General features: G+C 38.2%; 1 protein-coding gene across 1 annotated transcript; it reads right to left on the reverse strand.

The window, feature by feature from the left end:
* Window positions 1-4506: 4506 nt before the first annotated feature.
* On the reverse strand, window positions 4507-55477 carry LOC306875826 (zinc finger protein 804A-like; the record flags this gene model as incomplete). The annotated part of the gene is made up of 4 exons (XM_079426572.1): window positions 55364-55477; window positions 12710-12853; window positions 8484-8614; window positions 4507-7513 (listed from the first exon to the last, which is right to left on the reverse strand). Exons 1-4 carry the CDS (start codon window positions 55472-55474, stop codon window positions 4507-4509), a joined length of 3393 nt encoding a protein of 1130 aa, XP_079282698.1. The 5' UTR covers window positions 55475-55477.
* Between the last annotated feature and the right edge of the window lie 16612 nt (window positions 55478-72089).

Below are 72089 nucleotides of genomic sequence, written 5' to 3' on the forward strand. Positions count from 1 at the left end.
AGCACAGACCCTACCAAAGCGAATATTTACATATCCTACTTTACATTTAATCTACAATCCTTTCCCGTGTGTATGGCTGTATATTACTGCTTTAAGTTGCTGGGCAATTGGAAACCACCTACTGTTACTATAATCAGTTACATGGTGGAAAAACTGTTTATTCCAGTAATTACTAATCATAAATGTAACTCGTGTCACTTGAGTCAGTGCATTACAGTGATTTAACATCGACAAAGGACTTTTATGCACTCTAGTTCATGTGCTGTCTAAGAACACGTCTCCTGTTGTAAAACGAATGGCCTATCTATTGCAACACTGATTCTTGAACGTGTTTAGATGTTTATAGTATCTGAAATTTCTTTATATGCTATTAATATTTCATGCAGAGACTTCAGGCAATGAAAAATGTAAGCTTGCTACAGTAAGATCCGCTCTTATTGAGGTTACCAATAACTTTCTTGACAATTTCTTTGACTTGCTGCGAGATTCTCTGTAACAGGAGCCAGGCAGTGCCTATGAAGAAAAGGTACAAAGTTGAGGTAAAATTTTAATACACACCACAAACGGTATGTAATAAAAACCGAAGCCAGATTTAATCGTTTACAGTCCCTAATTCAGATGCTTCTCTTGCCATTTGAAGCCACACAGATTTTCCTTTCGTTCTATAATAATGAGGGTGAAATTATCCAGGAGCTCATCTTCGTTTAGTAATAAAAAAGCCCACTCTAAGAGAATGGAAGCGTTAATTAAACTTTATTTAACAGCTTGACAGTCCTGCGCGTGTCTGTGTGTTTTGCAGTTTCCTGCATCACTCTCCTGTGTATTTCCCTGACCTTGTGAGGAAAATAAAAAGAAAGGCAACAAACAAAAAGGATAACGAGACGGCACAAATGAGATGCCTGGATTGTTAATTGCATCCCCAATATAGAATCCATCCTCGGAACGTGAGACTGTGATCAACAAACAAACAAGATGACTAAAATAATGCTCCGATGCTGATGAATATGAAACCCTGATTAGGCCGGTACAATGCTCAGATTGCAGAGAATGCTTTTGTCTGAGGGTAGCCAGGCATTTGTTTATCCCTGCATTATTCTGGCTGTGCGAGGCAGTGCTGTACGTGGGTGTTTGTAAAGAAATGGTCCATAAGTCTGCAGGCAAGATATACGCTCGGAGGAAACACTGCATTCTAACTCGCAAAATGTTGCAATTTGGTGCCTTTATATAACAAAGGCTTTATGCAAATGCTGCATGTCAATGTATGTGCAAGGAAATAAGTATGGACTTTAGTTGTTTGGCTCATTTCTCACAAGGACACGAGCCCAGTAGTCATCATCCGGGTTGTCCAGGTTCAGGGAGAGGTGATTAAACACGGCGCCCAGCAGTAGTGAGGACAGCAGGAAGACCATGTTTTAGCTCTGTGGGATAGAGGTAGCGGGTGCAGAAATCATACGCATCCGTTCCAGGGAAACAAAATGGCACAAGGGAGTGCTGTGACTGGGCCTATGAGTCATAAAGTATGAGGAAATCTACAGAGTGCCGTTCTGTATAAAAAAGGTTGGCGCACAAAACGGCTCCGAGAGCCTGCGATTGTAGTGGAGCAGAAAGAAGGCAATGCCGTCTAACAACAGAGGAGCCTCAGAGAGATGTGACTCAAGAACTGGAGGGGAAATAACAGCGGAACATCTGAGCTAATCAGTCTCATACAGGATGGCAGAATAATTCTGCATAATGATGTTACTCTCACAGAGAGGTGAGGGCATTAGCGCTGCTGCAGGAAGCTGACGGATTTTAAGCCACGCGTAGTAGAAGCTCAAGCTTCTGATGGTCTGGCGATCACTGCCTCAAAGTTGCTAGAAAATGACCGCGGCTGTCTCGCTCAATAACCTCTGCAACGCTTGTTCGAGACCTTAAGATGAAATATTCAACAGTTCTTTCCTACCTGTGACAAAAACCCTGGATTTTCCCATGGCTTCAAAAAGCATTTATTTCTAGTGTGTTATACTGTGGACTTGGAGTGTGTGGTGAACCCAAAAGCTGTATCTAAAGCACACACATGAAAGCACGCACTCGTTTCTTTGTTTTATTACATAGTACTTCGGCATCATTCAGTTGGCAAAGTGGCGTAAAAAACATAGTTGTTTTATCTTATCTAAATAATTCATACATACAGAGTACCTGGCACAATAAAAACATAAAACATATGTACATGTACATTACATATTACATGATTTATAAATAGTACTGATTTACAGCATATACAATTTTCCAAAGCATGTTTTTTTCGACTGCAGGGAAAAACGGTAACATTTTCTGTGTTTAAGAATTGACATGAATTAAGAAGGGGCAATCTGGTGGTATTCAGGGCTTTGTTAAACAGATTTGACAAAAACACCAGTCTCTCTCTTTCTCTACACCACTCTTGAATGTCTCTGCATCACGTTTTGTCTTTTATTTTCATATAACACCTCATTTTAAAGCAAATGCATTTGTAATGAAATTACATGCTTTTGGGATATTCAGAAAAAAAAAAAAAACTAAATGGCGCTTGAATGTAGTTCTGCTGAAATTCTTCAACTGTGACATTTGTAATCGAATCTATCTACTTCACATTAATATATATATTTTTTTTCTTTCAGACTGGACCTGGTACTCATCAAGAATTATAATTGTGCAAAATAATTGTGGAGCTGTACAGCTTTGTATTTAATATTTTTTCTGTTTTAAAAGACACAAAAAGAAAACATATGGTAGCATAATTAACAAGAATTAAGTACAGGCTACCTTCCACATGGCTATTTGTAAAATCAATAAAGCTAAGTCATTAATTCCAGTTCAACACATTTCCTTTGAAAATGAAAGGATTGTGAAAATTCAAAAGACACAGAATTACTTATGCTCTTCTCTAACTAGCTAAAATTGCTTTTGGATTGAAGTATCTTAGTAGTTAGTTTTTTAAATAAGTAAATGAATCCTTCTCTTGAGTTTAGCCTCTTTCATCTGATGCAAGCAGAAGAAATTGAATCCTTTGCTAACAAAACCGAACTTCTGTTTTGGAGTTACCCCAAAGCAGGATTTCAATAAATTCCAGCTAATATTTGTTAGAATTAATCATTTTACCAGCATTTCATTATCAAGGCTTGTAATGTATTTTCCATGTGTAATATGTAAATCAAACCAATAATATTAATGAATTTATTAGGAGAATTGCCTTAGTTGTAAGTACTTACTTTGGAACACTGTCAGTGTTAGATTTTACTTCACAAGACAAGCCACTGGATCATTTTAGGTTATTTAAACCATTTAGATTTACAAACAGGGTAAAAAATAACTAAGTGTTACAGGGCAGGGTACTTCATGTCCTACAGATGTTTTCAGATAGATCTAGCCTATGTTCTCCTAATCCAAACAGGTTAAAATATGAGGGATACAGGAAACATCCACGTATGGATTTGCACTTGGTAATTTTTGTGCTTCTTTTCATACATTTTAGGCAACAGCATGTAAGATCTACAATTTGAAGTACATATTAAGTCACACGACACATTCTGTAGTCTGAACTTAATTCATTCTGTTCGTTTATTTGCTGCATGAAGGTTAACACTGCTCATAATTAGCAAAATAAGAAATATAATTTGCCCATATCAGTTCAGCTTTCACAGTCACATTCAGTTTCCCCATTACATGCTATGGGCTTTTTGATTTGCATAAAAACTACTCATATAAATGAGCACTATGGATGTGTTCAACACAGTGCTGTCGTAGCACATGGTGCATAGCGCTATTTTGCTGCATTCCGCTAGCCTTCAACAGGCACAGCAACATTATATTTAAAGTAATTACTATCGTACAGTAGTGCCAGTGTGATTAATTTTAAATGCTGTCACACATGATGAATGCCTGTTACATAAATTCTCTGCAGGTTTAGTTTGACACTTTAGGGTTTCCTATCACTACAGATTGCAAATAGCAACCATCATATAGTCTATTGTTATTTTGTCTGTCTCTGTGTGTGTGTGTATGTGTATATATATATATATATATATATATATATATAATTTCCTTCTGTTTTATAATTTATATATATATATATATATATATATATATATATATATATATATATATATATATATATATATTTCCTGACCATGACCATGCTGCCCTTGATCAGATAAAACTATTGTCTTTGAGGTGATTAAAATCTGTTAAAATCTTCCCAACAACAAATCCTAATGAAACATATAAGAATTAATCAGGTAGGCGAGTTATATATTTCCTAATAAAAGTGTTGTGCAATTCTTTTCTGCAAGAATCTCTACTGACAACATGGGACAGAAACAGTATCCTTTCCAAGCGGCAAAAACAACTCTTTTGTATGTTACCTAAGGACTACTTCCTATCTCTCTATCCTAAAATTCTAACTAAGGGAGTTTTTGATGTTTTTGATGTTTCTCTTGCTACTGCAGTATAAAACACATTGTGTTACATACAGAAATACCTGTAGACCTAGAAGAGAGGCTGCAAGGGAATGACAGCAGAATGAGGGGGCAACATGTGCGGAAACACTGCAGGGCGTGGCAGGGCATGAAACGTCACAGTCATCGGGTGAATGCTAGAGGGCGCCACCACCTGTACCTGCGGAGGGGTCACAAATGGAGGTCCCGCGGGCGGACAGATCTCCGGCCCCAGTGAGAGTCGAGAAACAGGCACTACCTGGGGGTAGATAGGGGGTTGTGGGGGTAGGAAAGCGGCGTGGTGCTGTAGTATGGTGTGACGTATTGTGATGGAGCCAGAAGGCACGGAGGATGGCAGGTGAACTGGATGGAGGACAGCAGATGACATGGGCAGATGTGGCCTGGGCAGGACAGATTTGAGCTTGGTGGGGAACACCTGCTGGTGTAGCACCTGTCCGTGGCTCTGGATCTGCAAGAGGCAGCATCTCTCCATGCTGTCTGAGGGGGCCTGGAAAGATGGAGAGGGTTGGAACAGGCTGCTGGTGGTGTGGAAGCACTCTCTGCTTAACTTCTCCTCAGCCTGAATGCCTAGGTGAAATCTCTGCGGTGGGGTCTGAAGGCTGTGCTGACATGATTTGTCGTGAGTGGCTTTTTCAGTCCTCTGCAGGGCTAAATCTCTTACATCGAGCAGGCAGGCCTGAGCAGCCACTGAATACTTGTTACAGTTCTTTAAGGGGGGTTGTGCTGCTTTAGACTCGCTTCTGTGGATGTTACTATTCTCCTTTGTTGGCTCCTTCGAGAGCTTTGAATCTGTCTCCGGTAGAGTTAGACTGCCCTTGGTGCATGAAGCATTGATCTGAGAGGAGGAGCTCCGCTGCAAGTCACTGCTCTCCTCCACAGTATGACCCAGGGCACTGCTAATGGAAGTTAATGTCTGAGAATCAACTGCACCACTCTCTCCTTCTTCAATACTGCATGAGATTTGGTCTGACCCGTTAGAGCTGTCACACGCGCCTTTTAAAACAAGGCATTTCATGCTCGACTCCTCTGTGGCCTTGTCCTGTTCTTCCAGAACACTGTTCCTAACAATGGGGCATTCATTTGCAAGACATGTGGTTTGATCTGGGACATGTGACCGCCTCTGTCTTTTCCTTCTAGTCCCGTGTTCACAACAGGTAAGTTCTGTGCACCCATCAGAAATCTCTGCCGGCGATTGACAGGGGTCGTAAGACTCATCTCCATTGCTTAGAGAATCTGTATGCCTTCTTTTCGAAGTTTGTCCTTCACATGGTCCAGTCTCTGGTAACGGAGGTGTCTCTTCTTCGGCTGCACTGGATCTCTGAGAGTGAGACGCATCCTGGCTGTGGGAACACTGTCCTGTGGTCGTTAGCTCCCCTGCAGCTGGATTGTCAGGCTTTTTCCTGCTGTTCCCAAGCACCTTTCCACTATCGGCACAGAACTCATCAGAGAGAATGATGCAGCCCGCTGAGCCGTTTACATCGGCTGCTGCCTCCTGCCTCCTGCCTCCCACCCCTTCCTCCACTACGGGAGCTGCGCTGCTGTCCTCAGCCTGATTTTGAGCTGATTGCTTTGACTTCTCTAATGGATGCACTTGCTGTGAAGTGGTGCCTCTAAATTGGCTATCAAGTCCTTCCACACACTCAGGTCGTCTGTGGAATTTCTTAGATTTCACCATACTGCTCTCTGTCTCCCGATGTCTGTCTCTCCTCCTCTTCCGCCTCCTCCGCTTCCATTTGCAGTGGCTCCTGTAATGACGTCGGTACCTGGCCCGCAATTTCTCTTCTGCCCTCTTACTTGCGTGGATCCAATCTTTGGAATGTCTACACCTGTCATGTGTTTTCAGCCTGACACAACTCTCTGTGTCACTTGAATACTGATAACACTTTCTGACCTTGCCTTCAGGTCCTTGGCTGGGACTGTTTTTGGGGCTGGCTGTGGATTCCTCAATGTGCTTGTCAGAGTGGCAGGATTTGAAAGCTGAGCAGACAGATAATTCCTCATCAGTTTTGGGCTCAGCCATCTCCTGAGTGTCAGCAGACCTTCTAATCCGTGACCCCTTGAAGTCAAAATGGAGGGGGTTGCAACTGAAAGACAGGGACGGCTCTGTCCTTGTGAAGGTCACCATTTCTGAGGGCCACTGGAAGATGGTGTTACCGTCCCTGCTTAGGACAGAAATAAAAGGCTGGCTGGGCTTTGTGAACGGGTGAGGTGTCTTTGAAGTTGCATTCTCCACTTGCTCTTGTTGTTGAGGGCAATCGTTCTTAGGTGGCACATCTGAGAAAGTCTTTTCTGGAGGCTCACTGATGGTCGAGTGCCCCTCCTCTGTAATGCCGCTCTCCTCTACCGTCACATCCTCAGAGATCTCAGGTTTACTTTCAGCAATGCTGCTTTTCAGACTCTCAACAGAGTCCTCAGAGTCAAGAACGATATCAGCCCTGTTTAAATGAAAAGGGGAAGTGTTTAAGAGGGAGACGGCCGGACTGGGCACATCCTCTGAGTAAACGAGCAAAGCACACAAATCTGAGGCCGTTGATGAGGGGCTCTCCCTCGCCACAGGTTTATCTGATGACCCCTGACTTCCAGCGCTGTCACTTTTTTGGAAGTGCTTGCCCTGCTGTGTGCCAGTGCTGTAAATTGCCTCTTCACAATTTAGTACTTTTCCCTCTGTGGGGGAGCCGGGGAGGTCAAGCTCGACAGGGGGTGCTCTGAGTCTTTGTCTGCGGCTACGCTCCATCGATCCCTCTTCCATGCTCTCACAGAAAACCGCCGCTGATGACTCAAGCTTAACAGATGCTTTCTTTGGAAAGGAAAAAGAGAATGCAATTTTGCGTCTGAAAGTTTGCTTTTTGGCCCTCCCATTGTAAGGCCACTGTGACTGCTTACAAGCTAAGCCACAACCGCTGGAATGGATCTGACCCCCCGGATCTTGAGCTGCACAGCTTTGGTTCTCTTCTTGGGCATCATCACAGCATGACTCCCTGAAAGAACCTTCCACTGCCACCGTGGTAGACTTGAACATAGGACCACTTCCTGGGGCACTGTACCAGAAAAGAGAGGAGAGGAAGGTGTTCTTATTACAGTTAAATTATAAGTTATAAGCACTTTTAAGTACCGAGTAACATTAATTAACTACATGTATTTACTATATGGTTAGGGTTAGGATTACAGTTTGGCTTAATGTTACTTGCATGTAATTATGTATAATTTATTGTTATTATAATAGTAAATACATGTAACAATGTGTTACCAAGATATTAGGTATCTTTAAATACTATTTACTTAATAATAAAATAATGAATTGATAGGTAAAGTGTATCTATTGTGTTTATGTTGAATTGCTAAACACTTTTGCTGGTATTGAGCTGGGAAACGTGAGATTACAGGCAGGTGGTATGGTTATGTTTAAGGGGTAGAAGTAGGGCCTTCAGTGTAATTATAGCTGTAACTATTACAGATGTAATTACAGGACAGTATTTTCAAATATAAGTACAATGTAAAAACATGTACGGAAAAAATAAGTGCATTATATCAAATAATTAATTTAATTTAAGTACATAGTAGTTAAGGACACTTAATATAATATGGGTCTGAACAATAAAGTTAAATGCATGTGCCAGGTTCATTTACACTTTTAACTAATAAGAAAAGGGCTGACAATGAGGATTATACTTCACAGGGGAAACCTGATGATTGCACCATGATATCCAAGAAGATTTGAGAATAAAATTACATCTTGCATTCTTAGATGGAAGCAAGAACATCTGATGTTTTGTAGAAAGGAGTGAACATGATCGATGTGACAAGATTTGATTAGTGACTTTAAAATAGTGCAGAAACTTGATTTAACATATATATATATAGTATTCTCTTTATTTCCTTGCTTCAAATAAAATGCTATATTTTATGACTTTTAGACCCCATTATATTTATGCATACACTATTATTTCATGTTGTTTATATACAATGTGCCAGTGTATGGAAATAACAATTTAACAAAACGTCCCCCACCATTGCACCTCTCTGCGTTGTTCAGCGAGCTCGTGTAGGCGTCTGAGAGCTCTCTCCTGTTTCCTCTCGTCCTTCCTGGATTTGGAGGCCACGTTGCGGGCAAACTCTCTCTGCTTCAGTTCCTTCAGCCTCTGAGGGGGGATAAAATATATCTGATTCATTCACCTATCTCAGTATGTCAACTACGCCACAGCAACAAAAGTTATTTGAATAATAATTCTCTTTGAGACCATGAATCTTTTTTTCATGCTTTAACAACCTTTCATTATGAAGACTGGGTATCACTGTGTATCACACATTGAGGGATACACAGCAAAAAAGATTAAAAATCTCTTCAAGAGAGAAGCAAGGTAATTAAGGTGTTTGCATACAAATGTTATGTTTCATCAAATCCATTTTCTGTGCAAATGAAAAGAAGCTGAGGATGAGGTTGCTAAACTCCATGAAATTGTCCTATTTATTTAAGATAAAACTCAAATATAAAAAAAGTGATGCCAATTTGCATTTGTTTCCTGGTCTGAAAGGCTTTGTGCTTTGAATGCAAGATTGATGGAAGCTGCCCTGACAGGGCCATAAATGCATCTCAGGTAGTGAGCTGTATCGATTTGGATTACGTCAGAACATACAGTGTCCACTTACATTAAGTCAGTTAGATAATCTAAATTAACTTCCATTCATTATTCACGAAGATATTATATTTATGGGTGTTTAAAGACCACACTCCTTTTGAAAGCACCAGACGTCTCCAAGCAACAACCAGCTCTAGAACAGTTATCACATCCAATTAATCCTGAAAGCTTTCATTCAATTATCCATTAATACTTGATGCTTAGCTTTAAGACAGATGACGAGCTCTTCTGAAAAGCATATTTAAAGCACAATGAACTACATCTTGTACTTTGGCCAGGCAGATTTCGTGTTTGCGATGGCATCTCCAGGCAGCCAAGAGGAGTCATCTGGCCCAACATTACGCATTCTGCTCAGGTTGCACAGTTATACACAGTTCAGTGACGCCGTAACCTCTCCCATTTGAGAAGGCTTCAGTGATTGCATTTACCGTGGCTGGGGCTCATAGTCAGGGGAATGCGAGGCGGTCACATCAGATATAATTTTGTCATGTTAAAGGGCCGCTCAGTGTGGAGCGGCCACATCAGGGTAACTAGTTTGATCCCATCAGGATAGGGTCTCTTTGTGCACTTGCCCTCTATCCTTCAGTGCCTATCTTGTCCCTCTCTGCTGGTACTGTATGGGCAAACTCAGGCCTGATGCACTGCGCTGGTTCGCTGTCAGCCAGCCTTGCAGAAAATAGCAAATAGGTTGGCGTGGGCTATATTTATTTGACTCTCAGGTGCATTTCTTGGAGCTGTTCTTCATTGATTGTTAATGTATTTGGTGAGAGAAGCACTGGAATGAGCCGTTAATGCATGTAGCCTGTATTTCACATGACTGGATATGGTTACATCATTTATAGTAGGATGCAGACCTGATGCGAGAGAGCACATGCCCAGTGAAATCCTTTCATGTACAGTGAGTGGGGGCAGACATGACTGACAGGCCACTTGAAAACGAATGAAAATTTTAACACAGTAATTTTTTGACCGGACATGTATTCTTAATTAAAAGCAACACTGAGACCAGTCAGAGGCAGACAGTGAAGGCTTGGCAGTGATGATTCACACACTGACAGGAACACCAGGCTTTTCTGTAGCTCTGGACTTCCTGTGAGGCCACGAGTCTCCCGTACTCCATTATATTCTCAGCAGACATGCTTTGCCAGCTCTTGAGGGTTGCTGGGAAATTGTGCTATTCATCCATCAACCCCATTCGTGGAGAAGCTGAATGGTAGCGTGCGCCCATGCTGTAGAATACTTTGAACCGTGCCGATAGGAGGCCATGTGATAAACACATCTAAGGGTAGCACCCATATCAGAGAGCGAGGGGGAGTGGCTTTTTCCTTCATAATCCGTTCATTTCGCTCTTTTTGCTGTGTTCAATAGCAAGGTCATGGGTGGAGGGTTTGTAGATGGTGTTCAGTCAATAGTTCAGTGAGCCTTGTTATTGACAGCGCAGCAGGCCCCAGAGACTCCGTGCATTTAGTTTCTGAGTGAGTCAGGGCCGATATCAAACAGCAGGACAAGTGGTGGAATTAAAGCTTTAACAGGCTATTAAAGGTTACACTGCTATTTTTGGATGCTGGGTGCTCTTAAATCAACATATACTGAGTGTGAAACTACACTGAAGTTATGATACATTTTGTTTGCTGCAGAATTTCTCAGAACTGAAGCGATTTTAACAAATAGGCAATGGGAAGTGGGGTGTTCTTCCACCCTGCTCTTTCAATCCATCCATTCATCCCTACAAAAAAAAAAGGTTGGTTCCAATGAGGAGTTTTTGCAGTGATGCCACAGGAGAACCATTTTGGTTCCCCAAAGTGAACAATTTTAAAATAAACCATGTTTTTCCTAGTCTAAAGAACATTTGAATAATCTAAAGAACTTTTTTACATTATAAAGAACCTTTAGTGCAATGGAAAGTTTCTATGGATGTTGAAGATTCTTCATGGAACCATAGATCTGAATTGAAATGATCATTTGTTGGTTTGGTATAATAAAGGTTATTATACCGCGGCAGTCGTCGTGTGAAGCCCTCTTAGTGTGAAGACCAAAGAGTGTAAAGACCATCGACTCTACCGTGCGACTCCACCGGGCAGGGACACCGGCAAGGGATAGTAGTAGCTTTTTATTTAATTTTTTCATTGATATGTTTATTATTGAAATGTTGTTGGTATATGCATGTGTTAATTTTATTTAATTTCTTTATTTTCTTAAATATGTGGGTAGATAGTATTTATAGAGTTGTAACTTTTTAGTTTTAGTTACTTTTTCTTATTTGTAAGTCGCTTTGGACAAAAGCGTCTGCTAAATGACAAAAGTAAAGTAAAGTAAAGTAGATCTACATTTTTATTTTGACCTGTTAACTTTTGAATGATGCTCTCAGCCATGTGTTTGCTATCTGTCACTTTCGTTCACCTACAATACTCAATTATGTATAATATTCCTATGCCATGTTACTCCTTTTCCACCAAGGCAGTTCCAGTTCTGGTTCGGAGCCCGAGCCTAGTTTCAAAGCGGTTCTTTGTTTTTCGACACCCAAAGCACCAGCTCCGAACCAGGAAAAGCAGTTCGTAAGTAGCACCAAAATATTGCTGGGCTAGAAGGAAGAACCGCTTGCGTCGGGGGCTGGGGGCGGGGTTACTGTGACCAACAAGACGAACAGAAACTTTGGACCGCCATATTTGAAATAGCAGCTAAACGCTAACACGTTTGATTCGCCGTGTTTGGTTGCCGATGTAAGTTTGCAAAGCCATGAACATCAATAGCATCACAACGTCCGCCATTGTTGATAGTTTGTTTAGGCTTGTTCGGGATGGAGCGGCGCTGCACGGACCGTTCGGTGCGAGGCATTGGGGTGCTGCGGGAGTGACTGGAAAGCAGACTGCTCTTTATGTTTTTGGATCACTCTCACGGTGCTTTAGTGTGTTGTGTGCCGATCGATCGATCGTTCTGCGTGGCGCTGATGCACCTCGAACAAGCCTGTTGTGCCGCGCTAGTGAACCAAAACATGAAACATATTGTGACATAAGACCTGGCTCTGTATTGGCTCTCTAGCCTGTGGAAAAGCAACCAGTTCTTAAAGGGTTCGCCAGTGGAACCAACTAAGAACCGGCTATAGCACTGGCTCTGAACTAGCACCTGGTTCCAGCTGGTGGAAAGGGGGTATAGTGGACCTGGTTACGGAACGAGACCAAATGCATTCCAATTGAGCTATTCTCGGCAAAAGTGCATGGATGTTGGCTTTATGGCTTAATGAATTTGCTGAGCTTAAGAACAGGTCAACAAAACTAGCACTCTAACTTGTTTATGCAGCATGCTGCTGGAGAAATAGATTTAACGCTGTCCTGAGAAAAGGGGATAAACAGCAGGAACAAACAACAACAAAGCACTAGGACTTCCAATTGTCCTGCCTGCTTTTGATATATGGCCTTCTAAATTAAAACTCCATAAGACCACCACCACTCCACTGACTCTGTGTCGAAGGGGAAGCCATTTGTCTTGTGCTGTACATGTGTGCTACAAAATCCATTTGCTGTCATCTTCTAAAACACTCTATTATTGCTATGCATTGCATCAGTGGAAGTCTCAAGGGGCAGACAACAGGCCCATTACCTGCTTGTGAGCGTGGTCATAGGAGTTGATGTGGTTGTCAAACTCTTGATGCTTGTAATACTGTTTGTCACACAGCTGACAGTAGAAGTTGGCCTTGAGGTCCTCCAGGGTTTTGGCCAAGGTTTTCTCCTTCTCAGCATAATCCTGAAGTAAAAGGAAACAGCATAATGCATCAGGATAATAGCTTCTAACTTGTTTAAAAATGCTTTACCAAATCACATACAGTAATTTAGAGTGACACTCTGTCATGTAATGTCCTTCGTTAGGTCCTTGACTTGAGACATAGTAGATGTTTTTAGAGTTTTTTTCGCCTTTCTTATGACCGAGAAGAAAGGATGTAATGAGAAAAACCATTATACAAAACACAAAACGTTGAATTGTTTTTCTATTGTACATGTTTAGCTATTAGTGAGAATAGTCTTATTTTTCTTACATAGAAAGACTATAGCCCTTAAAGAAACCCTTTATTTATTAGATTTGGTCAAATAAACTCACAAATATAAACACAAATATTGGTAGACAAATTTATGTATATAGCATGTTGCTGTCATATTGATATATATTCATAATTTGTGAGGGTGAATATTTGTGTTGCTCTTCTTTGAAAATGATGCTCATATATCCAAACTCAGTTCCCATGTTGCCATCCTCATTTTCTCTCTTTTCTTTAATACCCTTTATTAAATATTGATTTACAAACAAATCTTAGATGGGAATACTTTCACCAGGGGCAGATTGTATTTCAAATCTAATTTCTTTAAAGCTCTGGATATATGGAAACGTTCAGATTAAAAAACAAGACGCAAAAAAAAAAAAAAAAAACTCTTCTCCCAAAAGGTCTCCAATCCAAATGACCGCAGGGAAGAGGAAAAGCACTTGCATTTTAATTGGAATCAGTTTACCATAAAACCCAATTGCAGAGTCAAACGTGAGCCTGTCATTTCTGTGAAGAACAGCACACGGAGGAGGACTAGTAAATCAGCCAAGGATGATTAAGTCAACTATCAGACTTGTCAACCAGAATGAGATGGCCAATAAATGATATACGATTGTCATCAGTCAAAGCCGGCAAACATATGCCTGGTGTTATTACTGACATGATCGTGAGCTTTTCACAACTGCATCCAACCCATTAGACTGAGAGACAGGGAAGCCCGGCCTATTCAGATGATTTGATGTCTTGTGAAAATAGTCTGTCTCTCACTCATCTTAGGTGAGAATACGCTGCTGCTAAACACTCGTCTGTGATATGCAAAAATAATAACATCCCTCTCATTCACTCCCACTGCGAGACAGCATGAAACAATTGGCGTGTAATTGTATTTAATAAGTGGCTAGCTTACAGGTAATGAAAACTGAATCGCTTGATTAGCTGGATGTGCTAGGAAAAGTGACCCTTATTTTCTTCAACTCAATAGCACTGAAAGCTTAGACCAAAATCACTCACTCTATATCAGGAAATGGTTACGCCTTTTGGGAAAATCCTTCCTTGAGCATCTGTGCTGGTGCGAAGCAAGTTCATGTTTTAACAGACTTATTAGCAACCCGCTGCAAAACAGCTCAGTCAAGGGAGTTTTCACCCAAATAAAAAAAAATTATAAATTAATAAAAAAAAAAGTTGGCTTTAGTAACTTTTCTACTTGAAAGTGTTAGGGAGCAAAATTAGTGAGAGAAAAAAAAGAAAGAAAAGAAAAGCGAATGATGTGGTGTGAAGCTGTGAACTCATTTACACAGCAGATAGATCTAATCACTGCATGGGGGAAAGCAGCCACTTAACAACAACTTTGTGTCAAGCTGAGAAATCCCCCATACCTCCCTGTTCCTTTCAATATTTCAATAGAATGAGGTTGTTCTCAAGGGCATGTGACCATAGGCAAAATCTGAGGGTAATAAAAAAAAAAAAAAAAAATCATAATAAAAACAAATAAAATACGTGATTTTTAGTGGCACTTCCTAAGGCAAACATCACTATAACTGTTTCACACTTAGAACAATAAAGTATTAAATTACCGCACATAATGCATCTCCCACTGTTTATACAAACATAACAGATACCTGAAATCATGCAGAGAGTTGATAAGAGGTGTGCTATTAGTTTTTTAAGTTATCTAACTTGCAATTTTTTGCATGGCAGACAATAAAACAGGTGAAAAATCTCATAAATTTGCATTGGAGGCAGGGTCAGAGCCATATTTAGTCACCAGGGTATCATAGAAATTTGGGGGTGGGCTCAAAGCCCACCTAGCACCAGCCTAGTGACCACCCAGGGGTCAGGCGCATGAACACATTTTAAGACTGTTTCTTAAGAACTTATTTGACAAACTAAACGTTAACCAAGGGGTAGTCAGTATTTTTTTTTTTTTTATCAGATTCAAATTGGACCAATCTACCTTTTATGTAACTGACTTAAAAAATTATGATCAGAAAAAAATTAGATAATTAAGTTGTAAGACTTTTCCAAGCTTTTTATGCAACCCGCCACAGAACACACTACTGCATGGCAACACCTTGTGACTGATTGAATGAATGAATGAATGCATGAATGAATGAATAAGTAAGTAAATAAATCAATTTGGGGTAACACTTTAGTATAGGGATCAATTCTCACTATTAACAAGTTGCTTATTAGCATGCCTATTATTAACATATGTGACCCTGGAGCATACAACCAGTCTTAAGTCGCTGGGGTATATTTGTAGCAGTAGCAAAAAATACATTGTATGGGTCAAAATTGTTGATTGTTCTTTTATGCCAAAAATCATTAGGATATTAAGTAAAGATCATGTTCCATGGAGATATTTTGTAAATTTCCTACCGTAAATAAAAAAAAATATATTTTTTGATTATTAATATGCATTGCTAAGAACTTCATTTAGACAAATTTAAAGGCCATTTTCTCAATATTTAGATTTTTTTGCACCCTCCGATTCCAGATTTTCAAATAGTTGTATCTCAGCCAAATATTGTCCTATCCTAACTTATTCAGTCAAAAGTCGTAGTTAATGGTTTGTTAACAGAACTGAACCTTGAAATAACATGTGTCCAAATATTGTGGGTAGAATGAATTCATTATTTTTATTTTTGTGACTAAACTAATAACAGAGAACTATATTAAAACACCAGCTGCTTGCAATATAAGTATGTTTTTGCACTGGCACTTCAGTCTCACAGCACCAGTCTATTGTTTTCTGTAGGCCATGCACAAAAATCAACAATCAACAATCAATCAAATCTTTCCAGTGCATTAAACACTGGTGTGAGTCCTGTGTAAGTGATTGCAGACTCTGTGCATTATAAAATCATTGTGTAAACACCTTTTCAAGGTACATTTGCCACCCCGATGCCCGAAGCACAAAAACGAAACTCAGTCTCAGCTCATGATTCCAGCAGCCTAGGTGTTAAGATACAGCGTGGATGGGGAAATAAGGATTGTCCTCAATCTTTCTAAGTGCAGACAAATCTAACGCAGGAATAATTAATGCGGGCCACATTTAGAAACATTTTGCAAACTAAACATTTGCCTTTTGTTTAATATTTGTAGCAGCAGACTTCTTCAATCTGGCATTCCATTAAAACATCAAAAGACAAGGGTATTTACATACAGTGGATTACTGCCTGACTTAAAACAAATCCTGCGATGGGTTGATACACAGGGGGTGTTCATATAAATAGCACACTTCTGAAGCATCACAATGCATCTCCAAAATCTGAAGCGATACTTAACATGGCTTCTCTTTTTACTGAACATCAAGCACGAGAACACGACGCGCTGAAGATCAAGTGGCTCTTTATTCATTTATGGGACTGCCTAACAAGGTCAACCACAAGGGTGGGAACCACAGAGACACTACACAGCAGAAATTTATTGAAACATAAAAACAAAATATGATTGACATGAGTGGTGATCAGAGAGACTGTGATTGCTCTTTTTATAGCACACCTGGGTTATGAGAGATGTCTTTTATGTGGCGTAGAAAAGGGGCAATTTCTGAGCAGAGGGTTGAGAGAGCATATTTTGTTGCAAATAGAGAAAATGAAGACGGTCCTTCACAAAATCACATCAAGTGATTCATGAATTAAACAGTAAATTAAACCCTGTCTCAAATAACATTAATTAAAAACAATGTGTTGATTAATTAATGCACATTTCCAGAAGCCTTAGAACAATATCTAGTCAAGAAAATCAAAAATTCAATTTCATCAGGGATCGTTTCATTTGTACAGATTCTCGCATAATTTATGAGGAAATAGAAAATATTAACTTTGCATATTGCTCACGGGCAAATCTGTAGTAAATCTCATGCATATTTTCAGTCTGTTCTACTGAAGACTCGACAGTCTTCTATAATAACCAGCAGTGATGGCAACACTTCACAAATCACATAGATGAGAGCTGCTTCATACTAACAAATACCAAACACCGTTATTCAGTCTGACCTGGAGTGAAATTGTCACAATTATGTCATGAGCACAGCAACATGCGATTGCCCATTTTATATAAATATCAAACCTGCTCAGTGTTCAGCAACCCTGATGAAGTATGAACTAAAAATGATACACAGATGGTAGACTATTCTACCAGGAGTTATTTAAATACAACAACAATAATTTTGACTGGGTGCAAGAAGCCAATCCTACCAGAAATTATTTAATAATATTATTAATAATAATAATAATATTCTGCTATATTTTCATACATTATTACTTTTTTAATAAGTACAAGTATTACAATAATATTTATTATTATTATTATTATTAAAATATAATATACAATACATCTTAAAAGTAGTGAGAACAGAGTCAGTTTAACAATTTTAACAGTCTTATAATTTTAAAACAAAACTATGACTGGGTGCAATATACCAATCCTACCAGAGCTTAGTTTAATATAATAATAATAATAATAATCTGATCAATTTTTATACAATATTACGGTTTAATAATTACAATTACTAAAATATTATTATTATTAAAATATAATATACAATAAACCTTAAAAGTACTGAAAGCAGTGCCAAAATTATAACTGGGTGCAAGAAACCTTGACTAACATTATAAGTGGGGACAAATGCCATAGGATAAGAAAATGATGGCATATGGCTCCTTTAAATATGGCATAGCATTTTCTTACTGCCTCTAATTGCATTGTTCTGTGTTTAAACAGTGTCAAATATCAAAGAGCCCAGAATGATTCAGTTCTTGATTATCACATTTTCTCATTCACGCCTTTTTGAATTAAAATTCTAATTAAAATATACACTGGCACACTGTGTTTCCACTTCAAGCTAGAGCAAGCAGCAGAAAACCACACCACCGACTCTGCTGGATGCATGGCGGAACCGTAGCATAAATGCATTTTGACATGATCCGCTTGTTTCCGCCCACTCGAGTAGTTTTTAGAGGAGTCATTTTAATCTTCCTCGAGCGGATCGGTTGTGATGGAACATTGACTGTACTGTTCTTAATACACACTGCTCTAATAGCACACACTCACTACTGCTTCTACAGTTTCTAGACGAGACAACGCAAGGTTCATGCCACACTTCACGGCAATGCGAGGTGAAGTCATTTTCACTAACTGCACACTCAGACTTTGAAGCAGTGTAATAAGCCAACAGGCTCCAGTCTTAATAATGATGCAGTGGCATTTTATGCTGAAGACTGCGGGAGAGCGAGATCTCTCCGAGCAGACGTTACATCTCGCCTGTTGTGATTAATTGTATTCCTTCTGGTGGGATTCCTGTTGGCTGTTGTTTCTAAATTGCTGACACACACAGAATCTATCTCCATTATTGACTGAAGAGTCTCCTCTAGAGGGCATGATGGGAGCTCCTGCATTTGTCTCCAGCTCTCGCTCGCTGTAATGTGCTCTTCCAACGACCACCTGATTACGACACGTAATTGTATGATTAAGAAAAAGTGTTTAAGAAAAATTTTACACATTTGATAAGATTTGAAATAACACAATTTTGCACCAACAGGCAACACAATGGTGCACTGCTCCTAGGATAACGACATAACTGCACTAGAAATCTGGAAATATACTTACAATCAGCATGCATTTATGATTTGTATATTGGAGTTTTAATTGGATTTTAATAGTGCAGCGTGTATACATATAGAGCTATTGAAACTGAATGGAATCTATATATGTCTTGGTTACTTTTGGAGGTCAGCTGAACCTTTGTCTTGCATTTTAAAGTGATGGTAAAGCAAGTGACTGTTTCCCCAGGCTTAAGTAAATCACAAGAGATTCTTGAACTTTGTATATTGTAACTTGACTAACTTGCAATGCATTTATTCTATTAAGGGCGAAGAGGGTACATCAGCCTCATTTAGCGCAGGGTTTCAAAACAGCCTTCAGCTGTGTTTTGTCATGGGAAGCACTTCATATCAGGGCCAGGCATTACCGTTACTGCTGAATAAACATTGCTGAGGGGATGTACAGTATTGCACACTGTATAGCAGTGCATATGGCACTGTATGTCATTCATATTCATAAGCTGCAAGTTCAAGATGCTGTGAACGCATAAACAAACACAGGGTGCTATTTTCACTTTTGTATGCATGTGTCTTCCTGTTTTTATTAGAGAGATAAAGATGTAGGTTTTGAATTAGATTAACTATCAACAATAAATACAAGTGTCAAGAATATTTTGAAAAAATAAAAGACAAAAAAAAAAAACTGTTCAGTTGTTTGTCCTCCCATAAGTCCAGACATTATCTAACAAAGACAGATACTGAGCTCAAAAGATGGTTTTCATTTTAGCCTTTTTTTGACTCATTAAAATCTTTTTCTTAATCTGTATTTTTACATTGTTTTCCAATTTTAAAAAAAATAAAAAAAATCTCTAAACATCATTAAAAAGGACCAGACAAATTAAGGTTTTCATTTATTTTATTTTTTCTCCACTGGCAAATATTTTTCTTGTTTTAAACATAAATCTAACCAGACTTAATGAGGTTTATGCAAAAAGCTAAATGCCAATGGGTGTAAAAATGATTTAAAATGCAGTTTAGATGGTTTTTTACTGGACAACTATCCAAAAAAGGAGTTAGAGAATGATCTTTTGCAGAATTGGAAAACATTATGATCTGTTCCTGCTAAATTAAATCTCTCCATCACATCATGTGCGCATTGTATTCATCGAATGCAATAGTCCAAATTCTACAACCCTGTAAATTTGTTTGTTATTCATGCACCGCATTTAAAAACCATGTATTTGTTGGGTTTTACATTTCAAGCGTCATTTTTTGCTTCGAGTAGTTGCAGAGAGTGGGCTGTAATTGGAGGCTGTGTAGACTTTAGTAGACACAAAGCCTGGAGAGAGAAGAATCCCTGAAGACCCGAGTAAACGATAAGTTGACTGGGACGAGGCTGATTTAGGTGCTAGATGAGAAACTCAGCCTTACACTCTCGGTTTATACATCAGGGACCTCCAAGTGTCTCATGCGAGGTTTTGTACTAAAGTGATCTGCATTACAATTTTGCCTCTATGAGCGCTAGCCCCCCCGGCCGGGACTGAGAGAGGATGTAGTTGAATTAAGACAAGAGAGGAGAGGGAGATCACACACACACACACACACACTTACATGCAGGGCTGAGTTAAAAGCTGGTTTCCATCTGCTTTGTGCCCGTGGATTTGGGGCTGGGAGTAAAAAGAAGAATTCTCTTGTAAAGACTACGATCAAATGCCCTTGACTTGCAGCTGCAATTCCTACAGGGAAGTTGCACTGACAAGGTAAAAAGTAAGAAAGAGAAAAGAAAAAAAAAAAGCAGAGAAAGGGTGTGGGACTACACTGACAAGCAGTCAGAGGAGATGTGCCTTCGTTTGACAGCTGCTAATTTTCCTAAGGTTGCCCTCCTATTGTGAGGGAGGGAGAGATGTGATAATTATCATCTGCAATCAACTGAGGTTATGAAGGGAACAGCGTATGTTTTTCTTTGGCTTTTCAGAGACACGACACGGGAGCTTGGATAAATCACAGGGAGCATGCAGCAATTAGAGGGACGTTTTTCTGCTTGATGAAGCTGAGCTTGATAAGCCTTTCTCAAATGTCTCAAAAAAAAAAAAATGCAGCTGTAGTCAGGTGCTGTGAGGAAAGAAGACTGAGCGCTAATGCAACCTGTCAAAAAAGGAAACATGCTCAAATACATGATTCAAACTACACATGATTTCCTTTCATCCCTAACAGGTAATATTTGGTATTGTATTGATCCTTTGCGTGCTGAAAATTGATCTATGGTGTGCCTGGGAAATCAAAGTCAGCTCATGCATACATATTTGTTTCATGCATGCACATTCATCTTAAGCATACATATTCATAAATAATTACATTCAGGTATTGTCATTATAATTGCTCCACACTCAAGCTGAGATGCAATATGAACCGTAAATGATCTTGCAGGTCTAAAATTAAATCAAATGTTTGGCTGCAGAGCAAAAAGGAAATGGGATCTCAAAATCAACATGAGTAGTTCTTGCACAATCACAGAAAACATGCAGAGTGGGTTTTTTAGCACATTTTCATTCAGTGGCACGCTTGTATTAACTGCAATAGAATGTGAGCTGGAACAAACGCGATTAAAAGCAACCCACAGATGACAGTGACGATGAAAGATGACTAATTTGCTAATTCCCTCATTGGCATGATGGTGTGCTAGGAGTGTGAAGTGCAGGACTTACAGGTCTGAGTGTTTCTGCAGCTTTCAAGCTGCAAGCACATAAATAAGGCCATTACTGGTGTCTGATTTCATTTTAAGTGTTGTTATTTTGTTTTCTACTACATGTAGGTTTGAATTTCACACTTACACCGTCAAGATGTCACAATCAAACTCTGCGTCATTTTCTTAATCACTATTGGTTAGCTTCAGTCAAGGAAGTTTATGATATCTGGAGAAACTCAGTTAGCATTCCTATTCATCTCAGTTGGTGAGTTGGCCGAGAGCTTTGGAGTTTTGCTTTGGGAACTCCCTGTGCTCATCGAAATATCATACGACCCAAGTACCACTCATCATCTGTTTTAAACATCAAGGAGAGACTGTATGTGGAAGTGTAGAATTAGATCTTATATGACAAACCTCTTCAAGGAAAACCATAAAAGCATGCATACAGAGAGAACTGCTCTGGTTGGCTGTGTTTTGGGATTGACCATCAAGTTACACCTCTTTTTTTCACGTTCAGTAAAAAGCAACAAGGATGGAATACAATGAAATATTAGTTGATGCTTTCAAATACACAACTGATCAAAAGTTTGGGGTCAGTAAAATGTTTTTGATGATATTTTTTAAGAATTTATTTGATCAAAAATACAGCAATACTGTAATATATTAAATAACTTATCTATGTGAATGTGTTTTAAAATGTAATTTATTCCTGTGATGGCAAAGCATCATTACTCCAGTCTTCAGTGTCACATGATCCTTCAGAAATCATTCTAATATACTGATTTTCTGCTCAAGAAACATTTCGTATTATTAGTAATGTTGAAAACAGTTGTGTTGCATCATATTTTTGCATAAAACATAGTAATTTGTTTAACACATACACTTTTCTTTTATGAAAGGCATTTATTTTAAATAGAGACCTTTTGTGAAATTATAAATGTCTTTACTGTCACTTTTGTTCAGTTTAATGCATCCTTGCTGAGTGTATAATTAAAATGAGTGATTCCTTTTTTTTTATTTGAAGTGTGTATATTGCTTTCTGTTTAATTTATTTAGATGGCGATCAATGGACAGAGATCATTTTTGTACACCAGATGGTGTAGCTAGAGCATCCCTTGACCTCTTGTTTTCAATCACATCAGGTGACGTTTTCACTGCATGTGACTGCGGGTGTATCTGAACCACATCTAAGCAATAATACAACTTTCTGTTAACGCCCTCTACTTCAATAAGCTTTTCAATCATTGACGCTATGTGATTGAAGCTTTGAATCCGCTGTGATTTCCGCTCTGTGACGGTCGATGACGACTGAGCGCATGAAGCCAAGCAGCCACCTTTCATCCCTCAAATCATGCTATGTTGTTTAGTGTAGCACATGTGCATGCGAGCCACACTAAAGCACAACGTGATGGGGTTTAATCTAAGCTTGGGCTCCGCAGTCGCTCTGTAATGAATGGACAGCCTCAGTTTGATAGCTGCTAGCGCTGCCTTATGCATCAGCGTTCTGCTTCAAATGAGCAGCATCTTCGAAGTCTCATCTCTACCACCTCAATCGATAATAATAAGAGAGACTCTGCCGAAATGAGACAGGCTGTAATTAATCCTTCCAATTGCGCCAGTCGGCCTCTGCCAGCCACTTCTGTCTTAATAATGTCGAAAGGCCTCATGACCCAGCCACTGAAACAACCATTTAATCACAGCGTGACACAGAGAAACGGGCCAGGAGACACATACGCCTCACATATCACATATAGGCCAAGGGGAAAACACAAAGGTCTGAAGGGTCCTTGGAATATGCTTTCAGTCTGTTAACTCTGCAAGCAAGACTGAGCTTCAGTTCCTGTTAAATAACAGAAAGAAAATCAAGCTGTTCAGAATCCAAAAACGTGAATCAAACTATTCGTTCCTGGACTGTAGGAATGAGTGACTTCCAAGGTTACAAAGTAATAATGTCTGATAGCAGAAAGCATCTTTATCCATTGATGGCCATTCAAAAGTATCCATGTGTTCTTACTTTTTCGGTAGCAAAATTTAAATGATAAATATTTCATTTTAGTATACCAGATGTTTACCAGTGCCTGATTTCTTTATGAAGGGCTCTTAAAAGCGTGAAATGGATTTTGGAAATGGAAATGACTTTGGAAATGACTATTTTTTCCTGTCTGTTGCTTTTCACGACAAATCTCAGGATAGTGTTGGGACTGTGTATATTCTTATGCTGCCATCTGCCAATCATGGCATTTGGGATGGAGTTTGATTGGATCAAAACAACCTAGAACCAAGTGCTCATGATGGCAGATTTCAAAAGTTTGGGATTTAACCCTTTTATTATTATTATAAATGGGACCCTGGAGCACAAAACCAGTCATAAGGGTTAATTTTGTGAAACTGAGATTCATACATCATCTGAAAGCTGAATAAATAATCTTTCCATTGATGTATGGTTTGTTAGATTAGGCCAAGATACAACTATTTGAAAATCTGGAATCTGAGGGTGCATTAAAAATCTAAATTTTGAGAAAATCATCTTTAAATTTGTCCAAATGAAGTTCTTAGCAATACATATTACTAATCAAAAATTAAGTTTGGATATATTTACGGTAGGAAATTTACAAAATATCTTCATGGAACAAGATCTTTACTTAATATCCTAATGATTTTTGGCATAAAATAAAAATCGATAATTTTTACCCATACAATGTATTTTTGCTATTGCTACAAATATACCCCAGTGACTTAAGACTGGTTTTGTGGTCCAGGGACACAAATATTACTGTAATAATATTACAGTTTTACCGTTTTACTGTGTTTTTGCTAAAATAAATGCAACTTTGGTGAGCAAACTTCTTTCAAAAACATAAAAAAATGAATCTTACCAACCCTAAAAATTTGAACGATAGTGTACTTCATGGGTGTCCTGTGCTGGTCAAGCAAGTGCCATTGAGATGAACTGGAATGCTACTGGATAGCTTTCGCCAGATCTATCTTCCCTGTAGCATGGGGAACACCATTTGATTTTAAAGTCAAGTAATGGTCAAATCTGATGTACCAACAACATACAAACACCATACACAAATAAACTTCAAAGCACAAAAAGAATGTCTTGGCTTTGATGACATGATATGTGATTACCATTTGAATATCCTGAGGCCCAATTTCTGCCGCTCCCACCCCCCAAGAACTGGAGCAGATACCGAAAAGAACAAAATGAGGGGGGAAAAATGTAAAATAATTCTAATGACCTACTTCTACTCTCTTCCCCAAGAGCTCTCTTACAGGGAGCTGTATGCAGGATGATAACAACATGGCTCTAGGTAGAGAAGAGCACAGGACTGAGAAGGAATACGCAAAACAACTTGAAGATCAGTGGGCTGAGATCAATGGGAACTGATATTTCTGTTGTCATCATTATCTCGGCATCACATTTAATATCTGAAGAGGGTTTGCATGCTAATTTGTAAATCATGAGCACCCGGGACAAGGACTGATGATGGATTGGACAGGTTTGTTGATTAGCTGACACTTGCTTGTATATAAAAGAGCAGTCTTGAGTTTCCAAACAACATGCTTTAGGGTAAAACAGTATAAATAACTAATACTAGCACTATTTTGCTATATCTGTACAAGCATATGTGCTATGAAAAATAAAAATGAATTAGACTAAACCTGATTAACAAAAACCTGTTTTGACAACATTACATTGTAAAAACCCTAAACCCTGAAATCCTTACCCTAAAGAGCTATTTCTACCTGATTTAACCCAATACAATTTTGCTGTTAATGTATATAGGTTGGTTCAGTGATGTTGAATAAAACCAGTTATTTAAATGTTATCATTTGTATGTTAACATTTTTTTTTCAGTGTATGAAATATGTGTGCAGGTTATTATATATTATATGGCGGATCCTCTAAATAATTTTTCCACGATGCTTTGAGGGAATTCACTCTAATCATAAAATGATTCTGACAAAACGATTCACGAACTACATTTCCATAAACTAATGTTCTGATATTCTACTTCCACTCTGCAATATGCACAGGAAAATCTGTTAGATTAATTCATAAATATTTCCAGTAAAAGCGGACATCCAAAAAGATTTTGTTTGAGAATGGATATGGAATAGATTATGCCACTGGCATTGCATTACAAGCTGTCACAGCACATGGATTACCCATAAAACAGTTTGATTCATTCAGTGATGAATGATCAAAGATGCAGTAATGAATGTGCCTCAGATAGCCTCTGCAAACCCTTACTGTGACACAGGCTTGACAGGTGTGATTTAGCTGTGATGGCATTATACGGTAACTCATAACCTTTGTAGGCCCCATGAAGACTAAGATTTCATCTCTGTAGCTGACGGAAGAACACAGAATAAAAGAGGCTTAAATGTAAAAGGTTAATATATTCTACATTTGTTTTGTGAAACATGCAGATATATATATATATATATATATATATATATATATATATATATATATATATATATATATATATATATATATATATATATATATAAAAGATGCTGCATGGCCACATTATTGATAACTAATGTATGATATTATTGGTTATTAAATGAATAACATTTGATCACGGTCATAATTCAATACAATTATTATTTAAGAAAATAATAAAATTAGAAAAAAAATTAAAGAATATTATTATATTAATATAAATATTATAATAATTTTTATATTATAATATAAACCAATAGTATAGTAAAAACACTTTTTAATAGCATAAAATTAGGGTCATAGTTCAGTATTTTTAATAGATACAATTAGCGAAAAAAAGAATATTACAAATTGTTTTTAATATTATAATAATTATTATTATATTATTAATAATTGTGTTTAATCATTTTAATAGGAATCAGACTTATTTTGTTTTTGGTTGTTTATTATATTTGTTTTAAACGCTCAAATTTCAAATATGGACACCTTTTCTCTTTTTCTGGTTTTGCTGTTCGTTCCATATAAATTCTGTCCCCATTAGTAAGCAAGCGTCGCGCTGTAGAGTAATTATGGCTGGCTTCCCTTTCAGCTGCGAGGCAGGTTCTTTGAAAGGCAGTCCCCGCAAAGGTTCTATAAAAAGTCAATTATACTTCAGGAGTATCATTAGAGTGCAAAATTACTGAAACAATAATTCCAATGGCAACGAAAACTATTATCTCGCCCAAATAATGAGAATACACCATGTAGGCCATAGAAGCTAGGATAATGTGCAATGATAATTAATAAAGTGCATAAGCATTACATTACAGCAGCCAAAATCCACGTTAGTAACAACATGTGCTCCTCTGTTCCATTTCCCGTGCCAGGGTAATGTAGATAATCTACAACCAAATCTCAACGAAGGGCCACGCTAACCTTTGAAAGAAATCAACCAGACGTGAATTATTCTGATTGCCAAATGAATCAATTAGCCGAGCTGGAAGCCTCATTTTCCTTGCTGCAGCTTTCACGGGCAACTTGAGAATGAACACGTGTGTCAACGCTTTAAGGAGAACCCCCTTCAAACTGACAAAAGCCTGTGTATTCTCCTTTTACTATAACTGATTGCAAGCTATCTGCCTTTGTTTGCAAGTGAGAGGCAATTAAACAAGTGGGTGCTTTTCTTTTCGCAGTGTGATGGAAATTGTAGAAGATGGAATAATTCTCGGTAGTTAATAAAATGAGTTTCATACACTGGAACAATGGTTACAGGACCCTCTGTCATCTGCAGTTGGGATTCAGAGAGAAATTCCGTGCTCCTATTCATTCTTTTAATCCTCGCTGTCTCCATCTCTTGGGGAAGCGTTTGCTTTATCAAAACCAGGCTTAAGACAAGCAACCATGGAAACAGAAAAAGAACCCCGTATTTCCACACAAGACCTGCGTTCACGTAAAGTGGCAAAGAGAGCGTTTGGAGTGGTATTTTTGAACTCTGTGTAGATGTGATCAGAGATGTGATAATGTGTCTTCTGTGTCGTCTCTCATCTAAAGTCTGCTTGAGCTCCACGTCCCAACCCTCAGCTATGCCAACATAATGCACCGCCAAGATTTGCCACTGGAAAACAGATGAGCTTAGATAATTGCTAATGAAAATAATTCTCTTAAAATTAGTTGGAGATTTTGTCCAGCTGCCTTTGTCATCTGCAGAGCTGTTGCTTGATCTATAATGTCAACCCACTCATAAATAGTGACTGTGATCTTATTTTGTGTGTTTTGTGGCTGCAGTAAGATATCAGAGATATTTTCACTGTGAATCCGCCATTTACCAGTCTTTTAAAAAAAAGCTTATTACATCTAAAATAAGTTCACTTACTCTCTCATCTGAGCGGTTTGTGTTGCAATGAAACTCTTACAAACCTGAAATCCTAAAATCTGCCTCAGTCAACTTCTGTATGTATGCAAGCCTTTAAAATAATACCATTGCAAACTAAGAAATAAAATACAAGTTGTCTTTTTCCTGTTGTAACACTTTACTTAAAGCTTTTATGTATAATGCATTAAAGTAGTTTTAATGCATTAATTATGCCTTGTAATGCACCTTATAATGCATTGTACATTCTCATGAATAATTGTAACCACAGTTACATTATAACACTTATCAATTCATTGCTACACTATGCATTTTAAATTTGCATTATCTTTTAAAACACGATGTATTATATTGCACATTATGAATAATTAAAATGCATCATACCCTTTAATATCCTTTTATAATGCATTATACATAAAGGCTTTAAGTAAAGTGTTACAAAATTATTTAATCATCATTAAAAGAATAATTTATATTTTAGAGAATGCATATGTTTTCAGAGAATATCTCCTGATTTTGTTTTTTCTTTTTTCTACATATTACTAAATGTTGTTAGATTGAACCTTAAAACAAAGGGGGAAACAATTTGCCAAGCTTATTTTCTCTGCTATATTCTCTAAAAACAACTTAATATTCAAATAATATGTTACTATGATATCATTTATAATATAATTTACTGTATAATTAATATAATTTAGCTTCACAATTAAATCGTTGTTGCTTTAAAGATATTTTACTGGAAAACAAGAAGATTGAGTGCAGAATAGTAAACAAAGAGAAAAATCTCTGCAATAAAGAATCTTCAAAGTATGCTCTAATAAAATCAATTTAAAGGTACACTGGATAATGTATTCATCCTGAGCCACGCTGACAAATTATTTATCATTGGGAAGCCATCACTGGAAATTAGTTAAAATTCTAACATCGCAAGCAGACCTAATGTGCGTGAACAACATTCTCCATGACACCCTGGTCCTTAGCAACAACAGAATCGTGCCAGATGTTCGGAGATGTTCACTCCATGACTGAATGATGATTATGAGCACTCACAGCCTAGTTCACACACAAAGCGCTTGGGCTCCCCTCGTTCAGCTCTCTCTTATCAAGTTAATGAAATAGCACTGCTAGGGGGAATTTGATTAAGGTTGCAGACTTTTAATCACGGAGGAATCTGAGATTTTTTGGGGGGGTGGGGGGTGGGTGACACAGAGGTCTCAGTGGTACACGAACAACAAGAAAACAAATAAACACCGACTTATGAGTCCCAAGGACAACGGGAGTCAGGTGTCAGGAGCAATAAACATTGCGGCCCGGGCGCTAGCTGCGAACAGTCTGTTGTTTGGGATCCTGTCGTGGGTTATTAGCAGCAGCGGGGGCAATGTTCGCTGGGAGAGTCCATGATCAGGCAGCTGCGTGCAGGCGGTCAGGGGAGGAAAATGAAGCATCTGGGCTGGAGGTCTCTGAGGACATGGGGTACATCTGTACGTCACTGATATCACATGCTGCTCTACTGACAACACTGACTCAATCCATCCATCTGAGCAATCACAATCGCAGCCCATGTAAAAAGACATTACTCTGATATAAAAAAAAATTGAGAAAGAAGAGAAAAAAAGAGAAAAAACACTGGATCATGATCTGCACACATGCTGCACTTCACTCTGAAAAACGCAACACATATATTTATCTTATTAAAGCCTTTGCAATTTGACAGTCGCACTAAGCCATATCACAATTTTGTATTTCAAGAAATACATTGTAGAGCTTAAAAATGTTCTTCAAAATATTATTTTGCATTTTGCAGAACAAAGAAACTCAAAGCGGCTTGGAAGAACATGAGGGTGAGTAAATGCTGACAGACTCATTGGGTGAACTATCCCTTTAAGTCATAAGACAGATACATATGTTGAGGTTATGTGACAGTGCAATAGCAGCCTTTAAGCCCAAACAGAGTTAAAGGCACACAACTGACTGTGAAATGTCTAAAAGGCTATGGCTTTGCACATAAAAGTGTTGGCCCCTTTTGACTGCATCGGTTTCAGTCCTCGGTTCATTTTGAAATGTCAACTCTGTTTTGACTGCCACAATCACCGGAACTGATACAGGCATCTCTGCTGTTCCAATGGGAAATAAAAGGTGAAAGCTCTCAAAATCTCCTTTTAATATGACCTTTACTGACCTCGGAAATGGGTTAAGATGGGAGTGCAGGCGATGAACTGTTTTAGAGGGTTTAGGAGAATGAAACTCAATTTCATACAGCTGTGAGAAGCTGTAAGAATTGTAAGTGGATTTATAGAAACGCCACCACAGTTAAAGAGAACAGCGTATGCATAGCAATATAGTCACAAAAATAAAGCACAATGGCAGGTGTACTGACACATAATACCTGTTCTAAATTTTTTTTTTTTTTCATGGTTCTATCAAATCTGACACACTTTTATAGACTCGCTGTTATGCAGTCTTACGCCAAGTTCATTTTACAGCAATCGGCATTGCTTCTTGTCATATCTGTATAGGAACCTTTTTGTACTTCAAGAAAGATAAAAAGCCATTGATTCTTGTGATTTATCATTGTAGCAGATGTTTACTGCTGTTAATGTTAAACTAAATTCACCACAGTGAGGAAGAAACTGAATCTGATGTTGAAATAAAAGACATGGCTTGTGAAATTTCAAGCAGATCAAGTCTGCCCCTGATGAACTCTCATTTTACTTCTCATCCTTAATGCTGAAGTGTGTCATTTTTTGCACAAAAAAGGAAAAGTTCTCACAAAAACTAAAATTCTGTCATCATTTACTTACCTTCATGTCATTCCAAACCTTTCTTTCTTCTACGAAACACAAAAGAAGATATGTCCATACAATGAGAGTCAACAGGGTCCAAAACAATTCTGGATTGTAAACACAAAAAAAAACAAAAAGGAGCCAATTTGTTTTAAAATATCTTCTATATTCAAAACAATGCCAGTCAAACAGGTTTTGGGAAAAAAAAAAAAAAAAAACATGAAGGTGAGTAAATGATGACAGAATTTGCACTGCTCAACCTAGGACACTTATTTGGGGGGTGAGACCAATTATTTTTGCAAGTTCACTGCAAGTGACAACAAAGCTATCAATGAAAATGTGCTTTTCTATCAGTGCATGTGGAAAAACTGGCATCGGATACTGGAGAGACGTTTGTTCCACCTCACACTGGGCAACATGACAATGAATTTATTCACATGATGTACACAGTCTGATGGAGTAAAAAGGTACAGTATGTAAGCAACTAATTATTCATCTGTTTGCTGAAACGACGGTCTTGACTGATCTGACAGCAACTGTGAAATAGCATGTTCAGATTTCGAATGAAATGATATTCAACGTGAATTTTTCACTGGCCGTCTCAAAAGCATGAGAATAAATTCAGAGTGACGGTTGTAAACCGGGCTTTCCGTTTCAGTCAGGGAGCATTTGCTTTCCAACCACCCTCTAAATACAAATTCTCTCTTGGTTAATGCTTAAATATTAATATGGCACTGCATGGAAAAGATGCTAGAGCTAGAGAATGAATCTAGTTTATAGTTCCATTTTCCTTACACGCAGCCAAACTGATCAAAGGAGGGTTTTATTTATATATCTTTTTTATTTTTTGCAGCCACTTTGAAATAGTGTCTGCGATCTCGAGTTGAAAAATGAACCAATGGCAGTACTGCAAACCCAAACAGAGAAAACAGAACCACAGGCCAGATCTGAAAGGTCAGTGTAATTTCAGTTTTACAGACTATTCATTGAGTTACACACAGCGATGGACGGCTTTGTTGGTGTTGTTGCTGTCAACAATTTTGATAGCATTTCTGAGGAAAGATTTTGTTTTGTGGGGGAGTTGTTGTTATACCGCGAGTTGTAGAAGTGGTTTTGAGATCTAAGCGCACAGGAATTCCCCATCTACTCCCCTGAGTCCTGCGCTATAGGGGCTAGAACAGCAGCATTCTCTCTTAACCTGATCTCATTTTGCTTTATGGATTTTATTTCTTATCCCCTCTGATGCTTACATCAGTGAGCACCGCTGCTCTTGTGTGAGCTGAGGCCATATCATGATTGGGTTTTTACAAGATGCTCCAAGCTATTTGAATCTGGCTTGTAATAGGTTTTTTTATGACCATCCTCTCCTCTCTGTCAAATGTGTGTGTGTGTGTGTGTGTGGGTGTGTTTTTATAGCTTATCTAATTATGTTTCAGGTCTGGGCCTGGAACAATATTATATAATAGCCCCCCCCCCCCACCCACCCCCCCAATAGTTAACATTTTGCTAAGGCCACGTTGCGTAATAAAGCAGTGGTGAGATCAAGATGTCTAAAATGCAAAGTGTCAATCAGCAGGACGTCCTAATTAAAAAGCCATCGGAGACCACAGTCAATCTACATCATGTCACAAATCATAAATCGGCATATTATTTTTATGTTGGAAACATGCATCTTTTATAGGAAGGTGGAGACGCTCCCCCACCACTTTTTTTCCATGACGATAAATCTAATACAAAGGAAGCACCTTCATTTCAGTTCATTCGTGTGTGTATTACAATGAGTGAACCTGGATATGTTTTTATGTTTTGTTGAGTGGTTGCGGTCGTTATCAGGACAATATGTTCTCTCCAGTACACAGTTGCCTATCTATCACTTGTCAATGGCTCGCTACACGTATGAAATGACAAAACCAATTTGCAAACAAATGCATTCCCACAACTGATGCACATCTGTTAGCATAAAGACATACAACTGTTCTGTATGCAATCTACAGTAGGCACATTTGAAAAACGTGCCTCTACCTACATTTTACCTCAAAATACTTTTAATTTTCTGCCGTAGTAAACTTGCTTGGGAGCTCACCTGGTACAGCATTGCACATGCAATATGGAGCGCTCGATTATGAGTCCCATGAAACACGAGTCACGCTTAAAGTGCTCAAAGACTTGTAGAAGCAAGCTAAAATGGCAAATGCATTATTATCTTATTTGCTTTTGTTAGTAGTGTAGGTGGTACATTATTTTCAGACATGACAGCATTAACTTTTAGCGTCACTCACTGGACATTTTGTTTTCGAACTGCCGTGATATATACAACAAAATAAGCTAATCAAATGTTGTCAGTTCATGTTTATCTGTTTCAAACTAAAATTGGACACGCTTTAGCGACACTCACTGGACATTTCACTTTGTAAGTATTGCAAAACGTGCAACCTGGGTTGTATTTGTCATAAAATGTTTGTTTACATTTCAATTTCACTTGTAAATGAGCAAATACTCTAAATCTAATATTTACAGTAATATTCATAGGCCTAACATCCTTTTGTCATGCCACGAGTAGCATGTCTGTAACCCCTCCCAGGGGATCATTACAGTTTAAAGTCATTTGAATGTAATCTGGAATCTCTCAGTGCCGTACATTACAGAATGAAGGTGAGAAAACCTCTCGTCATTGGGTTTCAAGATATAATGGTGTCAGATGACTTAAGTAAATGCTGGAGCAGTGGGATTTGATTGTGCTCTTGTGTAACGATGATCTAAAATTAATGTAAATTAAAACAATAAGACCCAAGAGGCCTTACATCACACTGATTTTACAGAGTCAAGGTTAAAAGTTGCTGTTAGGCACAACGTGAAGGATGGTACAAGAATATGATAAATGTTCAATACATAATTGTGTTTACTTATGATTTTAACAGATTAGAAATTCTTAAGAATACAAATTTTGTCTATATTTGTCTACTATAGGCTACTTATGATTTCCAAGTAACTTTAACTAAAAGAGGGATAGACTTAATAAATATAGAAACTGAAGTGTGATCACAGGTTTGCATATCTGCTACATTACCAGGACTGGGACTTATCCAATTTATCGGAATTTAGAACCAGAATATATTTAATGATATTTAAATAGGTTGTTTCAAGGTACACACTGGAATTTTTTTCTTCTTATAGAAGGTTTACACATAAAGTGATCGCCTTAAGCAGTGACTATTCTAAGTATTGTCAGCATATATGTGTGTGTGTATTCCTTGTCTTTTGCTGCTGACAATACAATCTTCGATAAAGACAGATGCTTTTTGCCTGCAGTCTGTGTAGTTAGAAGCAAACAGGGCCATGCTAACTATAAAATCCAACACGGACTACATAAAAAAAATTCTGAGCGCACCTTTACTTCTGTGGATTCTTTTTGATGCATTTCCAAAAGAATTGTTTACTCATTTGTCTGTTTACTTGTGTAATATTCTTATAAGATTATCCTTAGCTTGTGCGGGTGGGATATCGTGATTTAGTTGTTCCTCTCAGCTTGTTTCCACGCTGACTGATAATGACTTCTTGTCTCCATCCCTGAGCGTCTGCATTCCTCTCTCTCAATCCCTCTGCACTCCAGCTCAGCTCATCTGGAACCATACCCCCCCCAATTAAGGGTCTCTGTAACAGACCCTCTGGAGGACGATGTGGAAGCATACACAATGACTAGCCACACCCAAAACACAGAGATACGCACACACATATGCAAACGGCCCGGCAAAACAACCCACACAGTCATGCAACAGATATTCCTATGCAGCAAAAAAAGGAAAACACTTCATTATAAGCCTCAAACAGCATGAAGCACGTTCACAAGAGTGAGAATAGATTAAATGCTGGAGGACTGAGCACTAAAAATATACTAATGCCTTTGTAACTAACCTACTCTGCTCCGTTGCAAGTCAGCAGGGACCGCATTACAAGCGCCGTCATTCTATAAAGGATAGCAATCAAAAGAACTCTGAATGCAAGGTTGCCATAGCAGAGAGAGGGAGTGTATTTCTGTCTTGTGATGTGGCAGAGAGGATCAGAGTGAATACTTCAGCTCTGGCATATTTAATATGGTCATAGTCGCTCTGCCCTGACTCTATGGAGATGCACTACAAAGATCCAGCAATGTATGGGTGTAACAGAATCTGAGCCGCAAATAAAGAGATAGCTGATTGAAAGGAGAGGAGAGAGTGGCTGTTGTTGGCCCAGATAGCAGCAAAACAACAGAGATAATTGGATAAAAGCGAGTTTTGGTAGGGTTACCGTATCTAATCTGTCCAGGACTGCTAGTGTGTGACGGTGGCGTGGGATGTTCCCCAAAGCCCTTTCTGTGAGATAGAGGCACTCTAATTCACTGTGCTGTGAACTATCCACAGCTTGCTCGACAAGAATGTGCGACATTTGAAGAGAGAGTGAGAATCTGAAAGAAAAAAAAAAGAGCGAAGGGAATGGCACTCTACTAATTGGAAGTTTTACTCTGTACTGCAGTAGCACTGTTCAGATTGCATCATAATAAGAATCAGCTCATTCTAAAAAAAAAAAAAAAAAAAAAACACAATAGAAGTTTTTTTTGACTGATTCTGGTCCATAATATTAGAATTGCATAATTTGGGGGGGGGGGGGGGTGATTAAAATGCAATTTAGTATAAAATTGCAGTTTGTTTATAGGGCTGCACAATTATAAAGAAAAATATTATTAATAAAACACCACCACTACTACTACTATTACTGCTGAATTATTATTATTACTCCTAAATGAACAAAATAAGAATAAAACAAAATTAAAAATGTCTGAAAATGTAATTATTTATCAATATGATAATACTAATGATATTATTAATAATTATATGATAATAATTATTTATAAATAATTTGTATATTTTGAACTATAATAAATGTATGATAATAAATAATAATTAACATTTTACTGTAAAATAATTTTTTTTAGAAATATAATGATCAATATTATTGTATTAAATAACTATAAAATAATAATAATAATAATAATAATAATTGTTATTATTAAATAAACTTATTAAAGAAAGAAATATTGCAGTTTAAATGAGAAATAAGATAAATAAAAGACGAAGGAGCTGCTAACGTGTAAAATAACTCAGTGCCGTGCTTCACTCTGAAACACAGTGCATACAATATATATCTGGATCACAAAATATGTAGGAAAAATATATCAATCACAGAATGCACATTTCATGGACAAAAGGAATTTTGTGGCATGTTAAATCATGAAATGCAATGCACAAAAAAAAAAACAACATTAAAGATAAATTGCATTTTGTAATTCTGAAAACAACTTGTTTAGCTAAATAATTTGTTAAAAATATTCTGAATGAAACATAGATTGAACATTGTGTTAATATGCAAATGTTCCATTTTTCTGTGTACGTAATGCATTTAAAAAACCCTGCATTTTATGTCAGATAATTCAGTACACAAAATTAGTCTGATCACATTAAGCGGATCAAATATACTGTTTGTGGATTATTTTAGTGCAATTAATTTTTTAACGTTGAGCTGCTCATATGCTCACTGCCTGCTTCATGCACACAGTGAGGCATGCTGGGATGCAGCTGAAATGAGATGATAAAGCACCACGACTGGGCCACACGCTGAGGGTGTCTCCTGCCTTCTGGAGCTGCACCGTACCACCCAGAGCGGTTGAGCCTATAGAAATCTGTCATCCCTCTGCTGAGCCGACAGAGGGTCACATTTCAACATGAACAACCTTCCTCATTTATAAAGTAATGAGAAATGAATAAGTAAATGAATGGAGGTACCTCGATGTCGCAAGAAAGTCAGTCTTGACCTCCATCGGATATGTTAGACCTGACAGAAAGCCAACCAATAGTGAGGATGAACAATGGAGCAAAGGTCAAACAAGGTGATTTTTAATGGAAAGCCAGCCAGCATGGAGACAATATGCCAATCTGGTGCTAGTTGTGACAAAATGAATTCCCATCACAAAAGAAATCAATACTCATTGTAGCCTCCTTCCTCTTACACAGCCATTTGTCTTTTGAACAGAACCCTGTCACTTATTCTGGCTGTCTGCAAATTATTCACACTTATTCAGTGGATCTTAAATTCCCAAGGTGCCTGCACAGGCTTCTAGCTCCTATTCGAGTCCAGTTTAATCAGTAAATTGTGTCTTTTTCGCTCTGTACTACCAGACAGTAGAAGAGGGGACCCATTGTACCCAGGAGAATCTATCAACTGGAGGAGGATTGCTTTTCCCCCTCACGTATGAGGAAGTATATAATACACATTATTTAGATACAGGACAGTGGATGTGAAATGAAAGGAGTGTATTGATAGGTTGCAGACTCCACGCTGGATCTTGGGAAACCCATTTCTCTTCCATATCAGACCTTCAGCTGACGCTAGCTGAACAACAGCTGCAGATATTGCACTCTTCTATTTTATTTCACCACACATTTGATGGAGGGGTTGGCAGCAAACAAGAAGCCCTCACTGTGGATGTCTGCCTGAAAATAACCTCAAAAAGTGTGTGATACAACACGCTTGTATACAAATATTTAATTGGTAATACAAATAATTAAAGATTCAGTTCAGAAAAATTTTAATTCTGTCATAATTTACTCACCCTCATGTTTTCCAAACCCATATGGTTTTCTTTTGTGGGCAAATTGTGAATATAGTACTGGTTGCTCTTAACCAACACATTCTCACTCCCAGCTCGTCACATACTGATGCTTGGTCAGGACCCTTTGGCATCACTTTTTGATGCACATTTTTTTGACGTGCAGGGTCTTCCATTGCTTTAAATAAGAAACCCTCGGCGTCAGTAAGGCACTGGGAATTTTGTCATCATGATTAAATTATATTGGGTAATAATATTGCCATTATTGTTGGGGTGTGATCTTTTCAATGTAAACAAACAGTTTTATTTAAATTACACTATTTACACATTTATGAGCAGATAAGCCAACCCCTGCCCCTAAACCTACCATTTGTCAATAAAACAACATATGTGACCCTGGAGCACAAAAGCAGTCTTAAGTCGCTGGGGTATATTTGTAGCACTAGCCAAAAATACATTGTATGGGTCAAAATTATAGATTTTTCTTTTATGCCAAAAATCATTAGCATATTAAATAAAGATCATGTTCCATGAAGATATTTTGAAACAATTCTACTGTAAATATATCAAAACTTAATTTTTGACTAGTAATATGCATTGTTAAGAACTTAATTTGGGCAACTTTAAAGGTGATTTTCTCAATATTTAGATTTTTTTTGCACCCTCAGATTCCAGATTTTCAAATAGTTGTATCTCGGCCTAATATTGTCATAACAAGCCATACAGCAATGGAAAGCATATTTATTCAGCTTTCAGAAGATGTATAAATCTCAATTTCGAAAAATGTACCCTTATGACTGGTTTTGTGGTCCAGGGTCACATAGGCAGGCAGATACAACTACCCTCATAATTTATTCAAAAAATAATAATATTCCAAGTCTTCCAAGGCAAAAAAAAGATTGATTTGTGAGAGGAATAGCCGATCGCTGTCTTCGTCCGCCGTAAAGCTCAGATCCTGTGTGCAAATTCCAAAAATGCCGCCAGAAGCAGCCTTACTTCAGCCTTGGTTGTGAAATGCTATTGGCTCTTGTGTGTCTCGTGACCAATTGCATCATGCTACGGCAGTATCTCTTTGAATGAGATGTGCGCTGGAACATTTTCAGCGATTGAAACCTTATGTTTACTCTTTTCTTCGCATAAAGATATCGTATGGCTTCAGAAGACTTGGAATGGATGACCCTGTGCATCGAAAAATTATGCTAAAGGGATACCTTGAGCATCAAAAAGCGACAACAAGCGTCAGTATGTGACGAGTTGGGAGTGAGAACGTGTTGCCTTAACAGTAACAATGAATAGGGGCTTTAACTTTATAAAAAGATGGAAAAACACCATAAAAGTAGCATTAAAGTTCTGCAGATGATTTGAGTGCTATATGAAGGCTGAAATTAAAGCCATTATTTTGTGATAATTTTCCACTCTATTCACTGCTGTGACCGGAATATTCTGTCAGTGAGTTATGAATGAGTCAGTGAATTAACCATTCAGACTGGTTTTGTGAATTGGATTTATCAACTCACTGAAAAGAAAAGAAGAAAGGTTTAAGTTTATGAAAATGATTTATGAACTGCTAGAAAATCAAAGCCATAAATCTAAACAAGTTGTGTTCCAAATTTGAGGTTGATATCTCAAAAAATGAGCTTTCAGTAAAATTTTGTTTGGGCGCAGTACCAAATTTTCCCCATTAGATGCCAGCAAAACTCCGCTGGTGCACACAGTGCTTGGATTTGTGATTTACAGTAGAGTTTCTCTCTCTCAATTTTTACAAGAACACACACTTAAACACACACAATGTTTTTAATGACACACATACAAACCACAGTCTGCCATCTATACCAACACACCCACACAATTATAGCTGCATTATTTTTCCGATCGGCTTTATAACATGCAGAAGCAGAAAACAGGAATAAAGTGAGTATTTGCTTTATAGACCCTTTATAGACCAAACCTGAAAAAATGGCACCATCTGGTAAAAAATTGTAAAAAAAAAAAATATTTTGAAGCCTTGCCAACTGAATGAAAGCCTGTTAACAAAAATTGCATCATTTTACAGTTAAACGGCACTGCGATTAAAAATAGCAGTTTTAATGGGTTTCAATGAGGACATTTTTGTCCAAAAGTTGCTGAGTGTTTCACTTTTTTGTACCTAGTGTAAAATAGATTTATTAAAGGAAATGAGGGTGGAATATTAAAATTCCAATAAATATACACACCTGAGCCAAAATTTATGCAGTTAGCATTAATACAGGCAAAATTAATTACAATGTCCATAAGGGTGCACAAGGGTTAATTCACTTTCAATATATTTTGAAAATAATGGCCAGTGTTTTTTTTTATTTTTATAAAGATTTGGAATGACATGAGAGTGAATACATAATGACAGAATTTTCATATAAAAGTAAACTACACCATAAAATCCACTGGTATTATTGTTTTGCACTGTTCTCCACTTATATGCACTGCTCTACCTTCAGAGAATCAAGCGGTTGTTATTGAGTAGCCCTCTTAATCAGTCATCAGCCAAGTGTCTTTCCCTCTTAAACGAGAGCACAAATGCCACCAATTTCTGCAGAGAAAAAATAACTGTGGTTGCAAATGTCACAAGACCCAAAATCAACAGTAATAAGCGCTTTGATCAATAATAGATCACGCTGTCAGGTACAAACACGTTCTGCATTAATTAGCTGCGTGTGTGGCGGAGGCTGAGTCAGGTTCATGTGCTACACCCCTGGACGTGAAAATAAATCCAATAGGCCCGATCCGATGGAAATGAGGGCTTTGATTAGCCTATGACATCAAGAGGAGAAAGACATTAAGTTGGAGGCCACTGCTCCGGTGGATATCTGTCTGGGATCAGCAGTCTGAGAGAATAGTCTCTGAACTGCTGATGTGTGCAGGGTGTGATCGCATCATGAAAAAGCAGGAGAAAGATTGACAGAGAAGCCATTTGATGCCAAACAGATGATTTGACACAGGTAAAGGACAGATAAGTCAATTATGTGACGTTTGATCCTGTATTCAACACTGTCACCCTATAGTGCAGCTAATTTTCCCTCCTTATAATGCATAAATATAATCCACAGGATACATGGATTGATAATTAGATGCATATTAACTCCTCTACTTGTTTTGTCAATGAACATAAATTTTAATGATAATTTAGATTGGGGTCAGGTTTTGTCTACGCTGTTGGGACCAAATGTCCTCACAAGGATAGTAAATCCTGAAATCACTAACATTATAGGGGCAGCCAATAGTGCCCATGAGAAAAACAGCTCAATAAACATATTAATAGTGGCTTAGTGAAAATCTAAAAAAAAAGAGACAGGTTTATATTAAGTCCCCAGCAAGATAAATAAATATATGCATATGTGTGTATCTGTTACGTTTGTAAATCCAGGGAGGGAAAACACGACAAGGCAGGCAGGAATAAATAATAAGTATTTTACTTGAGACGATCAACGAAGGGTGTAACATATATAATCACGGACACAAACTGAACAGAAAGGATGACTTAAATAGTGCAGCTGAATGAGGAATGAACAGGTAACGGAAATTAACTAATCAAGGCTAATGATCAAATGAATACTAAACAGAACAGGAACAAAACCAAATAAGGAAACCCAGGAACAGATAGATAAACACTAAACTGAAGTCCAATCTCCTAACATTATCTAACTCCATGTTGCTCCAGGAGAACCATCGCTATTATAAAATCACTATAAGGATAAAAGCATCTGCTTAATGACAGCTTGCCATTTAATTTCTTACTAAATCTGGACATGACACATTGCCTATATGCAATCACATATATAGATGCAGATGGAAAATAAAACGGGAGCACATATGTAAACAAGTTGCATTAAAGGAATATGTCTGCTTCAAAGCAAGTTGAGCTCAGCTCAGCAACATGGCATTTGTGGCAACATTTAAGAGCAGAAAATATATTTTATTTAAAGTTATAAAACAATAACTCATGCCTCATGTTTAAAAAAAAATGTATCTTACAGTGAGGCTATTAAAATGGAAGTGAAAGGATTTAAAAGCAGAAGCTTATCATTTTAATAAGCACTAACATTAATTCTTCTGTTAAATCTTGTGTATTATTTCAGTTATAAAACCATATGATTATGGTGAATCATTGATTTTTTATTTTTTCCTCTTATCCAAACTAAAATTTCAGTTAGTATTTTTCAATTCAGGAGCACAAAGTCTCATAATAACATAACCTGTTCAACAGCCCCCTTTATTACCCCAGCTCTATTTTTATGTGCGTGGGTTTTAAGTCAGTTCATAGCCTCAATGCCTCTGTTTATTACTACTGCTCTTCAAAGATGAATTGCATTAGAGACGAGCGCACTCAGCCCGATACAATAACCAAGCGCTACCTGGACAGGCACCAGAACGGCTCTAACATTAGCTCCACATCGCATATGTCAGAGTCAGTGCGTGATCGGCTCTCTGAGGCTGTGATTGGGGCAATCCAGAACGGCAAATCAAATCAGCTTTTACAGGGGACGGCCGTAAGTGCTAGAGAAACACTGACCACACATTAATTATTAAACACAGAGATATCAGGCTTATAAATGTACACTGCAGATACACCTCTACGGCGGCGAGGAGATGCTATCTGAACCTCACAAATAGGCCCCTTATGTAGGGCCCTGAACCTGAGATAAATTTGGGCAATCGGAGAGCTTGTACACACCGCAGAGCAAGATACTGAAAGATTGCACATCTCTATTAAACTGCAGCAACTTGTGCTCAGGTTATTTTGAGGCAAACAATCGAGGCTGGATAGTGAGCAATGTGAGGGCGAACATCGCCCTGCTTTGCGGTGACAGCTGTAGTCACTGTGCCATTTAAAGCAAGACCACAGAGTGTTCAGGCGAATGCGCTAATATTTACAAAAGCATTGTGTAAGCACAATGGACGACACAATGCCTCTGGACCGCAATGAAGAGGTGAAAATCCCTTCAAAGCCTCCAAGTCAATAATTGTTTGCTTAATAATATAGATAAAACAACGTTTTGTTTCCTTTTGTTTGCAAAAACGACCCTTTAGTCTCACCAGGGTCCATTGTTGACTAGCGCAGAGCAGGGAATCATGCCTCTGGCAGTGTTGTAGAATCCCAATACATGTTCCCTCTGTCATGCATTTCAAAAAGAAGCTTAATTAGTCTTCCAGCTTTTAAGACGCTCTGGCTAATGAATTTCATTAAACAAGAAAGTGGCCTGCTATGTGGGCACTACTCTGACAAATGAGAGGAGGGGAGTGGGTGGAGAGGGAGGCTAGCTGCGTGGGTAGTTCAACAAAGATACAGCCTCCAGCAAAGACTTTATAAAACACACAAAGATGCCCTGCAAAGCTACTAATCATGTAGACAATGACAGCCATCATACTGCTGGGAACGTACGTTCTCCTGCATCCCAACAGGATCGTTTTAATGAAGCGGGTTTGGAATCGTTCTGCAGGAGCACTGTGAGGAAAGTCTTTGGGGTCGCAGAAATGCTTCTAGCTTCTGTGAGTCTGAGCTCTCTGCTGATACTGTGAGAACATGAGCCAACTCCTGGCACCTGCCCAGGCCCTGAGCTGAACCCGACCCTTCCCCTGGGTCCTAGCCCGCTCCCTCCCCTTCTGCAATTTTAGTCCGCTACTCTACAAGTGCAGCGGAGCTTTTGAGCAGAGCCACTACACAGATAAACACTGCAGCAAGGAAACTCAAACAATGAGTTGAATGTATCCCAACACATCTCAAGGTGGTCTGCACTTTCAAATCTAGCACTGCGGTAAAGCACTCAATTTATGAGCGGGATACTGAGAGTTGCTGGAATCAAGAGTGCATTTTAAATCAGTTTTGAATATTATTAAAGGGAAAGTTCACCCAAATATGTAAATTCTTTCATCATTTGCTCACCCTCACTTCAACTTACTTTCTTCCAGGAAACTACAAAAGGAGATATTTCTGTTTTTATCCAAACTCAGTGTTTCAAAAGTTTGCAGCTCCAAAATGGACATAAAGGTAGAGATAATTGAATTCATATGACTCGACTGATATATTAAAAGCCTTCTGAAGAAGTATGCTCAATTTGTGTCATGAACAGAAATGTAATCCCCTCAAATCAAATCCAAACATTGATCAATGCCATATGTGATTTAGTTTGTGTATTCATGCGCTGATCAATGTTTTGATTTAATTTGAGATTGAATAATGACCTAAATTCAATCTGTTTATCATACGCTCTCAAAAAATGTCACACTTAAAGCGGCGCTTTATTTACCCCCTACCCCAACTATTTTATTAATTCCTAAAAGGCTCATAGTAGTACATTGAAGGTTTATATTATTACTCTAAGGCACTAATATGCACGGTTTAAGGGGTAGCTGTCCCTTTAAAGTTACTCCAGTGACAATCTGTTGTACCCCTAAAGGTATCATTTTTGCACATTTCTCCTGGCGGTATACAAAGTAACTACAAGTTTTCCTGGCAGTATACCAAGTATACTTCAGAGGACTTGAAGTTGAATCGATTCATTTCATGCTACCTTTATGTGTTTTTTGGAGCTTGAAAGTGTTGGACCCCTTTGACTTTTGTTAAATGGACAAAAACAGCTAAGAAATTCTTTGAAATATCTTCCTTTGTGTTCCAGATAATAAAGCGAATAACATGATGAACTATCCTATTAAAGCAAACTCAAGGTGGTCTGCTCTTGCAAACCCAGAACTGCGGTGAAGCAGTCAATTCATGAGCTGGATATTGAGAGATGCAGGACCTAAAAATGCATTTTAAATCAGTTCTGAATATGTATTAAGGTGAAAGAGGCTGTAGGTATAGAAACAGGGTCAAATTCACCATTCATCCAGAATAGAATAGGAAATGGGAAATTATAAGGGAGATAATGTTTTCACACAGGTGGAAACATTCTAATAAAGAGGATAAGTGTTTGAAATGACATTTACGCTCTCAACTGCAGCGCCACACACAGAAACCCTGCATGCAGAAATATAAACACACAAACACAGGTACGCACACACACAGAACCTGCTCCATAAAGCTGTCTCTTTGAGCTCTGCTGCTTTAATTTACACAGCCAGCACCAACTCTATCTCTCTTCACGCTGACCATGCACATTCCCCGGGATCCTTCCACTGCCATTACCGCTGCTGTTGTTTCAAGCAGAGATTAAATAAGAGGCCAGAGGAAGATAAATTCTGAGAATCCGCTAGGCTGCCAGACCAAAAAAATATCAATGTTTTTTCTATGGGAGAATTCTAATGAAGGTACAGAGGTACTAGCCTTACAAATCACCGGCAGGTTTAGAGATATTTGAAGCTCTATGTGATCTTCAGAACCTTTTGTGTAAAGCTAAAGAAAGAACTAATTGAGGGTGTTACGTAAAATAAATAAGACTCTCGCGCTAATACGTCAAACGGACACTTTTAAGGCATCTGTTCATGCTATTTGCATTAGGTGAATAACATATGTCGACGCAAGATGCTGAATTAATGGTCAGAGCTGGAATATGCAAGGTTTTGTTGTTGTCATCAGTCTCTTCTGGCACGGTGAGCGTCTCACTCACAAATACAGCTCCTCAATCTTATTTCTCGACTCTCAGATAGATCTATCTTCAGATTTAAAGCCCTGCTCGATTTAAAGTCAGCGCGATATTGATTATTGGGCTGGTGTTGACAACATTTTCTACAATCAAAATGCTTGAGAAGAAAGTTTAGAGTGAGATTGGTTATGTTATTAGAAAAGAAAGATTACAGGGGTCATTCAGAGGTTGCTTTGGGGATTGTCCTAGAACGCCATCAGGAGGGAGAGAGGGATTATGGGATAGCACGCACACACACACCGTCCTATGGTCAGCCTCAGAGATTAAAAGAGATTCTGCAGTACTTCGGTGTCCCAAATCAGAGAGACCTTTCAACTGTGCCTGATGCAATGTGTGCCTCTGCGGTGTCAAATATGCACATATTAAAACTTGATCTTTCAGTCTTCTCTCAGCCTGTGTGATATGATAAAAAAGGCAATAACAGCTATTCTTTTCAACCAGATTTCAAATGCTGTGGAGTTTATGGTTGAAACCTTGTCACAGCGCTCTCTTATTTGGTGCTGTGTGTGCATTTGTTTGTTAGACTTTCATCTCACTAGCATGCACACCGCAAGACAAGCGGTCTCGCACCAGAGCGCAGTGGCAGAATGCCGTGAAATTGCTGTGATCGTGTGCACGTGCAGTATATGAAGTGAAACACCACAGGCTTTAAACGCCTGACAGGCAACGATGAAGTTTGTATCCTTCGGTCACAAGTCAACCGGTTTTCTGAACCCAAACTCAACAAGGATCACTTTGTTATCTGCTTAGGTGTTTATTAAGGCTTTGAAACAGGGATTTAAATGTCAATAATCGCCATGGCTACCACATGAAAGGCTGGTGGTTTTCTCTTCTCTGAAGTCCAGATCATAGCTTCTGCAGAATGCAAAGACGTGATCATGGGGAAGTGATCTAAAATGATTTAACCACAAGTGGATTTCAAACATTAAATTGATTAATAGTGACAGTATAGACGTTTACATTTTTTTTTTTTTTACAAATATTGCTATTTAAAATAAATGCTGTTCGTTTAAACTTCCTATTCATCAAATAATCCAGATTTTTTTTTTATCACACTTTCCACAAAAAAAAAATAAGTAGCATAACTGTTTTCAGCACCGATAATAAGAAATGTTTCATGAGCTCCAAATCAGCATACTAGAATTATTTCTGAAGGAATGGCTGATGAAAATTCAGCTTTGCCATCACAAGAATACATTACATTTTAAAACATATTAAAATAGAAAAGTGTTATTTTACACTGTTAAATCATTTCAGAGTATTACGGCTGTATTATTTTACTGTATTTTGATCAAATAAATGCAGCTTTTATGAGCATCAGAGACTTCTTTCATCTTTTACCAACCCCAAACTTTTGAAAGGTAGTGTAAGGAGTGCAAAAAGAGAAAAAGTATTCAACAAAAGCACAAATGAATTTTAATAACAATATTAATATAATAATAATAATAATTTAGACAGAAATTTGTTCTGTTTGAGTTACAACACAATAGTCAGCAGTGCGGATTATTTGAATGTGATATAAATTTATAAATAATAAAATATTATACATTGAACAGTCTTATCATTACTGTGGTATCATTGATTTCAGATTTATCCTTAAAAAGCAAATTGTAGTTGTGGACATTTTACATGTCTGTCAGACAGCTGCTTCCTGTCTAAGTGGGTGGTTCTTGGCCAGAATAATTGGCCAAAATTGCAAAGTGGCCCAGAATTTATTGTAAGAAATCTGGCTCTACAAAAATAATAATTTCACACAACCTGTCTTTCATTCAAGCAAACAGATACAATGAAAATAATCTTGATTTTAGGGCTTCTAAAATGCATTGTATACAAAGCATAATTGCATTACAATGTATACAAGTTCCCTCCCTAACCCCATCGTCATTATCCATAATCATGTACAAGATCAAAGCTATACAATTTGCTTATATGATTAGTAACCTACATTTTTTATTAGAATTTAAATCCGAGACATTTTATGTTTTTTTATATCCAAAAAAGGAGATACATATGTGACCCTGGATCACAAAACCAGTCTTAAGTCTCTGGGGTATATCTGTAGCAATAGCCAAAAATACATTGTATGGGTCAAAATTATCCATTTTTCTTTTATGCCAAAAATCATTAGGATATTAAGTAAAGATCATGTTCCATGAAGATATTCAGTGAATTTACTACCGTAAATATATCAAAACTTAATTTTTGATTAGTAATATGCATTGCTAACAACTTTAAAGGAGATTTTTTTGCTCCCTCAGATTCCAGATTTTCAAATAGTTGTATCTCAACCAAATATTGTCCTATCATAACAAACCATACATCAATGGAAAGCTTATTTATTCAGCTTTAAGATGAGCTAGAAATCTCAATTTTGAAAAATTTAACCTTATAACTGGTTTTGTGGTCCAGGGTCACATATAGACCCATTTAAAAACTAATCTAATCTAGTCATTTAGTCAGTGATTTCAATACTTTTTTGAACAGTTATAGTTTACTAACACTATCTGAGGTTTATTCAAAATAACACTGACTGACCACATTGTACAGGCCAAGGCTAAAATGTAGCATGAGTTGTTGTTTTTTTTTTTTCCTATGATGTCTCATGATCTTTAAACACACAGTAGACCGCCGTCAATTAGCTCACATACAGATCATTAGAAACCGTTCACGTGCAAAACGCAGTCCCCCAGCAAACCATGGCCAGAGATTTTAATGTGTTTGGAACAGAAATTGACGTGCACAAATACACACAAGAGAAATGAGAAAACAAGGCACAGACACAAGTACACTACCAGGTTCACACACACACACATTGCAGTTCAATATTCAGCGGCTAAATAAATGTATCAAACAAGAAAATGTTTCGAAATTGTAGCCAGCAAAATATAATCAGCATTTTGTAGTGAATGTTTATGGTGATTAGGTAGTTCTGATGGATCTATTTCCTACAGTTATTTTGTACACTTAAACATAAATCAGTCTGATATAAAGCTCAAGTGGCAGTGTCTGACCCTGATTCCACCTCCTGGATCTAAATGATTGCAGATTAAGAGGCGGCTGGCAGGAGACAGCACAGCCACTGCCGCCCCAGCCTGACTCCGTTTTGCCCAGAGACGAAGGTGACGACACTTGAATAATTAACAACCACAAATAGAGACTTTAAGCCGCTCTCTGGAGTAGAAAGGAAGAAAACATAACGTTGTAAGGCAGGAAAGCCACTGTTAGAAATACCTGCATACTTTCCAGACAGGAGGATCAGCGTTATTACAGTTTTATTATTATTTTAATTGTATTATATTTTCAATTGTCTATTTTTTTTAAGTTTCATAATAATTTGTTTTCTTTTTTTGGTCCTATATAAGGATACTAATATAGCACCCCTTTTTTTCTTACAATAATGCATCTGAAACTGCACCATATGTGAAATAATGCAGTCTACTGTAAGTTTAAGTAAGGTTTCTTCACTCAAATTTACAACAACAGCACACCACGCTACTTGCTGACAATGAATGTGCTATAAATGTGTCCCTGCTATATTTTACAGTAAATTATAACTACCATCACTCCGGCATCTCTGGGACATTTATGATTCAGCAGCACAGACTGGACCCGCTCAGATTTTCTGTCAATCTCAGATGGTTTAACATCTAGTTGCTGGATTTTCATAGCGCTGAATCATTGAGTTTTGAGATTGTTTGGATCATATGTGGCATTATCTGCTGCAAACACTTTGCTATGTGCTTATTTATTATTGTTGTGTCTTCAATTTCAGATATACCTGCCCCGAAACATCACACTGCTCATTTTTTCATGAGCTTGTGTATGATTTATCTAGCAGGGTGATCTCTGTTTACACATACACATACCTGTAGAAAAATATATATATGCAATATATTACAATATATATATGCATTGTGTGTGTGTGTGTGTGTGTGTGTATGTATATGTGTATATATATATATATAAAACACCACCACTGATGCAGGTGAACAACCCCAGTATTAAGCTGGGATTCTCACTCTTCAGTGCAAGAAACTTTATATGATAATGACCTTTAAAAATGCCATTTATTTATAAATGAATTCCTATGGGACTAAAAGTTAATTTGCACTTTGTATTGCTGAATTTAATTATCATCGAAGCTCAGTTCAAGCTCAAAGTATGAAGTACATTTGGAACAGTGTTAATGTTTCAAAATAACATTACAATCTTAATATCACGTCACACATCTGATTTGTGTGCAAGTGCAGGCACAATCGTTCAGACTTCTCCTTAGAAATCTCCAAGAATTAAACATTACATATCAAATAAGGTAACAGAGGCCAAAAGGAAATTGTGTAATATTTCTTAGTATTTAATTTAGTCATTTATATTACATGTCGACAATAAAATACAATACAATTAATCTATAATTACCAAGAATTATTGATAGCTGTTATTACATGAATATCATACGTTTTAGTGTCTCTCCAAATGTACTGAAATGTACTGTATGTGCATTAGAACCACACTCTAAGTACGAATACTAATGAATAGTAATGAGATCAGGTTGGATTTAGAAAGGAAGAGAAAAAAACTCAAGGTAGAGTGAGAGGAAGTGAGAAAAAGAGAAAGAATGAAAGAGCAGCATAAGAGAAAAACAGAAGTTAAAGACAAAAGGTCTAGTATTCAGCACTCTAATAATATTGTTACTTGCTGAAGTATCTGAATACTACACAGATAAAGGGAGAGGTGGAGAGAGGTAGGAGGTTCAGTGTACACCAACACTTAACTCAGAGCTCATCAGGATACTGTGGTCACCTGGAGGATTCCTCACAGCTCCTCTCTGCTCCTCTTTCCCTGCATCTCCATCTGTCCTCAAGATGGAGATCGTCTCCCTGCGATCGGCTCCAGTAAAGTTGGGCAGCAGTGAAGCTCAATGAACTGAGGGTCTGCCGCTGTGTTACTCAGTGTTGACAAGCTTGCTTGATCTGCTGCGTATTTTTTTGAAAAGGAGGAAAAGAAGCGCTTCACTTCTATCATGCTTCAAATCAAGTGAGACGAGGCAGCTGGGATGCTCTGCATTATAATATCACTCAAAGGAATGGGGAACATTAAAAGGCTCTCAGCACTCATATTGCAGTGAGTGGCTGTGAGCAACGATGGGGACTCGTTCAATTACTGGCACAACCACAGGGCTCTCGTTCCAGCGCTGCACCTGTACCCTCCCATACCTACTGCATTCATTGTGCTGCATATTTCATTTATATTATATAGCATTAACACAAAAGCATATAGAGCGTTAAAGGGACAGTTCACATAAAAATGAAAATGGTCATCATTTACTCACCCTCTAGTCATTCCATACCTGTATGCTGTTATGTTTTGTTGAACACAAAATTAGAAGGTTTTTTTAGCTTATATTTAAAGTCTTCTGGCATAATAATAATAAAAAATGCAGTTCAGACATGTTTCATATCCTTGAAGACAAACCGCATTGGATCCAGATATTATTAAATGAAACCAGAGATGCTCCAATGATAAATGAATCAATGAATACAGACTTAGATTTAAGTGTACTGCTTACACAAAGCTATCATGTAGCAGAAGACTAAACTATATAGCAAGAAGACTTTTATGCTCTTGTTGCAACTCAGACAGCAATAAACAACCCAAGTTTTATGGTTGAATTCCCTGGGAATGCATGAATTGATCAAATGTACACTACTATTCAAAAGTCTGCTCTATGCATTCTTTTGTTTTATTTTTAAGTCTCTTACAGAATGCTCACTAAGACTAAATTTATTTTCCCAAAATACAATAAAAACAGCAATTTTGCGAATAATTTGCGAAAACTATTTTCTATTTTATTATATTTTAAAACATAATATATTCCTGAAATGGCAAAGCTGAATTTTCAGAAGTCATAACAGTCTTCAGTGTCACATGATCCTTCAGAAATCATTCTAAAATGATGGCAAACTAACTTAACAACTATCTTACTAACTATTAAAAAGCAGCAAACTAGGTGTTTATCAGGACTAAAGTTTTAGTTAATAGCGAAAATTTGATCTTAAAATAAAGTGTGACCAAAAAGGATTTAGAAAGTGCAATTGTGTATATGGCAGCATATGTATAATGTATGTAAAAGTATAAAAGTATCTGGCAAATGCATTAAAGTTAAAAAGTTAAAACGTCAAAATCTTTATTCTACATTTTAAAGCTAGTGCTCACTATAAAATGTCTTTATATGGAAAACAGCTACATTAATATTTTTCAAAAACTCTTCTTTTGCAATCCACTGAAAAAAATAACAGCATACTGTACAGCTTTGGCTCAACATACAGGTGAGTACGGTAAATAATGAACACTTCTGGTTGAACTATTCCTTTAGGAATCATATGCTTTCAGGGTCAGAGTGGATATGTCACAGGCAATGGTATAGCAGTATCCGTCCCTTAGGAGGCAGGAACGCTGTAAGCAAGCCTCTCTATATGCTGCCCTTCAGTTGTACAAGACCAGAGCTCAGGGCTAGCAGGGTATTTTTACTCCACCGCTTACGAGTACAAAACCTTCCCGACGCATACAAAAATGTCTGGCAAAGTTCATGCGATTATATAGAGACGAGCGCTTCGGAGCAAGAGATTGGTCTCACCGCGTTAGGTGCTTATTCTGCATTGAAACAGCAGGTAAATTATAGACCCTTGTGGCCAGCGACTTAAATATTTATGAGGGTAAGACAACAACAATGGGTTGACAGCATAAGATCGCCATGAACGTTTCATCTCCGAACATCAGGTGAGCCAAATACAGGAAGGAGAAAGGGTAAAGCTGCCATGCTACTGTGTAATTGTGCTGTTATACCTCAGCAGCAAGCCTACAGTGAAACCCCGCTGTGCCTTTGTGCCTTCTAAGTACACAGTTTATTCAATGGGGTATTTTCTGTGAATCAGTGTGAAAATGGGTTCACCGTCAGTAGAAAACATGGGATTAGCACTTTTATAAGGGCCCCTGGAATCTGCACCGTGCCTCTTTTGTGCAGAGAGGAGGAGAACAACACAACCAGGGCAAGAGATTTGATTTGTCACAGTGAATACCTCCAAAACACACACACATACACACTCACAAAGAAACAAACACCGTGTCTGCGGGGTTCAGAGAGAATGATTCCATTGTTATAAAGTTAACAGCACTGTGAAATGAAATTGATGCAGCACTAGCAGGCAAAACGCCACGTTCAGGGTATTTAAATGAACCTGGCGTTTATGAGTAACAGAAGGCCATGAATGGAGTGAATTTTAATCAGCCGAGTGTGAGCGTGCCACACATTTGTCTCGGGCGTGTGTAAAGTTAACTACATCTGTCTGCATTCGGCAGTGATGACAAGCTTTGGGTTCTCCCCGTCTGTAAATAATGCATGCTGCACGGTGTGATATCTAAACGCTCCTTTCTCCGTCACACCTGGATGGGGCCGTGCGGTAAAACGCGGCGAAAGGTTGCAGAGGCTAATCGTCCGAGCCATTACATTAATTACCCCGCAGCCGAGCTTGTGCACGGGGGCCTGGTCACTGCTAGAGCTGGATTTCTGCTGTAATTCTCAATTAGGAAGCAACTCGGAGCGCGTCTGCACACACATACGCATTGTGTTCCCACAATGCAAATTGTCGGGCTGGCTTTCCCAGCAGGGAAAGACAAAGGGTAAAAGGAACATAATAACATTTTGCCCTTTTTCAGTCCCTCTCCTCCCACTGTTTTAGTCTCTTTCTCTCTCGCTCTCTGCGATTAAACTAGTCTGCTGCTGCACACAGGCGATGGTGATTAGGGTTTCTCAGACTTCTGTGCTTTGGTTGGTGGCAGGAAGAAAGAGCATGATGCACAAGACAAACAGGAATATCAGAGCGACAATGGCAGTTTAATTCTATGCATATCACGTTAGCAACATCCAATCTACACAATCACCCAGAACCCCTGCGCAATCAGCACAAGAGCTGATTATAACACCTGTTCACGCTGCCATGCATCTGCCAATAGAGGCACTGTGGCCATACATACTGTACAGATATTCAGCATATGGATCCTTTCCCAGAGCACAGTGGTGTCTGAAAGGGGCATCACTGAGTGGAAATGGATGCTCACATCACAGCTCAGCGGAGAGATGGGCTGACTTAGCAGCGACTGAGGAAATCGATACCAGCGTTGAAATAACCCCATTGATATGCATATTCATGAAAACTAAAGCAAGGGGCTAAATTCCACTCAGACGCTGGTGTTCACTCTGTGTCTGACTTTATATGAGTCCACTGACATGGCACCGCTCCAATCAGGTACTCATTCAGTTCAATACAAAGGATGATGTTTTTACTGCCTTATCGCACCTGGACTAAACAGAACAAAACAAAAAACAACAACAAAGAAAAAACAAAACAAAGCAGAGCAAGGCAAAGCAAAAAACAAAACAAAACAAAAACCAAAGCAAAACAAAAACAATAGCACTTAACATATACATAATAAAATAATAAATATTTACATATTACTCTTTTAATGAAAACTTAAAAAAATGATTGAAGAAATTACAGACAGTATTGCAATATGAAGTTATTTCTTTGCTACTCTAACATAACAAATGACAAAACAATAATCTACTTGACGCAAAAATAAACATAATATATACTGTTGTTAATAATAATAATAATAACAATATAATCTATGACAAAAGTGAGTGTCATTTAATTTTGTAATTTAAGTTTCCAAACAGTGTTAAATGTTCTGTTTCGTGCATTGTTCCAATCTCTTCTCCACAAGTGTCACAAGTAAAACATGCTCAGTGTCAAAGTCACTGTTACGGGTCATTCAATACGTGAGATATGCACAACATGTCCTGTTTTCATTTTCAACATTATCAACAGGTTGACTCTTTCGCTTGAACCAAGCCATCCGATGCACAGAGAAAGCCGGGAGAGCAATTTCCTCTAATTACAAAGATGGTCTTTACTGAGTGGTACTGTATTTCATAGCAGAAAAGTCCATCATGTCATAAGAGTGACTATGGGAGCACTCACACTCTCAGTTATATCGTTATTATCCTTCCTCCTCTCCTTTCCTCTGCGTCTGAGCCACACTGAACAAATGTTCTACAGCACAAAGCTTTTCTTCTGGACTAAAATATCACTGCACCAGGAAAAGGAGCCAGATGGCACTGCACCAGCGCTGGGATAAGCACAGCTTTCTTAGTCTGCCTTTCATACCCATACATCTGAGAGTGTGTGTGCAAGAGTCTATGAGATTTACAGCTGCTCTATGCAGCGGCGGGAGTAATGAACGAAATTTACTGTTACAGAGCGGCGGCAGTGATGCAGACAACGCTCCGCCGTAATTTTACATTCACTGACACCACATTCACGCCACAACAGAGTGGGAGATGTGTCGAATCTGATAATTGCATTGAGATCGAGCCGACAACGGCCACCGAAACCTCATTCTACTTTTCATCCGTGCTCGAGAAACAATCTGTTGCTGCATTCACAGTTACGCCACCCAAACGTTCCCTCAGCATTAGCCTTTCAGCTGGAGGCAGGAGGCAGATGAGCAGCATTGGTGCTTGATCCCAAGCCAAGAGCTTCAATATTTCATCTCCAATCATTTTTGATTCTTTTGAAAGGAGGAGGCTGCTGTCAAGAAATCTCTGTTCCCCCGACTGACAGAGATGACACGGGCAGGCTTGAGAAGAGAGCAGTGAAAGCGAGTATGAAATTTCACTTTCACATTTAAAAGCTTTGAAATATGCTTCCTTTCAGGAGCCGAGCGCTTTAATTAAATTACACTGTACGGCTGCATCATTCATTGCATTACTTAGTATTTATAATCCTGCTTAACTCGCCAACAAATTGAAAAACAATCTTCAAACTGCTCTTAGAGTAATTATGAAAAATAATATTTTACTAACACTAATTTTATTTTAAAATTCCCCTTTGTGCTGCCCCAGATATGCTGGGTTTACAGCAGAGTTTGTGCGGAAAATAGAGACAGTTTGATGGGAGCAAAAACAGGAGGATTATTTCGAGGGCAAGACCAGAAAAGTACGGTTAGACTAAATCCCAGGCCATGACTGTGAGTAGAGATTAATTTGATCCCTATCCATCTGTTAGGAATTTAGTTATGGTCACGGACTAGAGCCGAACTCACTTTCTCCATCTGCAACTTTCCTCATAAACAGGAAGTACTGAACATGAAGTCATTTTGCAACACTTTTCCAGAAGAATTGCTGCTTGGCCCGCTTGACATCAGTGTTCCTGTTACACTGTGATTACTGGGGAATCCTTACAATCACTACAATTACAATTTGATCTATCTAAACTGAAAACAAAAATGGTCACGTCTACTGTAGTCTTATTCAATTCAAAAACATTATTTAACATCACTGAATCTACCTAAATACATTTATATTTAAATCTCTTTCTAATCAGGTAGACAGTTGCAGGTTACCACTTTTTGCAGTGTATATATACAGATTGGTTTTACTATAGTAATCACAGTATTCATTATTTATACTCATCTGTAGAGTGTAGCCACAGTGTTGAAAAGTCTCCAGAAGCAACATTACAGATGCAAACACTTGCTAAGCACATGATCAAACACACACTGGTAAGGAAGACGGGGTAGTTACCAAGTTTTTGTTGCCGTTCTTGCAGAGGGGACCTCGGAAAACTCCCTTGATGTTTCGAAAGTGTCCATTGCTGAGGTGTGTGGAGCTGATGACAATGTAGTAACACGCCATGGGGAACCCGTAGCTTCCATGCACAGAGTCCAGCCAAGAGAGATCGAAACAAGTCCACCCAACAAGCCTTTTCTTTCGTTTCTCTGTTTCAGTTGAAAGGCACAAGCTCACTTTCCCTCAGTCAGGAATGGAGCGTGCGTGTTCCCTCATCCTCTCAGATCCTCAAACATCAGTCATTTCTCATCGCTCGGTCTGTTACAGTCACTTTGTGGGCTTTTTCTGACGTGCCTCTGCTTCTTATAGTAGCCTCCAGCAATGCGTTATCCCGCTCTCTCCTCTTCCATGCAACGGCAAAGAGAGTAAAGCAGAGCTGCTCTTTCCTCTTCCTCAGTCTCGGCTCTCTGCGCTGGGCTGAAGTGTGTCTGGGCTGAGTCTCCTGCTCGTTGCGCAAGTGATACGCGCTAGTGAGAGAGCTCCGCTGGGTCTGGCAAAGGAAAGCATGGTGTTATAGCACGCCATGCGTTGCCGGTCCAATGAACGGGGCCAATGGCGAACAAGCCCCTGGTCTGATGGTGAGGACTGGGATGAGAATTGCATCTGTCACATGCTGCTCTTCCAGATCCACTGAGTCAGCCTCTACTCTCTCTAGCCAACCAGGATTCAGCATCTTTTTCCTCTCACACACCCCCTCTCTCTCCCTCATTAGTCCTCTCTCTCTCTCTCTCTCTCTCTCTCGCTCGTGAACGGCAAGGAGCTGAGGCAGCAGTCAGGAGCAGGTAAAGGCAGACTGAGGCGCTGAGAGAGAGAGACGTGTCGGTATGTGTTACATCCCCTATCATCCATCTTTTATCAGGTTAATGTGTTCGAGAGTTGCCATAAAAAGATGTATATGTTCTACAGACACAGATACCTGCAAATCAAAAGTCCCAGGTGGTGCAATTTACAGGCATTGGGTATTTCCTAATGAGGAAGTGTAGAAATCCATAAAGCCACTGCTATAATGCTAATTTACACGCTGATACGACAGAACTGAAGATTCATGACTTCTTTATGAAGAAAATTGCATTATAGATGCTAACTGAAGAAAGATCAAACAGCAATTTTTAACTCATTTTATTTTAATGGAGACTGAAAAAAAACAAGCTTCAAAACAGAGCTGCGCTTGAGAACTGTGAATCCTGGGTTAGAGTCCTCTAGATGCATTCATTGCGTGCCTATTTAAGGACTAGACTGACTGCAGCACTAAACAGAAAGAAAGAAAGAACCGTATGAGCTTCTACAGAGCATGTGGCTGCATGAAACATGCCAGAGAGAGAGTTCCCTTCCCACCCCCCAATTTTAGAAGAGCAATAATGCCTCGTAACTAAGCAACGCAGTTTCTGAATCAATTCTAAATTGCATACAGTAGGAGAGGCAGATGTAAGGGGCAAGACGAGTGGGTGCACACATGTACAAATGTGTCTTTCAATATGTTACATTGTAACTGGTAACTTTGCAATAATTATAAAAAATAAAATAAATAAAACGATAGGAAATATGTAATTCGTGGATCATATTAATGAGACCTACCGTGACAGGACGACGTCTTGGCGTGTTTGAGACTGCAGCATAATTGAGCGGAGTGGAAGACAGATATCTTGGAAAGCACTGTGACCAACTGCCAATTATAATGAACCATCAGGGGCTGATTTCAAATGGGAGAACAAATGCTGTTATTCATTTCATAAGCGTTTGAACCTGCTCTTGAAAAATGATTCTTTCAATATAGAGTTAGTCAAGATATCATTTTGAAAATTGGTCCTAGTTTAAAATTCAAGGAAAATTCAATCACATTTTGTTTACAATTCATAATCATGTTGTAAAATTGTATTTAACTTCTTGAGGCTTAAGTACTTCAGACTATGCCATAAAATTTGGAAATAAAAAACAGACATTACTAAATAATTATATATATATTTATATATATATATTTTTTTTTGCACACACATTTATAGAATGTGTATATACACATACACTGTACACAAAAAAAACAAATGAAAACTTTTTAGATTTGCAAAAGATGGATGATTTTGAGATGGCCTACAAAATGCTTAAACAAATCATCGTTCATTATTTATCTAAATGCATTTATTGACCACTAAATCATTAGGTTTGTAATGAGAGCGGTGTGGTCCATTTCACTGAGAGAAAACGTCAAATGCATTTCCAATAAAGAAGCATCTCTTCCCATTAACCAGCCAATAACTGCAACCACAAGAAGACCATTATTAGTAAACTAATGGAAACAATGTCGCATGAACCGCTTTACCTTGCAGCAACAGCCCAGTCTGTGGAGAGGAATATCACTGAATAATAACTACAACGGTAGGGAAGAGGAGGAAGAAAGTTTTCCTCAGAACTGCTATAGTTTGACCTGTCAGCTGTCAGGGAGATTTGTTCCAAGTGAAAAGCTCCACTTCGCTGGTGCTATCGGTGTGGTCATGCAGCATACAGTGGTATTCAGTTAAGGGCATGCACATAAGGCAGATTGGGCCACTGTTTCCATCTGTCTTTCTGTCAATACTCGTTGAGCTGCCCACCAACCTCTGCAGTTCAAGACAATGCGCAACCACTAAAGGCTTTAGAAATAACTTACGTGTGGGTGGTTCGATTCTTCTCAGAAAACAATGTTAATATATTCTGCAATCAGCAGACTTATGATGACTATCTTGGAAAGCAGGATGTGCCTGTTCATTATCAACAACCTGCAGTAAAATGTTTTTGAACATCAACTATACATACAGACACAATCCAAAGCCATTTCTCTCAGTTACTCCTCAACAAAGACACAGCTACACTGCCAGATCTTGTAACTACAGCACTGTTTCATGGTCTGATGATAAAGCGCAGTTGTTGGAAAGGACAGGCTTTGTTCTTTATAATAATGGCATTCAGATCTGAACAATGAGCCGAGTGCACAAACACGAAATTAGCTTTGACTGATTGCTACCTGTGCGATCGCCTCGGCGCTGCCTCCCTCCCAACATGCATGACATTTCATAAACCAGAAAATTACAAAACCCCATTATTCTTCTATAATATGCAGCCATGCATGCAAGAACTTTCATTTCTCTTATGTGTTAGCACAGCAGTTCCAGGAATTGTGAACATGGCAATTAAACAGATCTGCTGTCATCGTCCCCTGCGTGGTTCAGATGTAGTAGGAAAGTTTTTGCCAGCATGACAGAAAACTTTTAACAGAAGTGGTTAGAAGAACAGAATTTCTGCTGAGAGGTTCATATTCTGGATTGTAATAGAAACCAGAGGTGTCACTCTATTCCATTAATAGTCACAATATAACAAAAATGCTGTTTATAACTCACTAAAAGCTTTTTTATTACAACCTCTATAAAATAAAGCTAATATTGCACTGCATTATTGTGAAGTGGTGATTTCTCAATAAATCAATTCTACTGAATCAGTTCACTAAAATGATTAGTTCTGATTTATTCACTGATCCTTACTACAGGTTAAATCAATATGCCAGTAGGTGGCGACATGCAATTTATGCAGTTATTTTGATGCCACAATTATGCACAAGTAAATCACAGAATCATTCACTCAACTGTTTCGTTCACAACCAAAGTTAGTTGCATGTAACAGAAGTAGCAACAGATCTTTTCTTCCATATTGCAACAGATCTGAATGCAACAGATTATCTACAAACAAAAGAATGTAGGGCAGCGACTTGGTTTTATCCATCAGTTGTTTACTGCAAGGAGGAAAATCTGAAGGTGAGCTTACAGCTGATTTTAAAAAAGGTAGTGGGCGATTAGATGGACTTAATAACTAGAGAATTTACAAATTAATAAAACATATACATTAGGGATGCACAATATTATCGGAATATCAAAATCGGCCGATAATAACGTAAACATCGGCCCGATATGAAAAATTGTGATGATATGTCTTGCCGATAAGATGAATAACTCGGTGAATAGATTAATAAATTTAGTTTGTGGATGAGCTGTTGTGGGATTACAGTGTTGAATGCTGAGCTGAAGTCGATGAACAGCATTCTTACATAAGAGTCTTTCTGTTCCAGGTGAGTAAGAGCTAGGTGGAGAGTGGTGGATATTGCATCGTCCGTGGAACGGTTTGGACGGTATGCAAACTGGAATGGATCCAGTGTGTTTGGGAGACTGGATTTGATGTGATGCATGACTAACCTCTCAAAGCACTTCATCATGATTAGGGTCAGTGCTATGGGACGATAGTCATTCAGATAGGACACGGGTGACTTCTTTGGTACTGGAATTATGGAGGTGGATTTGAGACACGTGGGGACGACTGCCTGGCTCAGCGAGGTGTTGAAGATGTCTGTTAGGACATCCGTCAGCTGTGCAGCACAGTCTCTCAGTACACGTCCATGTATGTTGTCAGGGCCCGCAGCCTTTCGTGGGTTAATCCGGGACAGGGTCTTCCTTACGTCGGCTGGAGAGATACAGAGTACCTGGTCGTTTGGAGATGTGAGTAGTTTCTGTGCAGGTGTGTCGTTCTGTATCTCAAATCGTGAGTAGAAGTGGTTGAGTGCATCTGGTAAGGATGTGTCATCGTCACTGGCCTGTCTCGGGAGCTGGTCAGTGAAGTGCCAGTGAATACTGTCTGTGAAGTTGTTGTTGATTTTTTTTAGCATATTGATGTTTTGCCTTCTTGATGCCATGAGACAGATTGGCTCTTGCTGTTTTGAGGGCTGCTTTGTCTCCTGATCTGAATGCTTCATCTCTGGTCTTTAGCAGCCCACGAACCTCTGCTGTCATCCATGGCTTCTGGTTGGCATGTGTGGTAATGGTCTTGGTGACTGTCACATCATCTATGCACTTTTTGATGTAAGCAGTCACAGTTTTGATGTAAGCAGAAACACAGTGTCTCCACGACATGCCGTTTTAGGGGGGCGCGTGGCAGAATCTTAACTTTTATAAAGAATATCTCTTTGGGTTTGAGACTTTAATCTTTGCAACTTTACAGATCTTATATATGCATAAACAGCTTGTAACACTCCAAAGACAAAGGAAAACATGAAATCGCATCATATGACCCCTTTAAAAAAAATATCGGCATATCAGATATCGGCAAAAATCCAATATCGTGCATCCCTAAACATGGCTGAATCACTCACAATAAGATCATTTTAGAAAATAGATATGGTGAATTTCATGCTGGCTTTTAATATCCTTTATTAAAATATGTGTGTATAATTTTCAAAAGAGACTCAACTTTTTTTATTCATAACTTAACTTTTTTTCTTCTATAACACTAATTCATTCACGAATGAATCACCACTACTGCGTGCAGGTTTCAAGCACATCTCTAGTAACGTGCATATACTGCTTTAATATTTATAGTGTGCAATGTACAGAGCGTAATGCAGTGCGTATGCAACTATGCGAACATCTAAATATATAGACTCAGAGCTAAAAATGTATAACCGTGGGGTATTTTCTCCCATCAAACTGAACAGCAGCTTCACCATGTTGTTTCGCTACAGTTGCTCATGTTGGCAAAGCGAGAGAAGTGAATCTAAAAGGATAACACACAGAGAGCTTTGTTAAACAAGGGAACTTTTTGGCAACAGCCACACAGCTCCGACAGATTTAAAGCTCTGAGCTCAAGAGTACATATGGAGCAATGAGCCGACCGCTGCTTGGGGAAAACTACTCAGACTTCACCCAGCTGACAGGAGAACAGACAATGTCAGAGGGTATGACCAGCTGGAAGATTCTGCCCCGCTTAATCTCAGACATATTTGCAGAAAGTCTCTCAAGGTGCTGGGGTATAAAGACCTTAGTGTAAGAGCAACTAAAAAAAAAAACCCTGTAGGTGTTCTATTAGTTGAGCAGCATTATCTAATAATAGATTTGAAGAGTGAAACTGTAACTCATTTTCTGGCACATTTTGGATTGCAGAATTTATTTTATACTGTGTGGCAGATAAGAAGTGAAGCTTTCCTCTCGGTGTGCCATATGGACATCAGGCTGTGGCGTTCTGAACCGTAGCCTGCTCCCAAATTAATTAAGTCGTTAATTTGTAGCACAAGGGAACATTTGAAACTTGTTTAACTCATGTCACAGTCTGTCGTATTTAAGTTTATTTGAACATGTCTGTCATGATGTCGGCCTAATGCTATCATGCAAGTCTGACATAATGGGTCGTGACAGCCAGTGAAACGCCATCTTAATAGAGCCGCTTGCGGAAGGTCAGCTGAACCTTTGATGAAACCCTGAGAAACACAGTTCAAAGGGAAAGGCTTTGATGCCGCGCACGCCTGTAGCCGTATTAAGATTTGTGAAAATAACTACAACGGTAGCTAAAGCGAAAATCACAGACACAAACTAATTAGTTAAATGGATGGGTCCACATCTGAGGTGAAGTCATATCGGAAAATTGTCATTTCTAACCCAGTTTTACAGTCGGTGCGTAAATGGACTTCTGTTTTGCAGTTGCAGCTAAAATTCAATAACCGCACAGTAATCACTTTACCCTTTAGAAAATTATTGATCTGGACACAGTCGTCTCTGCCTGACTTGATATCAGAGTCTGATATTCCTATGGGTGCTAATCTAGCATCACCGAAGCCGCTCTCGCATCACTTCTGAGCAGAAAGTTGACGGACCTCAGAGACGAGCAGTTTATTAGCACAGCTTCCACGGCAACTACAAAGGTGGATACTAAAAATACTCAGCAGTGGCTGTACAAAGCGCACACCCCTCTTGCATGCAAGAAATCTGTAAATGACACTTCACAGCGCTGAGGATCTTCTCTGACAATGGAGTGATTCAGGCATGATGGCATGAAGAATGACAACTAGTGGCTTCAAGTGTGTTCGTCACACAATCACTAATATTGTGGCGGCTTCTACTTTTCTATTCTTCTCGACACAAGTTTGTCCCTGTTAAGGTATTAATTAGTAAATATTGTGTTATATGAATATCTGAACATACAAAACATCAAAAGAAAGAACAGGGTATCTGCTTGTAAACAATAACATTTTATTCTAGCTTCATGCATTCTTTTTTAAACACTTGAATGTGGGTAAGTTTCATAAATAAAGAAATAAACATTTTGAACAAAAAGCTGAAAAAAGACTATGAATTGGATTCAGAATGATACTCAAAATATAGATGGAGTCGATCAACACCCCAAAGCTTGACAGTCATTATTACCTCTTCATTGGTCGACATTTTATTCCTTAATGTTACACAGTTTTGATGCTGTTTTCACAGTTTTCGATCGTGATAGATTACACGTTGTTTACGTTTCTTCTTCACTTGTGTTTTTTTGGAAATTCTGTACAGAACATGTGTATACTAGCATCCCCTACCAAATTCTAGGAGCACAAGTATAACTCTGAGATGTACATAAAGCCCATTTCTGCCCACTTTCCTATTTTTAGTTTAAAAGAAGTATACGAATAGCACATTTGAATAAACTTATTTTTCGTAAGGGTTGTGCATCACGCATAATCTAAATATTTCAATGTATGTTGCGTGGTTGTTGCATGACCTCACATTATTATTTGACATTTGTGGAAATGTCTTTATAAATATCTTAACTTCTGGCAACTGAATCAGATGAGTCAGGAAAGTATTATTAAAGAGAGACTGATATTGCTTCTTGTTAATTCCTCTCAATAGAAATGAAAGGTCAAGTCAAGTGTATATATAGGTATACAGTATTGATCATTTTACCAAATGAACATGAAACTGTTCTATGCACACACAAAAATATGCATTCTGTGGATACATTCTTTTTCAAAACATAGTATGCCTTCTGAACACAATATTGGTCATGTGTTTTTGAGAGTTTTTGATTGCGGTCAGACCATATGTTTGGCCCCAGTTTAAGATGTATTCATTTATGGCTGAATTTATTGTTTAAACACTAGATCTGAGCAAGCACCTCTTTACATTCTCGGCATGATTGTTGCTTAGATGACTAATGATTGAGTCAGTACATCCAAACACATCGGAACTGACAGCAGAATTGATTGAAATGCATGCAGTATAGGTTGTTTTCCTCATTAATAAAGTTTGATACATGAAGAATTGGATAGTACTTTTGACATTATACAACTGAAATGACATGCACTTGATTAAGATAGACTCTAATCATATCAGTGGCCTGTATAGACATAAAACTCTTCTATACGGGGGGTTTCTCTCTCATGGGTCTCAAATTTTTCAAATAACAATATTACTTTCTTAATATAGCACTTTTCCTGTGCTCAAAGTGCTGCACAAAACAAAAGTAGTACAACAAACAAGCAAATAGCAACACTTTCAAAGTATAACACCATAACTTATATAACATAGAGTTTATGAATGGCAACATTATGATTAGGCCTAATATTATTTTGTATATCACTAGAAACTGAAGATATAAAGATTCTATGAACTACAGTAGTTCATAAAATCTGAATGAACAAATTCACAAAAATGAATCAGATTTCCCAATATGAGATAGAAAGTTTGCATTGCAGAAGAGTCCATATGATTATTCAGTTCACTCGACTGTGAAGTTGCGTAGGCAAAACAATGTGACAAAAATAGCGATGTCGCATTCCTTGATTGAAAAAAAGAAGCTTGTTCCTGGGAATATAATATTTTTAAAACAGCTGAACTACTGGCATGTTACTAAAAATGCAGTTAAAGTAAGTATCTTTGGTATTTTACTTACAGTATTTACTCCCAACACTGGTGTCAAACATACTGTATAACAAATGACAATATTCAATGTCTGTAATACGGAAATAAATTACTTAAAGAATGTAAACAACAGTGGCTGAAAGACAAAAAATATTGGAAAATGCACAAGTGAATAGAAACAGAATTCCTGGAGTGAAATGCCTTTTTTGTGCCGTCTCTCTTATATTCCAGTGATATAATCCTTATCGTAGCAGACAAGCTGCATTAGCATACATATTGTGCCTCCATTGAGAGTCTCTGGGGAGAGTAAACATGCATGTTAAAAAGACATCACCTCAATCTGAATCAGTCTATGCTCATGTCCAGACTCCTGAATCTAGAGGAAGTAGAGTGATCCTCTTAACATACAGGCAGTGACACTGATGAGCTCAGAAACATTTTCTGGAAAAAAAAGAACACAGGCCAGTTCTGTACATAAATTACAGGGAAAGGGTGGTGCTATTTTGCTACGTTGAATAAAAGTGATTTATAATTTGTTTTAAAAACTCACATTCATCACTGCAGGAATGTTCATCCGAGAGGGAAAAAGCAGATGTATAATCTCTATCAATATTCAGAGTGGGTATGTCAGGGTAACAGATTAATGTTTTGCTACTTGAACAAGAAAAACAAATCAATTGTGACGCTGAAGCATAATAAAGTGAGTGGGGGAGACACCAAAAATTAATCAACATTATTGATTGTCTAAAAGCTATTTCACATTCACGGCAACACACAGGCAGACAGTCTTTCACATCAAAAGGTTTTAATGAATGTCTTTCCTTATGAATTGAAAGTATATTTATATTATATTGTAATAATTATATACATATTAGAATTAATAAATATTGTTTAATTAATATTTTGCCTTAATTTAGTTTAAGTATAGTTAAATGACACTACAGTAGTTACATAAATATTATAATAAAATAAATATTAAAATATCAAAATATTTTTTTTTTTAATTAACCTCTTGCCTTAAGTTTAAGTATAAATAAATAAATGAGTTAGAATTAATATACGTTATATTATTTTGTGAGAACATCATTTAAAAGGACCCCCTATACCTTCCTCAATTTGGACTAGCAAGATCCCCCATGAAGAAGTCTAAGGGTATGTTTTAAATTGCTTGTATTTTTAATCAACATTTCCAAGTATTCCCATTTCCTAGTCCTCGGGGGTTTTGTCAGCAATTATAGAGGTGAAACTGGTGTGGAGGAGCCCAACACCTCCTCGTCCTCTAGAGATGGGTTTTGTTCTGCATGCACTAGTTTTGTCATTGTTTAATATCCATACACCATGAGCAAAGCCAGCATAGGAAACATGCCAACTGCCATGTTCCTCTGGAAAACCCTAAATCCTTTCAAGTGGTTTAAAATTCAAATTGCACCAAATCATTCATTACATGCGCAGGATTTAGCGATTGCTCCCAGAAAGCATTTTTAGAGGCGAATGAGACAAATGTGATGTAAGACACAGTAACCCAATACAAACCAAAAAGATTTGTGTGTGTTCTGTTTACTGAACATTGTCACATTATTTGGTGGATTCTGCAGCACCTTTCAGAGTTTCGCCTCAGCTATCTAAATTATGCATGGCAGAGCGAAATAAATAAAATGTTCCTTTTTTAACAAACCATTGAATATCAGAAAAAAAGTCAAACTTACTCAAAACTTAACTCCTATCATATTTTGCCAATTAATAACATCTGTGCTCGTAAGTAAACCCATCTCCGCTGGGATCTATCCTGTAACAGTTTACAGGCTGTTATTCAGACTTCTGCATCCAGGGTTAAAAGCGTCCTTTTCCTCTGAGGCAGCAGGGATTTTTATCGTTTCTGCATCAACAGGGACTATATGATAGCATCTCCCCCAGAGCTCTGCCCTATCTTAGTTCATCTCATCCATCTACCACTGAAGGGAGTGCTGATCCTCCCGGCTGGAGCGTTTGGAGGTGTTCATGCACAGCTGTGGGTAATGAAATATTTGCACCTCCCAAAAACAAACATACTGACCACAGACATTGCAACAACCCCCCCCCCCCCCCCCCAAAAAAAACCCCAGCACTTAAAGAGCTTTCAACAAACACTGAGTTCTGGTAGCATCCATCAGTGACAAATATAGGCTACTGCTGACAGTTTTCACTTCCTTGTATTGTTAATGTCTCTCTCAAGATGCAATGTCTTTCTTCTTAGAATAGGATGGATCGAAATCAGTTGATAGGAGATATATGTTTAGAGATGTCTAAATATACTTTTTGTGCTCTGTAATTGCTGGGTTCCTGTGTGTCTGCTGTAGGAGCAGAGGCCCTGTGCTGTCTTTAAAATGCCTATCATTGATGCATGATCTAAATACTTCATGTAGCCTATATATTAGGTTGTGTAAAGATTGTGAAAACACAGAATTTTCATTTTTGTGTGGCTTGTTCCTTGAAGTCAGAGTTCAACAACAGCAAAGGTCATCTAAAAGTGTAAATGAGGTAAAAAGGTTAAATTAATTAAATATAAAAAAATAAGTGTGCATGTATATCAGCAGGATCGATAACCAATATGGTGCAGAGATACTGTGCAACCTACATAAAATCTAAAACAACCTTAATCTATCGGCTTGCTAAGTGTACAATATCCTGGGTCAGTGCTATAGGGTAATGCCACTAGAAATCTCTTCAATGAATGGTAATGAAGTGTGGGTAAAGCTGGAAACTGGAAGCTGGAAACCCAGATTGAAAATGAAGAGAAAGTGATATGTGATCTGTGGAACGGTTGGGTTTCTGTATTTCCATTGTGCCCATGTGCAATGCACTTAACCCCAGGTTACTCCAGGGGCTGTGCTCCCTATCAAGTGTACTGTAAATTGCATTGGATAAAACACATCTGCACATAATCTAATAATAACCTTTCTATATTGCTGACAGCTAACAAAGGATCCAGTACCAAGAGTGTAGAAATTCTGTAAATATGCAAATAAAGGAGGTTTTTGAATAGTTGTCATGTTGTAACCTAAGCAGCACACTAAGTCGAACAGTCGTGGTATTCGAGTCCCAGAAGAGGATACGACGGAGAGGAATAAATCAAGTGACTGGAAGTGAGAAAATAACTATATTAAAGATGAAATAGCTCCAACTGCATGCCTTTTTAAGCTCTGTGTGCTATGAATATAGCTATGAATATAAATAATGAAAACGTGGGATGAACATTCCTGCAGTGATGAATGTGAGTTTTTAAAACAAATTATAAATCACTTTTATTCAACGTAGCAAAATACAAGCTATGAATATAGCACATATGTGTGAGTCAATAAAATGAATTGACTGGAGAGTAAAAGCACTTAGAAGAATTCAATATGCAAGATGATCAACAGTGTGCACTACAGTGGCACATATAATTTCACCACCCAAATCAAATAGCACTTGTATTATGATCTTTCAATTCTCTTCATCAGAAGGAAATAAATACAGTGAATCTATGGAATCCATGTACAGCAAAAAAAAAAAACATTTCTCTTATCTCTAGGCTATTTTTATTCTGTTTGTCAGTAAACATATCTAAACATTTATTAAACAAGAGAGACTGCACAACTCTGAAATTCCTGATTCTGACTGGTCAATCAAAATTATTTAGGGGTCCAATATTTATATATAATTTACATATAAAGTCAACTCAAATTTATATTTCATGTCCATGTATTTATCTATTTTGCAAGTAAGAATTCAGAAAATAACCCCCTTTTGGGGATACAAAATCCCACTGCTTCTCATTACCTTGACTGTACATTATCCCGTTTTACATTTGGCAAAATTGTGTGAGATTATAAGAACTGTGTAAGATAACTTGTTTCAGAGAACATTGAAGTAAATCATTGTTTTTATCCCACTGGCATTTTTGCCAATTGTTTCAAGCACAAACCTCACTACAACAATTTGCCAGTGGGGCTCTTAATTCACCACACATTCTTATATTATAGTCTCTGTAAACAAGTATTGTCAAATGCAATTTTCTTTCAAGTAAATGAATCTCGTTTTAAAGATGTTTAGATATTTGTACTGGAAAACAAGCCAAAAGAACTGAAGTGGTTTGTCACAGCAGTGTTTTTCCCCCATTTGGTCCAGTTGACTAGTTCTAACATACCAAATGTAATTGTGGAGACCTGTGTCGGTACAAAAATAGCAGCACTCATAAGCTCAGAGCAAATCAGCCCTTTATGAATATACTGTGAGCTGTGGCACCGATTACACCAGGCAGCTAAGTAAAGCTGCAATTACCTGACATCCCCAAGAGATCTGGAAAAATACCCACTTGCGAACGTAGCACAACAAATCCATTTCATAATTGTCATTGTATCTGTTCATACAACAATTACCACCACGTTAATGAAATCATCATCACTAAATGATCTCAATGGGCACAACTGCTACACTGATGGGGGACTTGTGGCATATGCCTGACGGCAATAAATTCTCCAACAAAAACATGCTTGGGGAAAGAAAAGATATACTTTGCCTGCTTATGCAACAATATACAGCCGGTGCATAAAGTGGGACCGTACTCTCAGGAACAGAATACCATTCTGGGCTACTCTGTTCAGTACCGGTAATTATTCTTAGATACCGCCAGCTCTCATAAACTGTCGGCACTCTCTTCTGTTCTTGCTTGACAAGACAGTCTGCCCTCTTGCTCCCACTAGACAAAGACTCTTAGTCACACAAGCCAGAGATTTAACTTTTATCGCTAAAGTTGGTGCATATTGTAGCTTAATCTAGGGAAGTTCTATCCAGTCACAGACTGAATGTAATGAATAGGGGCTTATATATTAAACTATAATTCGATGATGGCTTGAATTTTTGATGGCTGATGCAGATATCTTAGAGAGCAAGGTGGTCGAAAGGCCAATATATTTAATATCGCTGCAGATAATTTTAAGATAGCGAGTAACACATGCTGCACAATTTTAAAAAGCAACTTAAACTTGGTAGAAAAAAAAAATAGATTCATACATTAGATAGCAACTTTATTTGCTTTTAAATGTATGTCTGAAGTATAAATGATGAAATAATATTTTCCCACTTCAAGCTCTGCGTACAGCCATGTAGTGAGGAAGATTGATTGTACAAATATCCGTTGAGTGGTTACTGCGACTGGTATATGATCTTGTGGAATATCCACTTCAAATGTCATTTCATTAAGCGCAGATGCAGCTCTTCTCGTGATTTTCAATACAGCATCTAGGATTTGGGGCTTAATAGATGATAAAAAAAGCAGAGGTCACAGGAGACTGATGGTGCAGTAATGGGGGAGATAGAGAGAGAAAGACACAGGGAATCAAGTGGCAGCGTGCTCAGGACTGAGTGCCTTCCTTGGTATTGACAGCAGATCAATGCCTGTAGTGGTGTATGGAGGGTATGTGCGGATATAAACAATACAGCCAAATGCTGCAGTAAAGGTGACTGTTTGAAGTTGACCCTGATCCTGTTGGAAAGCATCCCCTCTCGTGCCCTTTGTGCTCAGCGAGCATGAGATATCACATTCAAACACAGAAAGAAGGCGTCAGCCTTCAATCCCGCGACAAAATCAAGAGGAGGAGAGAAAAAGAAATCAATGCACGACAACCTGGAAGAAAACAGGAAGCTACTCACTATCTCTCCCTGATGCAACCAATACCTAAAGTGATAGCCAGTGCTTGGGCTGCAGTCCCTGTCTCAGACAGACTGATCAATGCCTGGTGTCCCGCATTAACTCCAGGACCCACGTTTCTTCTGCCAGACTGAACACGATACTTTGTGGTCAAAGAGTTTCATCTTACAATTCATCTCGCAACAATGAAAGTGTTTGATCGTGAGAATCCATCTCTGGTCTACTGGGGCCTACACAGAAACTCTTTTCTGGACTGTTCCCCGAATAGTGAGGTCAAAATATAAATTTAATGCAGGATCTAAAAAAAATCAGATTGTGATTGAACCAGAAAAACGCTAAATAAATGAACAAAAAACATTTTTAAAGCTTGGGCTCATAAATATTAGATCACTCGCACCCAAAGCAGTTATTGTAAATGAAATTATCACAGATAATAATTTTGATGTACTCTGCCTGACTGAAACCTGGCTTAAACCAAATGAATATTTTGGTCTAAATGAGTCTACTCCACCAAGCTACTGTTATAAACATGAGCCCCGTCAGACTGGTCATGGCAGCGGTGTTGCAACAATATATAGTGATATTCTCAATGTTACTCAGAAAACAGGATACAGGAGGTTTAAATCATTCGAAGTACTTCTGCTTAATGTTACACTGTTAGATATGCAAAAGAAATCTCTCCTATCTCTTGCTCTGGCTACTGTGTATAGACCGCCTGGGCCATATACAGATTTCCTAAAATAATTTGCAGATTTCCTCTCAGATCTATTGGTCAATGTTGATAAAGTGCTAATTGTCGGAGATTTTAACATTCACGTTGATAATACAAATGATGCGTTAGGACTTGTGTTTACTGACCTAATAAACTCTTTTGGAGTCAAGCAAAACATCACCGGGCCCACTCATCTTTTTAATCATACGCTAGATTTAATTATATCGCATGGAATTGATCTTACCGATATAGATATCGTACCTCAAAGTGATGATGTTACTGATCATTTCCTTGTATCGTGCATGCTGCGTATTACTGATATTAGTTATATGGCTCCGCATTATCGTCCGGGCAGAACTATTGTTCCAGCCACCAAAGACAGATTCACAAATAACCTGCCTGATTTATCTCAACTGCTCTGTGTACCCATAAATACACATGAACTAGACGAAATGACTAGCAACATGGGCACTATCTTCTCTAATACATTAGAAGCTGTTGCCCCCCTTAAATTGAAAAAGGTTAGAGAAAAACGTACTGCGCCATGTTATACCCATTCTCTCAAGAAAGAAACCTGTAATCTTGAGCGCAAATGGAGAAAAACTAACTTGGAAGTTTTTAGAATTGCGTGGAAAAACAGTATGTCCAGCTATAGACAGGCTCTAAAAGCTGCCAGGGCAGAGCATATCTGCAATATGCAGAATATGTCCTACCATCTAAATAAAAGAGCCAATCACTGATTGGTAAAGTCACTGCATCACTGCAGCTGTCATTAGAATCATGAGACTCATGTTTATGACTGCACATGCGCATTGGCTGGTCATGCCAGAAAAAAAAGAAGCTTTTCTAACTTTATTTGAGCATAAGGAAAAGCATTTTTGGGGCAGTTCATGTAATTTAATTAGAAGTTCAGCAATACAATTTTTCAAGATTTCAGGATTCCCCCATTCATTTAGATAGGACTTGGTCTTGGATGTCCGAAATAGCTGCCTGGATGCATTGCAAATATAGCCACTCTGTGAACAGACTTTCCTTGAAAGGGACATTGTTTCTATCGAGGGGCACCCTTGCGGATCCTTGTGACTGTCATTGTATGGACAAAAATGTTCTTAAAAGCCTTTTGCGTTCCACAAACTGTTTTTATCAATGCAGCACTGTTACGCATATGTTCTTTTGGACACTTTACAATTCATATACATTTAATATTTATGTTTTCAGAAGTGCCATTAGAGCTCAGATGAACTGCATTCCTAACCATGGGTGGAAAATTAAGATTTGTATTAAACAACACGATTCATATGGATTTCTTTTACAATGGATTGGATTTCTTTTGATGTAATGGACTTTCAATGGAGAGACACAAATTTATCAGATTACAAATATCATACAGGTTTGGAATGACATGGATGAGTAAACAATGACAGCATTTTTGGATAAATGAACCCTTTAAAGGTACAATAGCCTCTTCTTCAGGAAGAAATAGTTACACCTTTACTATTATTACAAGTTCACGCCACAGGAAAACAAGCGGAAAAAAGCACAGCATATCTCCTCTTTAAAAGATGACAAATTTGTAGGACATTTTGGAAGCACCCCTAAACACAGGCTAAT

This window comes from Barbus barbus (assembly GCF_936440315.1).
Source record: "Barbus barbus genome assembly, chromosome: 10".
NCBI lineage: Eukaryota > Metazoa > Chordata > Actinopteri > Cypriniformes > Cyprinidae > Barbus > Barbus barbus.